The sequence below is a fragment of the Diadema antillarum genome, unplaced genomic scaffold (genome assembly GCF_040938485.1).
Source record: "Diadema antillarum isolate AM-2024a unplaced genomic scaffold, OU_Dant_1.0 seq00000675_RagTag, whole genome shotgun sequence".
NCBI classification, from domain to species: domain Eukaryota; kingdom Metazoa; phylum Echinodermata; class Echinoidea; order Diadematoida; family Diadematidae; genus Diadema; species Diadema antillarum.
In genome coordinates this window covers 866,248-938,336 of record NW_027271581.1, presented here as the reverse complement: position 1 = coordinate 938,336, position 72,089 = coordinate 866,248, and the positions used below count along the sequence as shown (strand labels likewise).

Sequence of the window (72,089 nt, the reverse complement as noted above, 5' to 3'; positions counted from 1 at the left end):
GGTACTGTTTCTGACATTCATTTGCTCGTATCTCTGTTGTTTAAGCTCAATATTATCCCAAATTCAGATATGTTGTACTTTGAACAATTGCCTTTCAAGTCCAAGTCATGGTTTTGAAATTTGATGACGTCATCATACCTTAAATTGTGATTAAAGGTAAAGATGCAAAATCGGACAAGTTTACGTGTAATGTCTATGGGAGGTGATTTTTTTTAAACCATGCATTGACTTGACAACGTTTAAGCACATTTATCTCAGCTGATTTTGCTTCATTTCCTCTGAAACTTAAGTATGTTGTAGCTGAGACAATAAGCTTCAGTAATCATGCATTTTATTTTTTGAAATCTCATCATCAGGTTGACAATTTTGCAGTTTAAAACTGAAAATGAGAATGGAATGTGGACAAAACGATTCCCGATTCAGCTTTCACATACATAAGTTTACGTTCCTCATATTTTCTCGCCGAGACGTATGGCCGAGTGGTTAAAGGCGACGTCTCAGAGACGTGAAGTTGCGGGTTCGAACCCCACAAGATCACGAAACAAAATACTTAGCTATTTTACTTTTTTTTTCAATTTTGTATTACATATTCGTCCATGTAGAAATCACGTTCGTATATAAACGCACCTATACACACACACAGACACACAGACACACACCATATCCCTCTTTTTTGTGTTGGAGACCACATTGCTTCGACTGCTGCAAAATTTTGCAGGCTGACTTTGTCAAACCGATCATAGTATGTAATGACGACGACTGAGGTGTTGTACTTTGAACAATTGTCTTTCAAGACCATGTCATTGTTTTGTACTTTGATGACGTCATCACATTGAAAATTGTGATTAAAGGCAAGGTATCAAAACCAGCCGATTATAGGCTTTATGTCTACGGCGCGTATTTTTCCCAAGTTGCCAGAAATGGCATAGCGACATCAGTCGTTACAAGGCCGCATTTCCGTCTAGCAATGCAATACATGTTCACGCGGCCACGATTGTTGAGTGGGCATTGACTTTTCCCCCTGTAATATCTATACATTTCTTTTTTCCCTTACCATTTCCGGGGATGTCCCGTGGCCGAGTGGTTAGAGAAACGGTTTTGCATGCACGCTCAATATAACTTCAAGGTGCCTATATCACATTCTTTTCTTTGTCGATCACAGATGACCGACACCTGATGACCCCAAGCGTATCACCTAACTCGTCAGCGTGACGAGTTTCATATCTCGTTCTTCTTTCTTTCTGCCACATTTTGTGTCGTCAATATCTCAACAATGACATTACGGAATAACATGACATTTTCAGTCAACATGTCTCATAACAATATCTAGCCACAATAAGGTTTTCATGACAGTAACATATCTATGACGTCATCTAGGCGCCATTTTGTGATTTTCGGACCTTGTCACATGATCGATCATAACTTCATAACTAGATATCATTTCTGTATCATTTTCGGTGGACACAAAGTTCAGGTCACGCTCTATCTTACATTTTAACGCTAGTTACCCAGGTCATCATTACGCGCGCGTTTGCGCGCGTCAAAATTTTAAAAGGCTCAAAACGACTTCCCAATGGGAAATCTCGAAGTTTCAGACAATTTTAAGCGTTTCAAACATTTTCTCGCGTGCGCGTCCGTCCGCGCAATTTCGCGCGCAGAGGGCGTAACTAACATGAAAATGCAATTTTTATGACTGATTTGGATTTCTGATACTTTGAGTAACAATATCCATTGATTTCCGATCGATTTTGACCTATAACAAAGGAATGCACTGGCGTCAAAGTTGAAATTCCGCGTGCGCGTCTTTCTGCAAATATAGTGAAAAAACATGTTTTTGTTTATGTCGCCATAGCTCTTTAAATCGTCCATTGACCCTATATTTCTATTGCATATTACAAAAGCATATGAATTGGAAATAACGTTTCAAGTACCAATATTGCCAGGAAAACTCATGACGTCATCATATCATCATCTGAAATCAAAAAAGTGGAATTAATTTTTTTGAGGTACTCTTTCTGACATTCATTTACTCGTATCTCTATTGTTTAAGCTTAATATCACCCCAAATTCAGATATGTTTTACTTTGAACATTTGCCTTTCAAGTCCATGTCATGGTTTTGAAATTTGATGACGTCATCATACTTTAAATTGTGATTAAAGGTAAAGACGCAAAATCGGACAAGTTTACGTGTTATGTCTATGGGAGGTGATTTTTTTAAAAACTATACATTGACTTGACAACGTTTAAGCACCTTTATCTCAGATGATTTTGCTTCATTTCCTCTGAAAATTAAGTATGTTGTAGCTGTGACAATAAGCTGCAGTAATCATGCATTTTATTCTTTGAAATCTCCTCATCAGGTTGACAATTTTGCAATTTAAAACTGAAAATGAGAATGGAATGCGGACGAAACGATTCCTGATTCATCTTTCACGTACATAAGTTTACGTTCCTCTAATTTTCTCGTCGAGACGTATGGCCGAGTGGTTAGAGGTGTCGTCACAGAAACGTGAGGTTGCACACGTACGGGTTCGAACCTCACAAGAGCACGAAAGAAAATAATAATTTTTTTTTTACTTTTTTTCTTCAATGGAGTACTACACCTTTGTCCATGTAGAAGTCACGTTCGCATGTAAACACACCTATACGCACACACTCACACAGTATCCCTTTGTTTATCGTTGGAGACTGCATTGCTTCGACTGCTGCAAAATATTGCAGACTGGGCTTTTCAAGCTGATCATGGTATATTGTAACAAAATGAAATTTGTTCATATCAATTCAGTAACACAATGTAGTCGTGGTTACTTTGTGCTGATTTTATACATGTAAGAAGCTATACATTGTAAAACAAGGTATTTGAATTGTTCCTTTAAGTCAGTCTTCTGTATTGATGATTATTTGTCAATTAGTGGTTTTTGTGGAGTTTCAGATAATGATAAAAAGTATGTATGATAAGTGCAGCGATACTTTCTACAGTTAGTTCAAAGTTGTGTTACAGAGGTTTGATACATACATTTAGCATTGTGTTTGTGTGTCCACGTGTGTATACAGGTTGGCCATATGGCACATTCTAGACAATAAATCTTAATTAATTAGCAAACGCGATCAGCTATGGAACTGAATATGGTACTAATGTATGATGTTCATGATTCTCATTAAACTGTGACGAGTTTAAAGAGATAGCTTAACTGTGTGTAAAAATAAAGCAATAATAAGGAAATTTTAAGGGAATTTGATAACCATGCCTATAATAATTTCATACAGGTACTAATAGCTGCCTCATATTCGTGTGATTGATCGTCATGTCAATAGCAAACTGACAACGTACGATTAATATATTATACATTAAACAACTGTCTTTCAAATCCATATCGATGTTTTCTAGTTTGATGACGTCATCATACTTTAAATTGTGATAAAAGTAAAGACACAAAATCGGACAAGTTTACGTGTTATGTCTATGGGAGGTGATTTTTTTTTAAACCATGCATTGACTTGACAACGTTTAAGCACCTCTATCTCAGCTGATTTTGCTTCATTTCCTCTGAAACTTTAGTATGTTGTAGCTGAGACAATAAGCTGCAGTAATCATGCATTTTATTTTTTGAAATCTCCTCATCAGATTGACAATTTTGCAGTTTAAAACTGAAAATGAAAATGGAATGTAGACAAAACGATTCCTCATGTATCTTTCACATACATAAGTTTACGTTCCCCATATTTTCTCGTCGAGACGTATGGCCGAGTGGCTAAAGGCGACGTCTCAGAGACGTAAGGTTGCGGGTTGGAACCCCACAAGATCACGAAACAAAATACTTAGCTATTTTACTTTTTTTTCTTCAATTTTGTATTACATATTCGTCCATGTAGAAATCACGTACGTATATAAACGCACCTATACACACACACAGACACACACACACACACGCCATATCCCTCTTTTTTTGTGTGTTGGAGACCACATTGCTTCGACTGCAGCACAATTTTGCAGGTTGACTTTGTCAAACCGATCATAGTATGTAATGACGACGACTGAGGTGTTGTACTTTGAAAAATTGTCTTTCAAGACGATGTCATTGTTTTGTAATTTGATGACGTCATTACACTGAAAATTGTGATTAAAGGCAAGGTATCAAAACCAGCCGATTATAGGTTTTATGTCTGCGGGACGTATTTTTCCCAAGTTGCCAGAAATGGCATAGCGACCTCAGTCGTTACAAGGCCGCTTTTCCGTCTAGCAATGCAATAGATGTTCACACGGCCATGTTGGTTGAGTGGGCATTGACTTTCCCCCTGTTATATCTATACATTGTTTTGTTTTTTTTGTCTTACCATTTCCGTGGATGACCCGTGGCCGAGTGGTTACAGAAACGGTTTCGCATGCACGCTCAATATAACTTCAAGGTGCCTATATCACATTCTTTTCTTTGTCGATCACAGATGACTGTCATCTGATGACCACAAGCGTATCACCTAACTCGTCCTCAATGTGACGAGTTTTCATGTCTCGTTCCAAATTATTGCTGTTGGTCCTGTCTGTAGATGTTCTACTGGTAACTTGTGGTGGTACAATAGCTTGCTCATAAAACATTGAAATGTGGTCACATAAAACTGTTCCAACCAAAGAATATCAGACTTTTGAGAAGGCAACTAACAGGGCAGAGCATTCAAACAAATGACTGAAACCTGAAGATTCAATCAGCCTATGTATCACATGAAGTTTGAAGGCGACCAGCTAGCAGCGGCCAACTAACGATGAAAGGGATTAATATCCCTAACTACAGTACACTTTGTTATGTGAACAACAGAGCATAAATACGGTCACTGTCTCACAACAGAATCACATGATCACGAGTCTCAAATTTTATCATCATTCTCATACTCGTTGACTTTGTCGTATAGTTTAGATAGTTTCTACAGTACTTGTCTTCATAAAGAAATGTCGAAATTTCTTAAAGATGAAGATGTGCTGCAAACGAAGTATAATAATTATACTTGCGAGTATACTGTGTGACCTTTGTGCCAGTCGCGTGGGGGCTGACAACTCAGTGAAGGAATTCCTCTGATGGAATGGCTGAAATCCCACAGAATTTCATTATCTTGGCTGCATACGGGACTTAAATTATTTAAGTAGAACACGTCCAGCAAGTAAGACACATGCGCTGACTCGCTCAAATCCTTTTCCGCTCTCAGGAATGTCCGGCATGCTAGAAAATCCCTACACGTAACAAGCCCGAGTAGCTTGCCCGGAAAGGTGTGACAGGGCCTAAGCATGGTTGCGAGTAAAAAAAATATATATATACATATATATATATATATATATATATATATATATACGTGCGCACCTCCGGGCGACTACGGTTAAGATACGTGCTAGGTACTGTCATGTGCGGATCATCTACACAGACCTCCGGGTAGTCAAAATTGTTCTTTGCAAGTCGCACTTAAGGCTTGCCCGGAAAGGTGTGACACGGCCTTCAGGCATTTTCTGTCTCCCTGTCCACGATCTGTCTGTCTGTGTGTCTGTTCAAAAGTCTCCGTCTCTCTCCCTCTCGTCCAAGTTGCCCGCGTGGTGGACTCCTCCGATATAGGGAGGCTCTGAAGGAATATTATGGAGGTGGGAGAAGACAAAAAATGTCACTGAATACTCTAAATGTCCAAGATACAGAAAAAAAAGTGGCAGTAACGATTTGCTCATTGTAGCATGAAAGACCACTTGATATCCATTTCTTCATGTTGCCCAATCATTATATGAAATAGGTCAATTGCGCTCATCAGCCGTCCTTGATTAAAGGAAACCAAAACCCAAAGGAAAATGTGGATTGAGGGAAACAGCAACATTTAGTAGAACACATCAGTGAAAGTTTCCGGAAAATCGGACAATCAATGCAAAAGTTATGAAATTTTAAAGTTTTGGTGTTGGAACCGCTTGATCTGGAGACAACTAAAGGTTATGGCGTCATGTGTGGACAACAATAATATAAAGAAAATATAAAGGGAATTCCACAAAAATTATTTCTTCATGAAAATAACACATTCCATCAACTTGATACTGACAAATGTTAAGGGTAGCGGTTATTCCCCCAGCTTTCTGAAAGCGGTTAGTCAAAGTGCTCTTTTGATCTATACAAAAGAGAATTTTTTTGTGGAATCCCCTTTATATTTTCTATATAATTATTGTCCACACATGACGTCATAACTTCCAGTAATCACCTCATCCAGCGGTTCCAACACCAAAATTTTATAATTCATAACTTTTGCATCGATTGTCCGATTTTCCTCAAACTTTCACTGATGTGTTCTACTATTGTTGCTACGTTCACCCACTCCACAATTTTCTTTGGGTTTTGGTTTCCTTTAACCAAGGACGGCTGATAGGCGCAATCCGCCTATTTCATATAATGATTGGGCAACACGAAGAAATGAGTATTAAGTGGTCTTTCATTCTAGAATGGGTAAATAGTTACTGCAACTTTTTTTTTCTTACTTGGACATTGGTGTATTCGGTGCAATCGTCTTCTTCCACCTCCATCGTAGTCCTTCAGGGCCTCCCTATATATCGGAGGAGTCGTGCACCCGGACAACTTGGACGAGAGGGAGAGAGATGGAGACAGGCAGGAAAACAGACAAACAGACAGACAGACAGATCGTAGACAGGGAGACAGAAAATGCCTTGAAAACGGGGTCTTTGGACAGTTCATAATTTTCGGACATTTTGTTATCTTGAACACTTCGTCATTTCGGACACACTTTGGCCGACTTCCATCATCTTCGGAAATATGTCACCTTTGGATATTTTACCACCTTCGGACACTTTGACCCCCTCGGTACCGCAAAGATTTGGTGAAAGTTATCGCAGCTGAGCTGACAGTGCACTAAATTTTGTCTGCGGACACTTCATCATCTTGGAACACCTTGTCATCTTTCGGATACTTCATCATGTTCGATGTGAAGAGTTTGTTCGCAAAAACCGATAAGTCCATTTTTGAAGATTTTGAAGTACGTTCTCTGTCATAAAGTACAAAATAATACCTTTTAAATGATATATTGGTCACTACATATAGAGGTACATTTTTGAAGTTATGGTTAAAAGAAGCAAAAATTTTATCATTTTCCTTATTTTTCTTGACCTTTAATCGCAAATATCTCCATTTGGTAAATATGGACTTATCGCTTTTTGCGAACAAATTCTTCATATTAATTTCAACGCACGTGCAATAAAATTCCTTTACCGTTGTTTATCAAATCAGGTCTTACTTTAAACGATAACGAGTGTGATAGGAACAGTGCAACTCCGCCCCCTCGTCCGCATTTTCTATCAGAACGGACAACAGAATATTCATCAATGTTATATAAAGGGGCAGATTTGTTGTTAAGCCATGTTTCTGTAACACCAATAACTGAGAACTTCATATCTATCGCAGACAACAATAATTGCATATTTCATAATTTCTTTAAAGACTGCGAGAATTAATGTGTAATATGCATGCTGAAAAAAAAAGTTCATTATTAGAAAATTCAGAATTGAACTCGTCAGGTAAATAATGTCGACATTGGACATTTTGATATGTACGTAAATTAAGTTCATCATTTTGGTTCTTTCAAATAGAAATATCACACACACTTAAATAGGCCTGCAGTATACACACATAATTACAATATGCGCATACAAATATATCTATAAAGAAATATAGTGTTATATCAAGGAGGTTCGAGAAATGGAGTCACAACAGTCTTATTCGTTTTGATCCCATGCTTGAAGCCGCCACTCAAAAATATTTGAAGTATGTGTCAAACTGGATCTGCCCCCCACCCCCCCCCCCCCCACCCGATAGGATGAAAATGAATTCACGTCTCATTGCATAATGACCAGCCACTGTCTATAAGGAAGATAAGATATGTCTTTATGATGGTAATTACTTTTCGCTATCCCTACTTACAAACGATGAGCGGTAAACAATGGTAAAGACACGGGGGTGCGCGAATAGAAATTGCTCAAATATTGCTAAAATAGATATCAAAATTACTCGACTGTACGTGTCTGTACGCTAATCTGACATATCAATTTATAAAGAACTATACTTGAAGATGATATCATATTAGTTTCATTTGTCGGAAATAATCAGAAAAGTGATAAAACCGGCTTTCCAGAGGGTAAAATTTCAAACACTTTCACAAATTACAGTTCAGATTTACACTTTTCACATATTTTCGAACGGATTTGACTTTTGTTTTATATACTTTATCATTAGGTGAAATTTAATTTCAACTGATATAATTATAAACGAGCAGCATATACCCGATATTATGTTAGCGTTAAAAAGGAATCTTCAGATTGCTCAGAAAGATGGCGGCTTCAAGCATCGAACATCAAAGGCACAAATTTACCTGAGGAATTCATTTGTCCATCCATAGAAAACTGACAGCTGATTGAATAATTATAGTCAGTTGTAACGCCATCTCTCGAACCTCCTGGGTTATATTGTGATAGCGTCATAGAGTGAAATATTGAGCGTTTATGTGTATCTGTCTGTCTGTTTGTGTCTTTTTGTGTGGGTGTGTGTGTGTGTGTGTGTTTTGTTTTGTTTTTTCTTGCGCTAATTACGCAAGAGGAAGACTGCAAATCGACGCCACAAGACCTAAAGAGCAATACTCCTATTTAGTAACTTCCTCTGACTTTATTTCCTTTGTCGTACAAGTACATTTCCTTCATTGCATATATCAGCATTAATTAATTTCACATGTAGCAGCTATCATACATTTCCACACCGGTTTACCCAAACGCACGCACGGAGAAGTTTGCGTTGGAAAATTCCAGTTCAATTATCCCCAAGGATCACGTGGTTTTACCTCTTCCTCGCAGTGAGCTGTTACGGTGCTGGGGTTCAGCCAGATCGAATTGGGCACCACTTAGAGGAGGAGATCGTCAAAACTTTGTCCGACTTTATTTAATAGTATTCCAGATTTAGCGTGGAAGTTAAGTCAGACATTTGCTAGATTTAGATTGTGAGTCCAATGTCCCCTTGCTGAAATACTTCACCAATAAAATGGTAAGTTAATTTCGAATTCGTGCACGGGCCGTGTATAATGTGTCCTTTTCATTCAGCTTGGGGATTTATGGTGAAGATTATTTATTTTGCAGCATATGTCCACCTGTTCATTCTAAAATATGAACTCGGGCTTCACGAGAAGGAATATACAGACACTATATAGTCCTACAGTGGAGCACAATAGGGAAGGTTGATTGACACCTTCGGGGAAAAAAACCCCAGACAATTTTGACTACATTGAAACTGATAACATGAACATTGTATATACATATGAAATCATTGCAGATATATGAAATTCAGATGATCAAGTTCCGACTTCAGGCCAAGAATTATCTGTCGTTAAAAATGTTATCCATTACAATTGCTATCATTATGATTATAATTATCATTATCATCATCATCATCATTATCATTATAATCATTATTTTGATCTCTGTTCAGCAACAGCTCTTCGACTGGACCCTGTTATTCACGATCACTATGTGCGTGTGCAGCATAGCAGGTGAGTTGTATTTCCACAATATTTTGACAATAACATGTCTATTTGAACAACATTCAGATCTGAAAATTTTCTCTTCGGGAACATGGCCAATTACGTCATCAAAATAGCTGCGTAAAAGCACCTAGTTCACCTTAATTCCTGTCATTGTTATATAATATGCTTATACTATTAATAGATGTTACAAAAAACATTTCCCACTTTTGATCCTTACAAGTTCAAAAACCATTATATCAGATAACACTGGCATATGAGCAGTGGCTGAAGAGTGTAGAATTTTGTTGGAGGGAATTTAAAAATGATAGCATGAGTTGGTTTCATTAAAATATTTATTCTAAAGTTAGGTTTCAGATTTTGCGCTGTTTTCAACCCTCTGTACAAAATTTTGATTTTGCACAGGGGTCAATGGGCAGGGGCCATGGAACGTTTTTTACTGTGGGGGGATGTTCCCCCCTCCCACGGGGAGAACTTTCTGCATTTTGATGTTGTAAATGGTGCAAATTGATGCATCTTTTTGCGTTTTTTATCGACTTGAACCCCCCGCTTAGACGCACCGGCGTAGCCTGGATAATGATCTTGTGAAATGGGGGGGGGGGGGGGGGGGGGGGGGGGGGGGGGGGAGGGGCGGTTACTATGCGAGGGAACGAAGCGACCGAGCCCGAGCAAGGGGGGGGGGGGGGGGGGGGGGGGGGGGGGGGGGGAGGGTGTAGGAGGGGGGTGTTCCCCCTCCCACGGTGAGAACCTTTTGCATTTTGATGTTGTATAAATGGTGCAATTTGATGCATGTTTTTGCGTCTTTTATCGACTTGAAACGACCCTACTTGTAGGTAGCAGATATTTTGATGTGGATTATCATTGAACAATCTGCCTATATAGTGGTAGCGTTTGAATAAACTTTTTGTATTGATTTATTGTTACATTTAATTTCATGTACGTTGTCTGTTAAGCAATCAGTCAGAAAAGACATGCACACGAGGGTGTACAAAAGGGATATTTCTCCTCCCACACGAAGGTGATTTTGCATTTTCAGGCCTGAAATTCCGCGATCTGGTGCAAACTTTTGGTGCAATACTTGGAATTTTTTCTAGCTCCCCCCCCCCCCCCCAAAAAAAAAAAAAAAATTAATGGAAATAATTTGGACTTTTTTTCAGGAAAGTGTTAATAGCAAAATCGCAGTATTTAGCTCTTATTCCGCGTGTGCATCATCTGTGTGTATGTACAAAGTGTAATGAGGTAGAGGGGCAGGGTGTGGAAGGGGGATGCCCCCTCCCACTCGACGGAGCTTTTGCGTTTTTAAAATCAAGATACAGCGATCTGAAGCACACTTTTTGTGAGAAATTCGGGTAGTGTAATTTTCCCCCGATTTTTCCCCTTTCTTTCTTTCTTTTTTTTTCGATCCAAAAGTGTGTGTGTGTGGGGGGGGGGGGGGCTGCCCCCCCCCCCCCAGTTCCGCGGCCCCTGATGGGTATGTATGGGAATGTGCGATTAACACCCAGACAATGGTCCTTAACAATGGCCAGGATTGGAATGCTCTTTACATTCATGAGAAATTCCACTATCACAGCTAGTCTTTATTCATCGTGAAATGTGTATGCAAGCACCTGAAAACATGTGCTTATTTTTTTATGCACATGCATTTTACCCTTTACCATGAATTCAGACGAGCAGTGCCCAGGGCAATCCATCATGAATTATCAATAAAGCATTCATGTGCCTTGGGGCAATTGTCCAGAAGCCTGGTTAGCAGAGCTCTAAAAAGGGGGTATTCGTGGTATTCATGTTTATTGTTCAGGGTCATTGTAAGCACACACTCACATACACATCACTGGTTCTTGTGTGAAGTTCAATTTTGTACAGAGGGATCAAATTTGATCAAAATCAGGAACTTAAAGGGACTGTGCAGTACTGGTTGAGGTAGGGATTCATGTCTTGAACATTCTTAAGTGAGATAATGAGAAACCTCTTATGAAATATGAAAGAGCACGTAATTTTAAGAAGGATTCAACGTTTATTTGATGAAAATTGGTTTTCAAATGGCTGAGATATCCAAAAAAGTTATAATAATAAAAGGCGACATGCCACAACTTTATTAGGATCTCTTTGTTTCACCTTGTTTTTGGATATCTCAGCCATTTCAAAACCGATTTTCATCACATAAACTTTTGATACCCCTTAGAATTGCATGCTCTTTGACATCTCAAAAGAGTGGTTTCTGAATATCTCGCTAAACGTTAAAAGCTAAATCCTCACCTCGACCAGAACTGTACACACCCTTTAACTTTAAAATTAATCATGGATTTAACGAAATTGATTCATGCTCTCATATTCAAATCACCTCCAACTAAAGTGTACAATATGACAGTGTTGTCTGATGTGTAGTTTTTTAACTATTAAAGGGACATTCCGAACGATTTTCATAATTTCACATCATGTAGTACATAAATCAACGGCTCCATGTATAGATTCGTGGAATTTCTTGTGGTCCTTGAGCAGAGAAACCAATAAATTGATAATCTTAAACAAATTACACTGAACAGTGTCGATGACATCAGAGCCTCATATATTTCAGAAATGTAACAGTGCAATTCCATTATAATACCACTTGCTCAACAAGTTCACCTGTGAAGAATCTATGCATGCCTTCTTCTTTTGTTCTGCTTCCTTGAGCCCCAACTTATGCATTCTTACGGTGAGGCTGCCATGTCATCATCCTTGTTCATTGCAATTTGTTATAAATTTTGAAAACATTCTCATTCCTCATCCCAATCACTATAAATTCTGAAACTCTGTACTCAGTTTAACTGATTTATAGTTTTTCAAATGTAAAAGTCTGAAAATCATCCGGAGGTCCCCTTTAAGGATCAAAAGTGGATATTTTTTTTGTAACACCTATACAGTATAAACCTGGAGTCTGTGTGTGTGTGTGTGTGTGTGTGTGTGTGTATGCGTGAGCTTTTTTTTTTTTTTTTTTTGGATGACTTAATTCATAGTACGTATTCCATAACTTCCGAGGCTCCCGGGTCAGCTTCAACCTTATATCATACACTTTGCTTTCCCCTGAACTAGTTGTGTGAAAAGACACCCAGCCCTGTTACTGTGACAACGCCATCCACGCTGCAAAAACAATTAAAAATACAGTGTTTTTCGTTAATTACTGGCCTAGAGATGTGTAATCAAAATGAGGTGTCGTGATGTTCAGCTTCGCGTAGTCATGATCCAGCTTATAGAGCCTTTATCGTCTTGATAATAAGATAATAAGAATATGATAATGAGGTTACCTTAATCCAGGGTAGCCTCTTCAGTGTTGGCACTGCTCTACCAGGCGCCCGAAGGCGGCAATTTTCCACCGTTGCCAGATACCCATTTATATACCTGGGTCGAGAGGGACGTGGTGGGTAAAAACATCTTTTCTAAGGAAGTATATGATCTGGATGGGATTCGAACTGGGATCTTCCAATTGGGACTCTTAACATTCTTACCCACTATACCAGATCGCCCCTAGTTATTTTTATTGTCAATATTATCAATATTAGTAGTTACAAAGCAATATTGTAATACAACAAATAGTTTATGAGAAAAGTGCTTATTCTTTCTTAAATAAAAAACGAAGGAAACAGTATTAACTTTTATGGTATCTGACGTATTCAAGTTTGTATTGTCACCATAACAACAAGTTAAACTACGTACACAATGAGTAAAACCTTCTTGAATCTGCCCCCTTCTCATTTAAAATGTGCATTATACACCAAGGTTGAGTATTTTTCTCATTTTCATGTTAAAATATGTTGTTCCTTAAATAGCATCCTTTTGTCTTAGAATTCAATCTACGCGAAAGATTCAATACTTTTTTTTTACTCTTTATTACGAGTCTCGATCTACAGTATCTCAGAAAAAAATATATATATTTTAACTATCTAGGCATTGCTCAGATTTTTAGATTTTGAATGTCATGCTTTTAACAATCAATTTTTATCACATTATGAGCACAATAACGTACTAGTATTGACACTGATGTCATCTCTTCACATACTATTACTTTTGATTTGTATATATATGTATAAACAAAACTATGTTGTCTAGAATGAATAGCACTACAGTTCCAAGCTAGAATTAATCTTTACATATACTTGTTTTACCAAAGTTGTTGATGACAAGCAAAGCCGGAAATTAATTGTTTGTCTGTTTGAATCAGTAACTGGAGATATAGAATAATATTGTTTTTTTTTCAACATAGAACAATATTTCGATAAATAGGGTATATGTAAATCTTACGTAATGTGACATTCTTGGCAAAATAATGGCAGTCATCATTATCTCATTATTAAGTTTGGTATTTTTTTTCACTGAAAGTGCTTTCTTGATTTTCCATCCTTCTTTTAACGCTAACGAAGATTTTGTTGAGGACTACTTCATTATTGCCCTTATAATTTCGCCATGATTTCTACCTTATGCCTTCTATTATGGATACATTGAATATGGGGCTTTCCTGTCTAACAAAATGTGTTTGCTGTAACATGTTCTTGCAATACGAGAATCACGCCGAGAAGATGCAGAATACTGCGTCTTTGAATCAATGTGAGTGTTCGGTCCTCCCTGGATCCGCCCCTGCTGCGTCTTTGAAAAAAAAAAAATAGGAAAGAAAAAAGAACACCAAGAAAACGCCACACGTAGCGATTTTGAGGTGCCCGGTCAACTTACTCTCTATGTTACGTAGGACCTACATGCTAATGTAGTCTTTATTATTTTTTTAATCATGTTATACAAAATAAGAATACCATCTGAACTCCGTTGATGGTACGTTGTGTCACGATCACATCAGACTATAGCGGATACATTATATCAATAGATGCTATTTGTTTGTTTGTGTGTTTCCATTGTTCCTTATTCCACGTTGTAACAACTACACCGTAAACCCAACAGGAAATAGAATAAGTAAATTGTCGAATATAGCAAATAATACAATTAGACATAACTTTTGAAACATGAGGAATCTACACAGAAGCATTGCTTGTAATGTTGTAGGACATATATTCCCAGATACTGATTTGAGATTTACTAAAAAGTATTCAAAAATTGAAAGGAATGACAAATCATGAAGTAGGGAAATACAAATGTCGAAGAACGCCCAGGAAGAACGCTATAGATATAAATTTAGAAAGACGAATAGAGTTTAAACCTAAATTAATTAAGAGATTGGGAGTCAATTATTTCACTATCCAGGTCATTCCAGAATTTTGGTCCTATGGTAGTTATATTGTTTTTTAGAGCAGCTACAGTACGTACAGGAGAAAGATGAAAAGAATTGTTTTTGTCTCGTAGAGTAAGAATATAGACTTTACTATTTCTAACGAACATCGATGAAAACACGGCTAGGAGATTACCTGTATCTAACTAATACATAAATGATCCAATATTGAAGAGATACAAATCCTTGATCTAGAGGGCTCTGCTGGAAGAAACATAAGGCAGGGCTCCACACTAACTTTTATTTTTGGTGGCCCAATCGGGCCACCAAAATCATTGATCTTTATTTTTTAATGGCCCGAAAGTAAAATCTGGTGGCCCGAAAAAAATCAAGAAAAACATAAGAAAAACTAAATCGGTCCTACTAAATATAGACAAATAAATATCAAGTATTACTGAAATGATACATGTACCCATGTCTAAAATAAATGAATAGAAAATTCAATCATCTCACCATTATATTCTGAGTTCTAAGATTTAGCAAATAGGCTTTTAGATTATTATAAAAGTTGATGCCTGTTTAGGTGGTCAAAACTTACGTTTCAAATGATAAAGTGGGAGCATTTGCAGACATTTGTAAACATCCGACATTTATTTGTTTTGGCATTGTAAAGAGCCGAAAGTTACCGTTATTCATTTCTGATTGTAAAAGCAATCATCCAACATTTACTAGTATTTTAACACCTTACAGAGCCGAATGTTACCATTAATCATTTTCAAACGTAAAAGCAAACAACTGACATTCATTTAGCATCTTACGGAGCTGAATGTTATCCTTATTCATTTCTGAACGTGAAAGCAAACATCCGCTATTTATTTTAGCATCTAACTGAGCCGATCGATACCGTTAATCATTTCCAAATATAAAACCAACAATCTGATATTCATCTTAGCATCGTACGGAGCAGAATATTACCGTTATTTATTTCCAAATTTAAAAGCAAACATCCGACATTTATTTTATTATCGTACGGAGCCAAATGTTATTGCTGTCCACTTCTGAAAGTAAAATGAATCATCTGACAATTATTTTAGCATCGTAAGGAGCCGAATGTTACTGTTCCTCATTTTTGAACGTCAAGGCAGACATCAGACATTTACTTTACCATCAAACGCAGCTGAATGTTACTGTTATTCATTTCGAAATGTACACGTGTAATAGCAAATATCTGACATTAATTTTAGCATCGTATGGAGCAGAATATTACTGCTATTCACTTCCGAACGTAAAAGCAATCATCTGACATTTATTTTAGTATCTTCCGGAGCCGAATGTTATTGCTATTTACTTTCGAAAGTAAAAGCAAACATCCGACATTTATTTAATCATCGTACGGGGTTAAATATCATTGTTATTCATTTCCGAACGTCAAAGGGATCATTCGACATTTATTTTAGCATCTTCCGGAGTTGAATGTTATTGCTATTTACTTTCGAACGTGAAAGCGAACATCCGGCATTTATTTTATTATCGTACGGAGTGGTATATTATTGTTATTCATTTCCGAACGTCAAAGCAAATATCCGACATTTATTTTAGCATCTTCCGAAGATGAATGTTGTTGCTATTTACATTCGAACATAAAAGCAAACATCAGACATTCATTTTATCATCGTATTGAGTTGAATATTATTGTTATTCATTTCCGAACATCAAAGGGATCATTCGACACTTAATTTAGCATCTTCCGGTGCTGAATGTTATTGCTATTTACTTTCGAATGTAAAAGCAAACATCCGGCATTTATTTTATCATCGTACAGAGTTGAATATTATTAGTATTCATATCCGAACGTCAAAGCAAACACTCAACATTTATTTCAGCATCTTCCGGAGCCAAATGTTATCCAAAAATCAAATATCTGACATTAATTTTAGCACCGTACGGAGCTGAATCTTATCGTTATCCATTTCCAAAAGTATAAGCAAACATTCGACATTTATTTTAGTATCATACGGAGTCGAATATTACCGTTATTCATTTCCAAAATTAAAAGCAAACATCTGACATTTATTTTAGCATTTTACGGAGCCGATTGTTACCGCTGTCCATTTCCAAAAGTAAAGGCAAACATCCGACTTTTTGGTGGCCCAATCGGGCCACCAAAATCTTCATTTCTGAAATTTGGGTGGCCCGACGTGCGTTTTTGGTGGCCCCGGGCCACCGGGCCACCGTTAGTGTCGAGCCCTGCATAAGGTATCATAGTGTGTTCCAGAAATGTTGAAATTAATTATCCGCGTGGCTCTTGCCTTTATCAATAGTCGGGAATTTCAAGTCTTGATTTAGTGCAGCTTCCCTATGCCAGAGTTCAATGACCTGCATAAGGCAATAAAATACAATGAATGCAAAATATGCTTATGAAAATACTCCTTTATCTTTAACATAACACCTACATTTTTTGATAGTGTGACTGTGATAATATACCTAAAAAAAAACCAGATCAGATACAAACGGTATACTCTATATATATAAAGGCAAGTTTTGAAACTTTAGCACGCATATTATATCCTTTCCAATGTCAAATCTCCATTCTATATACATCTTTGCTTCTCGCCTGGGGCAAACAACGTATAGCAGCCAGAACTCGGTGTGGAGCCAGCTACAACCTGAATTACACCCTCCCTATGAACCGGCGATGTCGTGTAGCAGAGATCAACGGGATAGACGTGCAGCTTATACCAAAGCTGACTCGACATCAAGTTCGGCCGGGAAACTGCCGGGGAGACAGAGAGCATGGCTATCGCGTCTGTCGGCGTCCGGGTAAAAAGAGCTCACTCTCAGACATAAGTCTGATCAGGTCTCGTAAAGGGGAAACATCACCTGCCATGATCAAGATCGAACAACAGAAAAGATAAGAAAGTAGTGACTCTCACATTTTCAGCTGTTTCACCAAACAACAATATGGGCCCAATCATATGATCATGGTTTCTGCAAGCTGGATAAAGTGAACATGCTGAATAGATAATCAATCATCATTTAGATGATTTACCAATGTTATTTTCACGATTTTCTTGTGAACTTTTTTTTTTGATATTACGCTATACGTCTCATACATCGAATACTGTCATGTTCATAGTGTATGTATGTACTTTGAATTAATTTGTAAGACTGTATGCTAAGCTTATGCGTCGTGTAACGTTATTTTTTTTATCATTTTATTGTTATCTTTCACCCTCTGCTTACAAAGAAAGTGGATACGCCACCCACTTACGGGATTAACGTCTGGCTGGTAAATGTCAAAAGCTAGTTAATAAGAGCCAGAAGTCTGGCAGGGCTGATAAATGAGATATCATAAAGAGGAATGTATATTATGTCTAGCTTGAATGATCTGATGTCGTAACGAACTATTTTTTTTTTCTCTGCTTGGATGTACCCGTGGCCATGGGTGTGTTTCAATTGACCCAGACTGCCTATCCATGCCGTGTAAGAACGGATACTGCGAGGAGACAATGTTTAACTACACGTGTCATTGCCAACCAGGTTACACAGGGCCTCATTGCGAGACCGGTAAGTTAATATCTTTCTGTGTTTATTCTAGATCTCATTGCACAGAACTCGTTTGTTTATCACCGCGTTTCGAAAAAAAAAAATCTTCCGAGCTGGAAGAACCATAAGTACAACATTTTATTTCGTCACTTGGACGAGAAAAGTGATATTTGTAAGATCGGCGGCGATAGACAATGCATCGATCAAGATAGAGGCTAAAACAATCATTGACCCTATACTTCATATAGCCAAGATGACGTCTGATCAAGAAATAAACGAAATAACCCATGTCCAAGTTATATATCTGTGCAAACTATGGGGCGATAAGGTTAGTATTACACAAGATACAGAATGCATTTTGTTGACCTTTAACCTTAATTCATACAGCCCAGATGGCATCCGATATTGAATGCCGCCATTGAATCGAAAACGGAGGGCACATTCCCGATAGCCCCCAAAAGTGTCTGATCAAATATCATATCAAAATCTACCACCAAACCGTTAGAGGATAAGAGCTACTGCTCACATAAATGAAGTCATGCGACTTTGCACTTTCAAAAAAAAAAATATCAGAGTATATCATTCTAAAAGGAATCGAAAGTTTTTTTTTTTTTTTTTAATTTTTGACGAAAATTAGTTTTTAAAGGACCCCAAAACAAAGTAAATCAAAGTTATCATGGAATGATAAAAGGAGGGTCCCACATTTTATGAGCACCATTTTGATTAAGATATCTTTAAAAGGGGCTCTGTATAGCTATAAAAAAGTCAGAATAAGATGAAGTTATAAAAAAAAAGGAAGTGCCGTGCTGGAAACTCAAATTTCCTGTACGCAATGCGCATGTTACTGCGTTTAAATATCCAGAAAATAATTCCCGAAGCTCTGTTTAATGTATAGAGTCCGTTGCTTTCTAACCGCTTTTGTATGGTAACCTCTAGCAGCGAAGTGAAAGAAGTTTATAATCATAGGGAGCTTAAATAGAGACTGAGGTATTTAGAAATATCCACATCGGAAAACGTAATGTGTTTGGTGATTTTAATCTGACTTCTGTGGCGGCGTATATCTGCATCCCTATAACTGGAAAGAACACAGCGTCCTACAGTGTGAAACACAATGTAAAACACAGTGTGAACACATTGTGAACGCAATGTGAAATCTCTTCACACTGTCTACGGGCGTTTTACATGGTGAACACACTGTCAATCATCAATTCACAGTGTGAAACAGAACATTACCGCGTGAATCCCCTGTGAAAATCAACACCACAGTGTGAATTTATCTCACACTGTTAAATTTTAGGGCTTTCACAGAATCAACTATGTGAACACATTGTGAACACACTGTGGAGCGCTGCTTCCCTTCCAGCAGGGACAATCATGTACTTTCTCCCTTTCCTTATCTCATTATTCATCTCTTTGCTTGAATATTTTTTTCTTCACGTTCTGCTTTGAATTGCTTTCGGCGTTAGTTTCACATCTAGTCCAATACTGATTTGTCAAAGTGATTGTTACATCATAGCAACCGGATCTAAATATAAATGTACATTTTTGTTTATTCGTCCTCCTGCTCCTCTCGTCACTCAACCTAGGTCCAGCATCACCCTCCGCTCCATCTAATGCCACCCCCTCGTTGTCTACAACATCCAGTCCTTGTAGTCCCCTGGATGCGATTACTGGTGACTGGACTGGTGAAGGAAGCCAGGGTACGATATTGTGTTTACTCCTTTCCGACTAATAAAGAGCACTTACGTGCATTAGTTTTTGAGTGATCGGCCTGTGGGTTTAGAGGGAGCTTTCACAAGGCGACGCGATGAGTAGAAAGCAACCAATGTTTTTGTGCCGTATTTAAATAAGCGCCTTCGCAGATAGATGCGACGCGGCGGCTCAGTCGAGATATCGAATGTGTGACTCTGCGTGTGACGTCAAGTTCCTTCAGCTACATCTGACGCAGGGTGTCCAGCTTTTATTATACCACACTATTCTCGGTATCGCCAATTCCTAGATGCTGTGTGCAGAGCAGCATTTTAGTTGCATAATGGGTTAGCTCAGGGGACAAGCTTGTCCCAGTTTGGGCTTTATGTACTCAGGTCACCTTCTGTCTTTATTCAGGGGTACATTTTTTCAGAAGATTTCTTCGCTTTCCATTATGAGACCAGCACATTTATTGAAGCCTTGCAGTTATAAACCATGACTCTAGCCACTACAAACCAGTACATTTAAAAACTTGAAACCCTTCTAAAGCAGAATTATAGCCAAAAAAACCTAACAAACAAAAGGATTAACAACGGAAAATATCGGACTAACTCCATTCAATCGCATGGGAACTGCGACGCACGCGAGACAACCGAAAGCGACAATGGCACCATGGAATCCCACAGTGCATTGCATCGATCTGTGACAGGGCTTTTCAGTGCGCGCAAAAGTTTTCTGCTCATTGGCGATACCAAGAATTACCCGAAATTTGCCCACGACACCCACAATATAACCTTGGCGTTGCTACAAGGGAATTTAGATTTTCGCGACGCCGATGTTGAGAAAACTAATGTTCTGCGCATGCGCAAAATCGCGTAGCAAGATCGATCTCGCGTCGTTTCACCTACCTGGTGCGACGTCGACGTCGTTTGTTGTTGACGTTGCCTTTGGAGCAACATAAATTGCAGCAAACCTAATGTAACAAATTCGTTTCTGCCGCCATTTTCATGCGGTTTCTATATACGAGACAGGTAAAAAGCGCATGCGCAGGTTGCAGGTCCAGATGTCAGGGGGTATTTCATTAAGCATTTTAATCGGATATTTTTCTGACAAACTGTTACAAGCTACTGAAATCCTTGCTTGTGATTGGCTGAGAGCAAATTTGTCTGACAATTTTGTCGGACAAAATGCTTCATGAAATGCCCACCTGTTCGCAATGTGTGTGTTGCCAGGTAGCATGACCTGGGCCCCGTTTCATAACAGATGCTAGGATGGCAACCCTTGCTGGAATGTCAACTTTCCATTGCAATAGCCAATCAGAAAGCTTGATGCTTGTTGTTACCATGACAATTGTCCTTCAAGCAAGAGTTGCTATCGTAGCAAGATTTCATGAAATGGGGCCCTGGTCTCATGATCGGAAGGTCGTACGGCATCACGTCGTGTACTGCTTGCGGCGGCTTTAGACTAAAGCCCTGTCTTAACATGTCACAAAACGCACGGTTGCCTCAGGGTAGCCTCCGGCGAAGATTGTTTCCCCAGAAAAGATTGTGTCTGTCAAGACGTAATACGGTGAAAAGCCTCTGGAGAGCCTCCGGAGAAATCTTACCCTGCGATCGACAAGAGAAGGTGTCTGTTCAGACGCTCTCGGGGTGAATTTCACCCGGGGGCGTAATGTGACCAGCGCTAATTCAGATGACCAGCGCTGCGCCAATTCAGGTGACCAGCGCTGCGCCACACACAAAGTCTGTTTACTCCAGACCTTCCGTGAACTTCCGTGCAACGTGTATACAGGACTGTGTGTGGTATCCTGTGTGTAGGCCTACAGTCGTCACTGTTCTGTGGGTTGGGTTGAACGGTATCGTAATAGTAATACTCTAGTAATAAACTTGTGGCTAATTTCATGATTTGCACTTTCTTTATTTCTTTTTGAAAAATCCTTAAGAAAAGAGAAATAAAATGCGTTTGCGTGGTGAAAATACTTTCAGGAAAAACGATAGGCCTAATTCAAACACCTCCGTAGATAATAGGGCCTACATGACTGTATCAGAGCACACGTGCACATTACTATACTGTACTGAACGACAGTACGCAAAACCGACACTAGGCAAAGAAAGCCCACGATACCGACACTGGGCAAAGAAAGCTCATGAGACCGATACTAGGCAAAGAAAACCGACGAGACCGGCACTACACAAAGAAGGCTCACGAAACCGACAATATGCCAAAATAAAGGGGGTGGCTCACGAGACTGACACTAGGCAAAGAAATCCCACGACACCAACACTGCGCAAAGCCCACGAGACCGACACTATGTAAAGAAGGCTCACGAGACCGACAGTACCCCCAATGAAGGCTCACGAGACTGACACTAGGCAAAGAAAGCCCATGACACCGACACTAGGCAAAGAAAGCACACGACACCGACACTACGCACATAAGGCTCACGAGACCGACAGCACGCCAAAGAAGGCTAACGAGACTGATACTAGGCAAAGGAAGCCCACGAGACCTACCGTTTACGGGTACAGTCTTGTTTTTCCTTCAATCAAACACTGAATTAGATTGAGGATGATTCAGTTTTCTGATGTTTTCTTTACTATTCATATTTTAGCAAGTGTACCTCGTATTATCAATTTTATGAAGACCATGAAGCCATGCCCACTGAGGTTGAATCTTCGTTCTTATTTTCATAACATTAAACCTGTTCTGATTAACATTTAAATCGTTTGAATTGCTCATTTGCGCTTTCAGTTTGTGCCTCAAAGTTCCTCGATCTGGCATGTCTGGATGACATTTTCGGAGGGGCTAGTGGTACTTAGCGCCAAAACAAAGCCTGGAAAACAAGCGTTGTCATACGAGGGAGCTGTTGAATGGAACAGCTTACCAAAGTATATCACATCATGCTTCATCAAAAAGTCCTTTCCACACAATTCTGGAGATCATTTATTTTGCTCGAGAATAGTTACCATGATTTTTTTTTTTCTTAGAGGAGGGAGGTAGCGTGATAATATCAGACATCAGAAATCCTAAATTATTTATTCACACAGTTTGAAGATATATATTCTTTATCACTATATAGATTGTTTCATTATACATGATGTGTGTGCCTTGTTTAAGTTACATGTTCTATAATCGTTTTGGTTGATATCATGGTGTTTTGATATGTATGACTAGTATACATGTGTGTATTGTCCATACTGTGCAGGGCCTCCACCAACAACTGTGTTCAACTAACTGATGGAGCCACCGTGTGAAAACAGGACTAATATGATTATAAATAAATAAATAAACAAATAAGTAACATAAATGTATGTAAATAAACCGATGTTTATATTTGTACATATTATGAAAATCAAATTATGTATTGCAATATGTTAAATGATGATTAAATCCTACACACATAATATGTAATTATAATATCCCACTTTATTTTCGCTTGAGGTTATGAAGAGAGAAAGAGAAGGAAAACTTATCTTTACTATTTCATTCATGTCTTTTGTTATCATTGTCATCTTGAAAGGTATCTGCAAATGAAACTAACATGTCAATTCTAGCAATTTTTACTTTTGTGCCTTGAAGGACAAAAACGAATATGTTCACTCATGCGTAAAGTTTCAATTTTCATTGACATTATAGGTTGATAGCCAATTAAATTGTCTTTAATATGGTGTATATCATGCATAGATTTTCTCCAAATCATTCTATGAAAAATATGAACTTGAAAAAGTGTTTACTTTCTCTTTTTGCTGAGTGTACATACTTACATGCCTTTTTACAGGAAACTTCTCTGCATTAATTTTTATAACTATAAGTCTAGAACCCTTCTCTTTACTCAGAGGTTCATAATCTCTTGTTGGGGGTCAGAGAAAAAGTGACTTTAGATATGGTTGACATGGCGTTTGTAGGGAACGATGCCATTTTCGTTGTTGTTGGATATTGCATCTGTCATTAACCTTGTAAAACCTTGTGGAGAAAGTTACTCCCGTCGTTCTCAAGGAATTTGAATGATATTAGCACATAGAATTGGCCTGAAGCTACAGATGCGTCATACATGTTGGTTTAATTATCATTTTGCTTAAGTTTTTTATTGTGTGTGTGCACGCTTGTGTGTGTATTCATGTGTGTGCGGTAGACTGTACTTGTGTGTATAATTATGTTCGATAAAGATAGGTGGTTAAAGGGATGGTACAGTATTGGTGGAGATGAAAATTGGGCTTTTACTTTTTTGCGAGATACCAAGAAAACACTTATGAAATAACACAGAACATACCATTTTAAGAGGAATTCAAAGTTTATTTGATAAAAATCGGGTTTGGAATAGCTAAAACATCCTAAAAAACAAAGTAAAAACAAACGATCGTAATAAAATGTGGCTCCCACACTTTATTATAGGATCACTCTGTTGTGGATATCTCGGCCATTTCAAAACCAATTTTCGACAAATAAACATTGAATACCTCTTGGAATTACATGTTCTTTAACATTCATAAGAGGTTTCTCACTATCTCACCAAAAACTGATAAAAACCTGAAGTTAAGTCTCAACCAAAATTATACGATCCCTTTAGCACATTTTAGCACAACCATCCCCATTCGGTGTTTAGATGTTTTCACTTAACCTGGCCTATATACGTGATATAAACACGGCCATCGGATATTGTTATTGTTAATGTTGTTTACTCTAAATGTTGGGCTTGCTTGATGTGCAAAGTTGAAACAGTATATATCGTATTTTATGTTGGTAAAAGTTATGACCCCAATCTGTCAAATGTTAAACTGCCGGGTGGCAAACAACATCGCTATTACAGTTTTGTTTTGTTTTTCATTGTTTTTTTTTTTTGTTTTTTAAAGCAATTCGCAGCAAACCATGTCTTGACATAATTATTTTATAAAGGACAATGACAGATCACGTGCGGTCAACCTTTAATGAGTATGTTCGTTCCATTACGATTTTGTTGGGCTTTTTTAATGGAAATTTTGTGAAGAGAGTAATTAGAACTTGAATAAAATTGTGGCGTCGTTTTTCTTTTTTCTTTATTTCTCATGTCAGAAAATCCGTTTGTGAAATATTACGACCAAAGTCTGCCTTTGCCTGCCAAAACACTTGCTTTTTTTGTTCCTTCATCCCTTTTGGAAAATATTCCCACAAATCTTTCCGTCCTCACCTTTTCAATATGCAAGTATCAGGAATTAAAAAAAAAGAGTTATGACTTTTAAATACACGACGCACACACACATACACACACACATAATGATATATATCATATCTACATATATATATATATACATATCATATTATAATAAATCAAGTATATAGATATTGTATAGACAGATAATTGGCAGATAAAACTAAGGTATTTTACTCTTCCCCCCTCCCCCCCCCCCCCCCACCTTTATTGCTGGTGGCCCGGGATGCTGCTAATGTCGAGCTTTGTATGTTGATGTAATTGTACTTGTATAATGAGTAGCGCAAATTTCTGGATTCTTTTTTAGTTCATTTATTCCTATACATACCAAGGTTTTTCGTTGGTAAAGTAATCGTGTCTTTGTTGTTGCTGTCTATTTTTACCATTATGATAAATTCTCATTTTTTCTACTTTTACTGCCAGAAATTCCCGCGTTCGCAGAAGCGCTTGGGATGGAAAATTATATCATCCCGGATTCAAGCATTACAGCGTCCAGCATGCTTCTGTCCAATTTCGCACCCCAGAAAGCGCGACTAAAATTTCATGGAGGATGGATTCCAGAAGGCCTGAGCGGTAACTGGATCCAGGTAAGTGTATACCAAATAATGATGCATCGGACTTGTCATCGTATCGATCATCCAAAACAATGAAATTACGAAGAACCCGCAACAATAATATCCGAAAGACCAATAAGACCATTGATAAGCATATCCAACTTCCAGATTTTGCTTTCCTGGCACTGCCTGTATGAGATACAAAAAAAAAAAAAAAAAAAAACACAAATTACACTTAGAGCTAATCACAGAAAATCACTGCAAAATCGATGGCGTACACTAGCGTGTAATCCGTGTATTGCATTATTTTGTTATGTTTTGTCGCGCTGCGGATTGTTACATGTGACGTCGTAGACTCAGCGTGGGTCGACGTATTCGGTACTCAACAACACGCGTGTGAAAAGTCTCTTTTAAAAAGAAACGATTCAATTTTCGGATCATCAGGTCATTATTCAAAGTTCGTATGGGCCATAAAGCTGATAGGGCATGAAATTAGCTTAATATATGATAATAGAACGGAAGATCCGATCTCCAGGCAAATTTTTATGGTATGTTTAGATTGAATAAACAAAAAAGAGCGGAGAGCTGTAGGCCTGAAGGTCAACCGGAAAGGTGTAAATGCAACTGCTCAAATTCCCGAAATTTTGCTCTCTGATAGTTCTTTAGCCATCCAAGTAAAACTTCGTTCAAGGAATGTATGCAAAAAGAAGAAATTATTAATTTGGGGATCGTAACTTAAAGGGAACGTAAACCCAAAGAGCAATGTGGATTGAGTGAAAGCAGCAACCTTGGTAGAACACATCAGTGAAAGTTTGAAGAACCTCATTCAAGGCATGCAAATACTCAACACATTTGTGGTTGTGCCAAACTTTTGAACATGCCATCTTTATTTTGGGTCAGTCATGCGAAACTGTGCCCTCACTTATCATGCTTATTGTCGAGAATGGTATACCTGTTGTGGGACGTATACAGCAATGCGATATGGCAGATGTAAAGGCCGTGTCACACCAGCCTTGCGTGCGACTTGCAAAGAACAATTTTGACTACCCGGATGTCCCCGTAGATGATCCGCACATGACAGTACCTAGCATGTATCTCAAAAGTAGTCGCCCGGAGGTGCGCACGCATATTTTTTTACCCGCAACCGTGTTTAGGCCCTGTCACACCTTTCCGGGCAAGCTACTCGGGCTTGTTACGAGTAGGGATTTTCTAGCATACCGGACATTCCTGAGGGCGGATAAGGATTTGTGCGAGTCAGCGCATGTGTCTTACTTGCTGGACGCGTTATATACTTGCGAGTATACTGTGTGACCTTTGTACCAGTCGCGTGGGGGCTGAAAACTCAGTGAAAGAATTCCTCTAATGGAATGGCTGAAATCTCACAGAATTTCATTATCTTGGCTACATACGCGACTCACCCGGAAAAAAAGTTTTGGTCATGCTCAAAACTTGGCTGCGGTTAAATCGGACTTGCGTGAGCACCTCCGGGCAACTACGCGCTAGATACTGTCAAGTGCGGACCAACTGCGGATATAAATAAGTGTGAATGAAAATTGAATTAGTACTTTGTATGTTCATAGTGACTGGTCCATTTAATAGTGAACACAAAAACCTACTAGCATGCACATGTAGCAAGAAAGAGGATTTGTGCGAATGAAAATTGAATTAGTACTTTGTATGTTCATAGTGACTGGTCCATTTGATAGTGAACAACATTCCTGAGGGCGGAAAAGGACTTGTGCGAGTCAGCTCATGTGTCTTACTTGCTGGACACGTTAGACTTGCGAGTCATACTGTGTGACCTTTGTACCAGTCGCGTGGGGGCTGACAACTCAGTGAAGGAATTCCTCTAATGCAATGGCTGAAATCTCACAGAATTTCATGATCTTGGCTGCATACGGGACTGCGAAGTACCTGCGTGGGAATTGCCTGGGAAGTACTGCCGCTAAGGGTCTCCTACTGACGTCCGGTATGCTAGAAAATCCCTACACGTAACAAGCCCGAGTAGCTTGCCCGGAAAGGTGTGACAGGGCCTAAACACGGTTGCGGGTAAAAAAATATGCGTGCGCACCTCCGGGCGACTACTTTTGAGATACATGCTAGGTACTGACATGTGCGGATCATCTACGGGGACCTCCGGGTAGTCCAAATTAATTGTTCTTTGCAAGTCGCACGCAAGGCTGGTGTGACACGGCCTTTAGACCAGTCGCCCTCGCGACCTTTTGCCTAGGAAAGGACGATCGCGATGATAATTCCTCTAGGGAAGTTTACTCAAGTAATGATGATGGCAAATTATAAAGAAATTGAAAACCAGTAATCAAAGTGTTAGAGGTTTAACACACACACACACACACACACACACACACACACACACACACACTAAGAGTTCGCCTCATACCATGTACATACCAAAAGGAGGTGAGCTGACATAGAAAAGAAACAGTCATGGAACGGTCACGTACAGGGAGACACATAACACTCCGGATACAAAATTTCTGAAGTATTTCAGCGCAAAACTGCTGACCTGACTGAAGATAAATGAATGGGTAAATAATGTATCTTCTCTTGTGAACTGACAACAAGGTTCTTGGTGTGTCTCCGCCTCTCTAAACACAGGTCGAACTCGAAAATCCGACCTGCGTAGTTGGAATAGCAACGCAAGGCATTTCGCACTCTCGCCCGCAAATTTGGGTGACAGAGTACAAGGTTGGATGCGGACTGCTGGTAGAGAGTATCGTCATAGTGACAGAAACCTCCTCCTATGGTGTCTCGGACAAGGTTTTAATAACTCTATGTTTCCCGTCGGTTGTCTTTTTATTTTTCATATCGAGGGCAAAGAAGCACCTGATCGTAATAGTATTCAATTCGTACTACTTTGTGAACACAACCAGACATAATCTAAAGGGAGAAACAACAATAGCAAGAAGAGATAAATGTTGCATCCTGTATGTTAATGAATCCACATCCATACACTTCGCACGTGTAAAGACTATAATATGTCGCAAGAATAATTTAACAAAAAATTACAACTTTTTGCCCATCTGCAAAATGGGGTCGAAGGTCAAATAATATCTTTCACTCTGTAATTTCGTTAGCATTATGCCGTATTACACCCCCATATTTTGCACATCAATTCTGAGCTATCACTGCCTATAGACCAAGTTACAAGGATCATTAAATTTTCATAAAATTATTCCCTTTTCGTTCGGACCCGCAGCTGTGCAAATTAAGTTCAAAGATCCGAAATCCCTTATCCAGTATAATGGTAGAATTCATAATACATGTATTGCCCCCCCCCCCGTATTTTGCAAATGTATTGACCATGATGGATGCGTATTTACATATTATGTTTTGAATAAGTACTCTTGCTCACACGATGTCTTGTCTGTGCAATTAGGGTACCGTTTTAATTTCAGACGAACTTACCCTTGTATCTTAGTTATTACTGTCCATATCACCCTTATATTTTTCACACGTGTAGAGCATGTTACAGGAATCATTTCATGAAATGCCGACTTCCTGAATTGATATCGTATGCCTTGGTTATGTGAATTATAACATAGATGAAAACATTTTTTTTTTCCGTGATGGAACAGATAAGAGGACATGACAGTCCTGACAAATTCTCGGGTCTCGTTATAATTATTGTTTTAAAGCCCAACCAAATTGACCCAAACAGACAACAAAAGGACAACATCATGAACATAGAGCTCAGACTTGGATTGTGATTGTTGTTGGGGCTTTTTCAAAGCTTTAAAATGTAATTGAGATACAAAACGACATGTCGTTTTCATATCAGATCTTTTCTGCCAATACGGATGAGAGGACGGTGGTGTACAACGGCCTTCCTGAACCACACATTTGCCGCTTCGTAAAGGTCCATGCGGTGTCATGGTTTCATGTCCCTGGCCTGCGATTTGAGCTCTACACAGCGAGTGTGAACTCCGAAACTTCGAGTGAGCAAGCCGATTGGTATTTCAGTTTACCATTGGGAGTGCCATAGCGTTAATCTGTAAAAATGTCCTGCAATTCGATCAAACGGGTGGCGTGGAGATACCAAGAGATGGGAAGGTTGGCCCGGTTGTGATATAATCAAAGATTCCTTCAGCAAAAATAACTTTATCACTGATAGTTTTGTATTCTAGCACATAAAATAGCCAACTAATCTCGACGTGACATCAATTTTGTCAAGCGTTATGATTACCCATGAACGTATTCATGTAGGCCCTATACTCTTCAATTGGCATACTAGTATTCGCTGGCGGGCGCTTGCTATTCATGATTATTATTATTATTATTATTATTATTTAACGCACCCCGGTGGGCAGAGAATTAAAATTCGATTCAATCGGGCCACGTCCATGTCTCCACATGCACGGGTCTTTATCGAAAGCATCTGAAGCTGTATTTTCTTTACAGGGGCTAGTGATTAGGGTTCTTATTTTTTTACCTGAATAACGAGTGTTTTGAGCAGAATCCACTCTTTTTCCCCAGACCCAGAGATTGATGACCAGGGGCCAGTTTCATAAAACTTGTCATCAGTGACAAGTTGTCATAGATGTGACAATTAAAGCTACTGAAATCCTTGCATCTGATTGGCTGAGAGCAAATTTGTCATAGAAATGTGGCAGTTGTCACTGATAAAGTTCAGAAACAGGCCCCTGATGTCGACGTATAAAAGATTACAAAATCCATTTCACCCATTTCCAAGAAAAACTCGAGGTGTAAGCTTGCATCTTTAAAAAATAGAGCTACAAGAACCTATATACAAGAAAGTCCAGAAAGTCCATGTTGTAAGAAGTATAGAAGATAAGTCGAAAGAGTGTAGGGTATAGAACATGGCCTGATAGAAAATTAAGAAAAGCTAGAACAGTTGAAGGTTTTGCCAAATAAGCTCGGCACACAGTAATAATGACTAATACATTTATTCGATGGATTTTGCATATTCTATACCCGTTTCCATCAAATTCATATTCACAGTTCGCTAAATGGAGGTATTCTGCTTCTAGTTGGAGTCGGAGTCTACGATTAGTGTAAGTTAGCATGATAATCGTCATCATCTTCGCTTTCATCGTTGGCACTTCAGTCATCAGCTCCGACAAGAGAATCGTTTGGATTTGGAAAAAAAGAAATCGATCGGCCACTGACATTCAAAAGATTTGACTTTAAGCAATACGATCACTCTTTAACGAGCGATGGGTATTGTCATCACTGTGTTTGAAAGTAGCGGAAAGCTACATTTATTTCCATCGAAATACGTCACTCCTAAAAGATTCTCACCCATAATGCAACTCTTTTATACTACTGAATAGACATGATAGAGAGATAAACTGATAGAAACGAATGCGGTAGCTGATTCAAATTACGGTGTATCTATTTTAAATTTTGCGTGGAGATTGACCAATCACACTGCCCTTCATCGAAATAAAGTGAATTCGACTCAAGAACCCATTACAGAATTAATAGAAGTGTAGGCCAAAGTACTAGTACGCAGTAAACCTGCTGCTAAAAGGGAAAAGAACCAGCACTGGCTGCCAGGCGGCCGAAGCCTGGTATATTAGTGGATAATGACGCCCATATCGTAATCGGGGGATCATTGGTTTGAGTCCAACCCGAGTACTACAATATGTGACCCTGCACCTCAAAACAAACAAAAAGTCGCCAGACATGAATTTTTAGTTAAGACCATATTCTGAAAAAACAGACTTTAAGCTTTAAAATGATGTATAACTCAAATCAAATGGACTCTACTAACCTATCGAAATATTGGAAAGAAAGCACAAACTCAGCAAAAGTGTGAACCGAGAAAAGAGGCTCTGAAGTACAGTGTCTATTCAAGCGCTCAATCTTTACCAAACCGTGCTGGCTGTGCGATGAATGGGACAAAAAACAGGAAGTAAACCACCAGAGTAACAACAATGATGGGATCATTAGATTAAAATGAAATTAAGCATGCCTCATTAACACATTCTGTACATAATTGACGCCAACTTTCAAAGTAGTAGCACTATCTTTTCAAAAGTTATTAGAGTTGAAAGTGAAGAGTGTGGACAAGGTTTTTCAGAAATGAAAAAGGAATTCTAAAGACACATCCAATCACACTATTCTACCAAAAATGTTCGAGATAAACTGCTAAAAAAACACACTTTCCTGCCCGTTTTATGATACCAAATTTTAGCATCATGTAAAAGAAGACCCGCTCTTTCAGAAAATATGAAAAATTCAATTTCGGCTAGGTTGACCCATTTCACTTATTTTCAGTCCTCACGCAAACTCAGTGTGTGCGACTTTATCTTCGTTTTGAGGTGCACGGTCACATATTATATTATGCCTATGTAAACACTATGGGCTTATTCGGCAATGTTCGGTGTTTCTTTGCGTCGATGAATGGAATTTTGACAATCAGTTGTAATATCATGGCTTGTTAATGATTAAAACGAACGGAAAGAGAAAGGTGTTCGCGGTTAACTTATGGATTTTTTAACTTGTGTTTAACGCGATTCTAAACATCGAGGAATTTCCACACACCCATCAGACTGCCTTACATGTATATTGGCATTGTAGTTAATATTTCTTGTTCTGTGTATTTATATAGAATTATATAATGTGGTTTTTTTTGTGAGGCAGCACACATGTACATTATAATAATTATGTCAAGACTGTTTGGTACTACATGTATAGGTATAGAAAACAATTAGTTATTGGCGATGTTCAATATTGATATAGAGGCCTATTTGTATTATACTGTCACGACAGATACCATCCTGTGATGTAGACTATTGTCAATTATACAAAAGACTATGTAATATACATACAGTGTATATAAATACAATATCAAAGAGTTGTGCTTTTTAGATACATGTATCTCGACTATCAAAAGCTTCAAAAATCTTCTGAATCCTCACCTGTTACACAATTTTTCTAAAGCCATGCTTCTTGTAAGACATTTTTGTACATGCATAGGCATATAGAGTTCCTACAATCAGTTATGAATGAATTTGTTTTAAGTCTTCTTTTTTTTTTTGGTCTCCCTAGTTACTATTGTCACGTTTCCATTTCAGACATGATTCATAGGACACTATATACTCTCTCTAGTTTTGTTTCTGGTGTGCAGTGGAATGTATTCCTATAAACTCTATGAAAACGTGCAATTCGAATAATTATTGTTAGTCTGTTGGTTTTTTTGTTTCCTTGCTTGCTTGCTTGCTTGCTTGCTTGCTTGCGTGATGGTTTTCGTAGTCTGAATGACGAGATGTTTATGCTTGTGGCGTCACAATGTTTTTCGAGATCGAGCCCATTTTTAGTAGTCGTGATTTGTGTAGTCTTTATGATCAATAGCTTTAATACGACAATATCCTATCAGGACAGCGTCAGCGTTTTGGCATATTCTGCCATTAGGGCTCACAACTGCACCACACACGCGATGCCAATGGTACTTTATGTAGTACTAGAAGGGTGGGTAGAGGGAAAATTTTCCGAAGAAAAAATGCGTTGCTTAAAAATGAAAGGGATTGCCCACGAGCAGACGTGACAGTAAAAAGAACCTGAGGATGTGTGCAATGAAATATAGTCAAGTTATAACGTCAATTTCACTATTATTATTATTATTGAGTTATTGCACAGATCTGTAGGCCTTGAAATTGTAGGAAATATCTAAGCTGTGTAATACCATATTACGTATAATTTATATTGTTATCGCAATATTTGATGATATTGCTGAAAACAAGAAATTGTGAGGCGATGCCATACAGAAAATACGATTAAATCAAATCGAATCAAATCAAATGTAAATGCATTTAATGAAGTTAAATGTATATGACAGGATTCACAACACTGTACATGCCTATGCCCGTTGTACTTAATTTATTATTGCATTGTACAGCGAAGGTGAGGTCTGGCCTTGAATACTCACTCAAAAAGACTTCTGGAAATGTAATATAATTCTAAAAACAAACATTTCAATTATTGGGACTTTTTTTGCGCATAACAAAATATTAAAGGAATGGCATAGTTTTGCTTAAGGTGGAAATTCAGGTTTTAACTTTTTTGTGAGATAATTACAAACCACTAGTTAAAAAAGCATACGATTATAAGAGGAATTCATAGTCTAAGTGATGAAAATCGGTTTTGAAATGACTGAATACAACAAAAATAAAAAATAAAGCAAAAAAAAAAGTGGTCTGTAAAAGAAGGGTTATACCATTTATTATGACCTCTTCATTCTTGGTTATCTCAGCCATTTCAAAACCGATTTTTACCAAATAAACTTTTAATTCTTCTCAGAATTGTGTGGTCCTTGTTATCTAATATAAGTGGTTTCTACAAATGTAATTATCTCGCAAAAAGCTTAAACCTGAATCCCCATCTCAGCCAAAATTACACCATCCCTTTGAAACAAAATGCCGCCACACCTATTGCATCAATGCTAGTAGATATTGGTAGACATATTGTGTACACACTGTCATTCTGATGATTACATACATGGATGCTGTTTTATTAAGGTAATTCCAGCAAATCTCACCATATACAGTACATAATTAATGTTTAGTGCACAATAAACGCTCATTCAAAATATATTACTAGAATGTAATTGTCTGTTTTTGTTTTATTTTTCTTTTTTTTTCATACAACAATACTGAGGCTTCACTTTGGTGAATATGATTTAGCACATCTCTGTCACACTGAAGCTCAGGAATAATTGAAACGTACGTTGTACTCACAATCGCGTACAAATACAAGAATAGGACAGTCATTGACAAGATGTTTGTAACAAATGCATGCAAATTACCTTCAACCACAATTCGCATTTACTCGTTATAATCATAGTGGAAGACGTATAAAATAAGACATATGTTATTTCGACTACATTGACCATCTCAATACCTACATTCTCTTCAAAGCTTCTCTGTCTCAATCCTCTTAATATCAAAGTCACTAATGCCAGACTGTATATTGCACTTCAGAGCAAGATTCCTCTTAAAATGACTGCACAAATTTAAAAAAGAAAAAGAAAAGAAAAAAGAGTGCATACAACGGTGGAATGAGTAAAAGATGAACTAGCATTTTCTTTTGGATGTTTCCCTTTTTAGCCAAATTACAAATAACATGCAGGAAATCCAGAAGTTTCTGATTATTACTGAAAGTACTGACATGTGAAGATGCTTAGTTTATCAGGGCTGCCTCCATAACAGAGAATAAGGTGACAAGCAACCATGTCATGGATATACAATACAATGTACATTGTACATGTGGACTCGGCACAAACTTTTTTTCTGCGATAGCCAATTCGGGCTACTTAACCCTAATCAGGCTGGGGGGGGGGGGGGGCGGAATCCCCCCCCCCCTCGACGTTTCGCGCAATATCTTCGCAGCTCGATAAGCTCCCGCCGCGATGTTTCATGACTTTTTTCTTTCAAGTATCGCGCAACTTTTGAGACCAAAATTGTTGTGCCCGCGCGTACCGTTTTGACGTGACGCCCATTTGAAAAAAATTTGTCAACCCCAAAATTGCTCCAAAACGTGATTTTGTGTACAAATCCAATGCAAATTGTATTTTTTCAATTAATTCACATAAAAATTCATATCTTGACTTAGAATAGACGAAATTAATTTATTTTAGCATAATAAAGCTTCGAAAAATGTCTGTGACAAATTTTGGCCAAAAAACACACAAAAACAAAAGGTCGAAAAACAAAGAAATACATAAGAAATTCAAAAAACAATCAAATACATAAGAAATTAATTTCGATACAGATTTTTTTTTATCCTATGTCTCAGGAGAATGATACAAGAAACATTTTTTAAAAGAAATTAGCTGAATTAGAGCATTAATAAGTGATTTAGAGCCCAAAACTGATTTTATGCATAAATTACAATAATTAATTCATATAAAATATACGAAAAAATTTTCGGAGAAACAACCATACATTTTGATAGTATACGTCACGGGCGTCGCATGTGCCGATTTTCGGCGCGATCACGCATTCCATAGGCGAGATCTGAATGGGGGGCGGAATCCCCCCCCCCCGATATAGCATAGCCAAAAAAGCCCAGCCTAATTAGGGTTAAGTCTTTCAATGTGAAAATTGGGGGCCAAACAAATGATGTACAAGTGTAGTGGCCTGCGATAAAAGGAAACACAAAATTTCATTTTCAATCTTAGCTGCCCAATCTGGCTACCAAATGATAACCTTTTGGAAAATTTCTTTTAATAATTGTTGTTTGTCACTGCTTCTTTTTATCTGGCATAGTTGATGACAAGCAAAATGGATGTTATCTAGGAAAAACACAGAAAAAAGAATCCATACATTGTACACACAAATGTCACTGGAAACTGCCAATTTTGGTGACATTGGTCATGAAAATGTGCTTCATCTCGGCAAATGTTACTCCAATTTTCACGAATAGAGTCTCAAAATGTGACTAAGATGTGAAAAAAAAAAATCATCATATTTCAGCGATATTTCTTTTGCCTGTTTAAATTACATGTAATGTGAAATGCAGAAGGGGGCTCATTGAGCCCGGGTATAGCTTTAATTTCTTATATCAGAAGTTGACCCACTCTTTGTTGCTACCTGTGCATGCTAGGACAATGAAGGTTTTGATGTTCACTGTTAAATGGATCAGTCACTAACATACAAAGTACTTATTCAATTTTCATTCACACTTTGTATCAACTGTTCCCAGCGATCAGAAGCTTGCCTGAGCCTTGTAAGACATACCAAGTCACTGACTCCACAGTGGATTCAAAGATTTGAAAGGTATTCAGTAAGAAAAAAAAAATGGGAACTGAACAGTTTGCTATCGGATCCATGAAGAGAAATACGTGTATAGACACTTATGTTCTGTAGTTCTGCATACAGCAGCCACACATCTTTTGTCTCTATTGCATATATTCCACAGCAATGGTGTGAGATTCCAAAGTTCCGTTGCATACCAGCTGCCAAATAATCAGCATCAGTCGTCTGTGTCTCCATGACGCATTTCTTCCTCTTGCTGTGTCCAGTTCTTTGAGATGTAGTCACTTGTGGAGTAAACTGGGGGCGCTATAAATTTCTTGGTGGGACGGGAGCTGGCTCCTTTTCTCTGTTATCATGATGACAGTAAAGAATACCAGGTGATATGAAAACATGAAAGACAATACACAAACTGCACTCAAAACAAATTAATTTTCCATATCTAACCATGAGGTAGAGAGGAATCGTAGTCCAGTTATAAGTTAGTCTGATCGAAAAGAGTAAAAAAAAAGAATTTGATCAACATCTGATAAAAATAGGGAAGTTACGAAATTGTGAAGTTTTGCTAATTTCTGCAGAAAACTTCTCATTGAGTTGATATGAATATGCAAATGAGTGAGCTGATGATGTCATCACCTGATAAATGATCTTGTACAGAAATATGACGAATTGAATTTGTCTGGTCGAAAGAATTAAAGCAAAATGTTAATCTTAGTGAAATAACTTCAGAAATTTAAAAATACAATGTATCAGGATTTTATACACGGGCATAAATTTCTAAATTTTTATGTGACCAAATTTTGGCAAGTTGTGAGGAGATGACCTCATCACTTCACTATTTGCATATAAACATTGGCTTTTCAGGAAGTATTTTCCTGGAATATTAGAGAACTTTCAGTGTCATAACTTCCTGATTTTTCATCTTATATTGATCTAATTTTCATTGTTGTGCACAAAAACTTTACTCCTTTTCAGACTAACTTTCAACTGGACTGGAATTCCAATATAAAGGAAAATATTGCATGTAGTTACTAGTTTAAAAAAAAATGAGAGACATGCAGGAAAAGGGAAGGGGAGATCTGGGAAATATTAAGGGATCAAAAGTTAGGCAAAGTGACAACTAAATATACATCAGTTTCAGTAAAATTCAGCAAGTGTATAAGAGAATGTTTCTTTGACACAATATTAATTGCTGTTCTTACACTTTGAAATATGTCATTCCTGCAAGAGTATATATTGTCGTCTGGAGGTAATGATACAGTGTGTATAAATGTGACCGTGCATCACAACACAAACAAAAAGTCGCACCCCTTGACTTCACATGAGGACTCAAAAAAGGTGAAACTGATCAGCCACGTCAATCTTGACTTTTTTCATTTTGGCTGAAAGAGTTATTCTTCTGTTATATTATCTTAAGTTCGGGATCATAGAATGAATGGAAAAGTGTGTTTTTAGCAGTTTTCTACAACCCCTTTTTGTAGAGTAGTGTGATCAGGTATGTCTTCTAGAAGTCCCTTTTCTTATCCTTCGCACACTCTTCACTTTTAGCTCCAATAACTTTTGAAAGGATTATGGTACTGCTTTGAAATTTGGCATTAATCATGGACAGAATGTGTTGATACAGTAGGCTCAATTTCAGCTTAATCTGATAATCCCTTCACTGTTGTTACTCCAGTGGTTAACATCCTGGTTTGTTTGTTGTGGGTTTTTTTTGTCCCATTTGTACCACAACTAGCTCGGCTTGCTAAAGATTAAGAGCTTGAATAGACCCTGTACTTCGGAGCTTCTTTTTTCAGTTCACACTTTCCAGAGTGTGTGCTTTCTTTCCATTATTTAGATAGGTCAGGACATTCCATTTGAATTGAGAAATACATCTAAAGCTTAGAGTCTGCTCTTTCGGAATCTGTCCTTAACTAAAAATTCAGGTCTAGTTACTTTTTGTTGGTTTTGTGATGCATGGTCACAAATGCGACAAGGGAGCTCTTTTAAAAAACAATTGGTCATTGAATGCAAAGACACACCACTTGACAGAGAAACCAATGATCTAGACCGTGGTAGTTATGCAGAGAGCATTGCCCACTTACTGAGGAAAACAAGGGGAATGAGTTCAGAAGAGACTTGATGGAGTGCAGCGTCCCGAGATCTTTCTCCGCCGTGTTGACAAGGTTTTCATATGCCATAACATTCTTCCTCACCACAGCAACGAACTCCTGTGTGAAACATGAGCCTTAGATTTATGCACTAATATGGCCACTTTCACATACACATAAGCACACACACTAACACACATACATTCACACAGATAAAAGCATAGTAGGACTACTCCTTTCAAACCACAAATGCTAGTTTTGGGTATGGGTCAATCCATGTCAAATCATCCAGTGCTTGTCACCCGACCCCTCCGATTTCCTTTAAAATGAAACTATTAATATCACAAAATGTTGATAGTTTGCTTTAAGGTACATAACTGTCCAGCTCTTAAAGAAAATGTCTGATAATGAGGTTCACATTCAACAAGTTTTTGGTAATAGATCAGCCATGTAAAGTAAATTATAGTAAACATGGAAAAGTTTCATTGTAGGATTTTTCAACAATATAGCTAAAACCTCAGAGTAGAATAGTATCAAACACATAAGCGTGTCAAATTCACAATGTTCAGTTCTCAAAAATCTCAGAAAAAAACAGCAGGAAGCGAGCTCCAATCTTAAAATTCTGTTCACATGTAAATGTTTCAGCGTCATAAACAATGGTTTTGGTCTATACAGGTATACAAAAACAAGAACTTTTCAAGAGTAATCATGCAGTGATTATCCCAATCAGAAGGCTACATTGTATTAATAGTTATCACAAAATTTTGATAATTTGCTGGAACAAGGTCCATGCAGCTTTAGAGGAAATGTCTTTTAACAACTTTTGTAACAGATCAGTATACATGCACTGTAGAATATGGAACCTGTTGAAGCATGTGATGAACATGTGTAATTAATACATAATTGTACATGTAGACCAGTTGGTTTGGTGATAGAGAGAGACCAAGAGAATAACAATCTACTGGAAATAGAATCTTAATACAAGAGTTCAGTAATCATGTACTCATTGGTTACTTACAATCACAACCTTCATATCATTTCTTGGTATTAAAGAAAAATCATGTTGGTAACTCACGTTACATTGTGGTAACTCACGTTACACGGTAACTCACGTTACAATTTTAAGACCTCTGTTATGAGAATTTGAAGCAAAGACTATAAGTCCCATCATATTTCTTGAATGTGTGCTGCATAGTTATTTGATAATCCAAAATACCATGTCTCAGTTGGGCATAGTAAAATTGCTAGGTTAAAAAGTTCATGTTTCGGTAACTCACGTTACAGCAGCTTCTCGAGCTATGTAAGAGCACGCTGGTGTCCGAAGAACATATCTTATATCGAGGTCTCGACTTTATTTACTGCTCGATTAATATATTTTTGATTTGTAAAACCAAACAAAGTTTGATTTGAGCCTCAAATATAAAAGATAATCACAAAGAGCAACAAAAATGCATTTTTAGGGATTTTTAGGTCAAAAAATGCTTTCTGGTTTCAAAAGGTATAAAAATGCACAAAAGGGAACTTTTCTTAAAGGTAAAGTTGGTTTCACACACTTCAAACTATGGCTAACAAAGTAAGATTATCAGTTGTCCTGAAATATGCGGGTAAAATTTTGGTGGTCATGTCGCACAACTCACGGAAATGCCCCAATGCATATTTAGAGGCTAATATCTTCCACATTTCATCACCTCAGGTTCTAAGATATTATGCTGTTGAAGGCTTTGACTTGCTCAGTAATTTTGAAAAAAATCAGCGGATTCGTGCTCACCGTTTTTACGGAGAGCACCCTCAAAGTTGACAAAAATGAAAAATGTGTCAAATTCAAGGTCACGGATCACCCTTCGTCCCACCTAGGAATGGCATCAATTTTTGTGTATTGATAGACATTTACCTATATTATCTTGGGTTACCAAAGAAATTTTGCTACCGAAATGTTAAATGGTAAATTTACCCCACTGAAAATGGTCGTAAACGGCCAAATTTCCATGTAATATCACATATTGGGTTTAGAGGACATTTCAAATGTCCATATGATGCTTTCAAGATGAAAAGCCGTAGCCCTGTGATATTTGTTGTAGGGGTAGTCTGTAATACATATTTTAGTAATGTATACCACAAAACACTTTTACTACATAATAATGACCTTGAAATTTAATCCAAAATTTGATAAAAACAATAAGGCGCTCTATTTTCCTCATTGCACTGCATGTAATATGTGTTTTGAATGACTTTTCACAGGGCAATATTTCAAGAATTATGAAAGCTGACAGCCTACCATATTAAGGCTCTAAACTATTTGTGCTCTTCTTTCAGATTTGGTGTCAATTTGATCATGAATGTTATACCCTTGACCTTGAAGTGCTTCTAAAAATAGGGGCTCTGTAAATTTGTTAATTTCGGCATAATTTTCTAAAACTAATATTTTGGAATGCGCATCGGTTGCTATGTGAGGCTGTATCTTAGCAACCAATTGACCTTGGGGCAAAATATTTCGGGATTTTCCATCAGACACTTTGGGGAACATTTGGTGCGATTTTAAAGAAAATCGGAGGGGCCGGGTGACAACTTTTCTGAAAATTGGATGATTTGATGTGGATTGACCCGTATACAATGTAATCACCTCACCTGTGTGAATAAATAACAAGTCCTATCACATTTTTCTCTACAACATATAGTGCTGATGTGACAAATTATCAGACACAATGACAATACAGAGCTGTATATCACTAAATATCAATGTTGGTGCTGTATTTCACCAAATGTGATAATGTGATAACAAGGTTGCTGAAGATTCAGCATTGTAACATTTCTTCCCTACAAGCAAAATTATATCACACAGATATTCAACACATATTGTATACCAAGACAGACATATCCTGCACATCATACAATTTTTCATTGAGCTTCATTATTTGATCTTACTGAAATTAAACAAGCATTTTTCAGTGTTAACAGTGGTCAACTTCTGGTATGTTTATAATGTTTCCTTGCTTGTATAATCTTCACATCACTAGTATTAGGAAGTTTTTATCACCCCCCCCCCCCCCCCCCCCGCCCCCTTCTCTCTCTCTCTCTCTCTCTAACCCTTATTCCACGAGCATCACATTGGACCGTCTTGTTTTTCTTCATTGTAACGTTATTTGTTTTCGGTTAGCAAAAGGTCAAGCTTTGTGTTTATTCTTGGCAATCGTTCTGTTTGGAAATTAAGATGTAACTCATGTAATTATATTACACTGTATATATGTATTGTATAATTGATGAAAATGACGACAATAGTTGAAAGTATTTATAATACCGTACTAATATTGTTTTGTACAATGTTAATGAAATTGCAGAAAATTGATGTATTTGAAACTGTGGGTGGGGGCATGAAAATGAAAACAAAGAATGAGCAATTCTAATTGTGAACTATCCTGATGGACATATGGCAGTTCAAACAGAATATGAATGCAATACATTTCTCGGGAATATTTCTCTTTTCGAGTTTCATTTGGGTTTTATACTTCCCTATGAAACTTTGTAGCATGATAGACTGAATTAATGACTCAATTACAATGGAAAGTAATAAAGTCCTGTACTTAATCACGCCAATTTGTAGTGCAATTCAAGCAGCAGCGAATGTATCACTTCAGCCATTACACTGAAAAAAAAAAAGCCCCACAAAACATCAAGTCATTATTTGATACATTGTAACTACCACAAGCTCGGAAAACACTATTTACAAAAAAGCAAAACAACAACAAATGAATTGGAAATACTTGACCTTAATGGATTTCCATTTAAACCGCATTGACGATGTTCTATCATTGCAAGAATTATTATGCTTTTCAAGAAATCAATCTTTGAAAAATTATGATGAAGGTACACCAGTACCGAACAGAGTTGTAGCAAGAATGAAAGGGACACATCGACACTGTGAATAATTCTTCATTTCACTACCTCTAGTTGGTCAATTTTCTTGAAGATGGAATCCATTTCCATGGCTTTGGAGTATATTTCTGGGAGGCTTCTGTTGAGGGCAAGAGATGTGTCTGTTCGAACCTGAAATAAAAAGGGGGGCAGAGGGAAATTTGTAAGTTCTATTTAATTAGATTAAATGAATAGAGAACAGTTAAAGGATATCAAAAGAAATGATAAATCAAGTTCAAGCAAACATAAGTTTGCAATGCATCAACATTACATGAATGTGAGTGCAACAATTGCAAACTAATGTTGCACAGTTTCTCTGTTTTTCCTTTATTTCCCAATCTCTCAATGAAAAGGGATGATCAATGTGAAATATTTTAATAATGATGATGATTATGATGATGATAATAATAATGATGATAATTATTATTATTATAATCATTATTATTATCATTATTATAACAAGAAGTAAGAGTAACAGACGGAGAAGAGCATAAATAAAAGCAATCTGTCAGGATGAATTTTAAAGGGGGGTTGTAAGTGAAAGATCCAACAATTACCAAAAAACAACCCCCCCCAAAAAAAAAAAAAGAAACAAACAAACAAACAAAACAAAATAAAACAAAAACACCTGAAAAACACATTCTTGTCCAAGATCTGTGGTCTGTTTTTTATTATCAAAATGAAAATAAGATAGGGTGGAAAAGGACTAAGTAAGATACTACATTGTATATTGATATATTGTATTAAAGAGACAAATGGCTGCATGCAGATAATTTTTTCCCTTTTGTACATTTTGCTGCAGACTTGCATTAGTTCTGGATAAATGTCAATGAATATAGGGATTCAATGAATATAAGGATAAGCTATTTAAGAGTAACAAAACAGAGCAAAAACTTGTGAAGTACATGATTTAACCCGTTGAAGACACGTCCGGGTATAATCGGGCAGGTGTCTATGGGAAATGCGTGTTGTAGCAAAATCAGTCCGTCCTAAAAGGGTTAACAAATGACTGAACAGGCAGGATAATCTACTAGACTGAAATCAAAGAGCTGCAATCCAAATTGTGTTTTGAACTAATCTTGGGTTTTTTTTCTAGGCCACATATATATATTTTACATGTTAATAGACAGTTGATGGCATAAGTATGAAGTGTGTGTTTGGTGGCAGTGAGTCAGCTTGTTACTGTTATACTCACCATATCTACAACTGCCCGGAACTCCTCAAGTTTCGTCAGCATTTCCTCAATCTCTTCTTCCAGACGTTTACTCTGTCCATCCACAAACAAGATACAGACAAATAACTTAGACAACTTTTCAACTTTTCTTATAGATTCAGCCATGTGGACAAAGAGAAGGATTAGAGAGATTTAAGATGATGAAATGCACAAAATCTAGACCAACAAAATCTACTTTCAACAAATGCTCAGACATTTGCATAAAGGCCTAATGGTAATGATCTTTGGAAAGGCACCTTTTGTCTTGCAGTCCCTGGTATTTTGGAGGGGACTTGTTCCTTAAACTACTGCTGTTGGTCCTGTCTGTACTGGTAACTTGTGGTGGTAGCTTGCTCATAAAACATTAAAATGTGGCCACATAAAATTCAGAGACTCCAACTCTCCCGTTTTCGACGGGAGATCTCCCGCCGAAAGCCCATTTTTGCACAATCTCCCGTTCTCCCGTTTGAGATTTGATTTCTCCCGCCCTGGCTCTGTGTCTCCCAGTGGAAAGGATTTCTTACTCATTTCTATCGTATGTTGAAAAAATAAGCCTAAGATAGCACCAGAGAACATATAGAATCCTAGGAACTTCGCGCTTCGCACACATCAACTTGGAGTCTCCCGTTTGCTAGGGGTTTCGGGCGGGAGAATCTCCAGATCAGAAGGTGCTTGGGGTTGGAGTCTCTGAAAATTGTTCCAACCAAAGAATATCAGACTTCCGAGAAGGCAACTAACAGGGCAGAGCATTCAAACAAATGACTGAAATTAGAAGATTCAATCAGCTTATTCTATGTATCACATGGAGTTTGAAGGCGACCCCTAACAAAAAAGTCCTGTGGTACTCCCTGTGGTACTTGTCGGTACCACACAATGTACCACACACTTGTAATGTTACCACAGGAACTGTGTGGTACTGTACCACAGGCTTGTAGGGTACTCCCTGTAGTACTTGTCAGTACCACACAATGTACCACATAAATAAATGTTACCACAGGAACTGTGTGGTACTGTTTTACAGGCTCATGTGGTACTCCCTGTGGTACTGGTTGGTACCACACAATGTACCACACAAATATATGTTAACACAGGAACTGTGTGGTACTGTGTCACAGGCTCGTGTGGTACTCTGGGATGTACCACAGGGCAGTATCACAGGACATTACCACAGGAAAGTACCACAGGACAGTACCACAAGACAGTATACACACAAATTGTCCTGTGGTATTTTGGGACGTATACCACACAACAGTACTACAAGACAGTACCACATGAATTGTCCTGTGGTATTTTGGGACGTACCTCAGGAGAGTACAACAGGAAAGTACCACAGGATAGTACCATCAAGACAGTCCCACACTACTTGTTCTGTGGTATTTTAGGACGTACCACAGGACAGTACCACAGGGCAGTTCCACAGGACAGTACCACAGGAAAGTACCACAGGATAGTGCCACAGGACAGTACCTCACGACTTGTCCTGTGGTATTTTGGGACGTACCACAGGACAGTACCACAGGACAGTACCGCAGGAAAGTACCACAGGATAGTACCACAGGACAGTACCACACGACTTGTCCTGTGGTATTTTGGGACGTACCACAGGGCAGTACCACAGGACAGTACCACAGGAAAGTACCACAGGATAGTACCACAGGACGGTACAACACGACTTGTCCTGTGGTATTTTGGGACGTACCACAGGAGAGTACCACAGGAAAGTACCACAGGACAGTACCACAGGGCAGTACCACAGGGCAATACCACAGGACAGTACCACAGGAAAGTACAACAAGGTAGTACCACAGGACAATACCACATGACTTGTCCTGTGGTATTTTGGGACATACCACAGGACAGTACCACAGGAATTGTCCTGTGGTATTTTGGGACGTACATTGTACCACAGGACAGTACCACAGGATAGTACCACAGGACAGTATCACACGACTTGTCCTGTGGTATTTTGGGACGTACCACAGGGCAGTACCACAGGGCAGTACCACAGGGCAGTACCACAGGACAGTACCACAGGAAAGTACAACAGGATAGTACCACAGGACAATACCACATGACTTGTCCTGTGGTATTTTGGGACGTACCACAGGACAGTACCACACGAATTGTCCTGTGGAATTTTGGGACGTACCACAGGACAGTTCGACAGGAATTCCTGTGGTAATTTTCGATGTATACCACAGGAGAGTACCACAGGAACTGTCCAAAATCCCACAGGAAAGTCATAATATGGTGCTATTCCACACAGAAGTACCACACAGCAAATTAAATTCGTAAGTACCACAGAAAAATGCTACAGGATATTTTTTTTCTTAACATTTTATACCAGAGGACTATCACATCAGGAGAATATCAAACAGCAGTACCACACAGGAGTACCACACAGGAAAATTGTAAGGCAGAATCAACTGAAATTTATAACAAAAATACAAACAAAAAAGCACATATAAATATTCCTCAATTAATTGATAGATGAGTTATGCTGTGAATTATAACAATTGATTTGCCATTACTTATCCTGTCCTAATATACTCCTACAGTATTACCTATTTAGTGAAAGTGCTGATGTAAAGCATGAGAAATTTCAAGGACTTCTGTGGTACTCCTGTGGTACTCCTGTGGTACTCCTGTGGTACTCCTGTGGTACAAATTTTTACATAGCTCATGAATATTCATGAAAAGCACTCTAGATTTTAGAAAATACATATATGACTTAAAAAGTCAAAGTATTAATGGTGGAACTTACTTTGAACTTTATGAAAGATTGTCTAATTATGGTCATTCCCAATATCATAGATATTGTTATGAAAGTGTAATTTCATATCTTGATAATAAAGTATAATCGAGTTAGTAACCATGCCTTAATGCTTTACGGATAGACGGCCATATATATATGTACTGATAGGGTCGATGGCTACCTAGGAATAGAATATGACTATATGGGTCAGAATTTTGAACGATGTACAATTGAGCCAAAACAAGGCAAAATTTAAAAAGTAGGAAATTCTCCAAATTATTCATCTTACCTGAAAGAGTATAACTCAAGCTTTAATATGAACCCAATTATACTAGGATTTTCCCAGAGGAACAAGTTTTTATTCACCGCTGAAGTTCACCATGTCCAGAGCAGTGAACGTCCGTGAGGAATAGTGCTGCACATACACTTGAATACCACTTAACATAGTTTGCAAAGATCTGATTCAGTTCAAAATCCTAACAAAATATCTTTAGGGACACGTGTACGTGCTTGCAGAATATTAAGCTTGTACTCTTAACCTGTACGTAATGGCAGACAACTGATGATTTAACTAAATTCGTCGTTTCTGTTGAAATATTGCTCTTCCGCTAAACACTTTCTCCACTTTACGCGCATATTACAGAAACTCAATATTTTGACCTCTTATTTCGCTATCCCATACTTTAATCCTCACTCCCAAATAATAACATACCTTTTTAAGATGTATCTGATCTAGGCAGTCTCTATAACCCAACAAACATAGCATAGTTTGCGTCACGGAGGTTCGCATGTAGCTCACGGACGTTCGGAACAAACAAGATGCAGCTCTCTTGAGTTGGAAACGCATTCTACTCACAACAAACAGCAATTTCATGTCGAGAACAAATTCCTCCGCAAAATCCTGAATAGATATTACCAATTCTCAATTATATAAGCTTGTTTATCTTCTCATACTGAGGAATCAAAGAAAACAATTTTTCTATCTCTCGTAAATGAACGTACAAACGTACGTGTAATGTCAGTGACGTAGTCCATCCTTGAGAATGAATATATTTATCGAAATTTCGTTATCATGAAGTAAAGATTCAGGTCCTAAATTTGTTATCTAAAGTCTACAATGCAATTTTTTGCTTATAACGAACATGGTCACAGCTAAAATTATGACAAAGAATTAATATAGAAAGACAACAGAAATGTGCTCCGTTATAGACATACGAAGTTTAGCTGGGGAGGGCAAACGAACACGTTGGGAAGAAATCCCTCTATGTTTGCTCCTTGTGTTACACACTGTTACCGAGGAGAATTTGTATTATTATATTAGTCAGAAATTATAATAGGTTCGATACTGCGAAGTTTCGTCATAACAAGACACAATAAGTCCTTATAACTTGGATGGATGTTTGTGACTTCGATATCATACAATATGGTTTTTTATAACAAACATTTTGTAGCGCGTCATTTCGGAGGCTCGTTATTCATACAGTTTGTCAATACGAAAATTGATAGAGTTCGTATAATTATGAAGCTTTTTTATTCGGTAAATGATAGGAATCTCCGAAGGTTAATCGAAATGTTTATTAATTGGAACATGAAAAATCATGTTCGCTTATCCAAATGTGGAGAAACAAGTTAACTAAAATCCTCCAAATTTCAAAACCTCATAATAACCGTTTTCACCAAAACGAATATCAAGCCCTTTCCACTTTTACAAGAACGGACCTAAAAATAATGATCCTTAATATTTATTTTTCGGACTAACAAACTTTCGGAATAAGAAAATTTTCAATAACAAACCTCCTTAATTAACTAAAAACTTTTTTTTTTCATTTTCGGAACGACAAACCTTTGGACATCGGAGGAACGAATCTTAGGAAGAGCGAACGTATCAAAGTGCAACCTTAAACCTATCCTTAATCATTACTTTGTTTAACATGCATTTTCAAAGTAAGCACAAAAGCACAAACAAATTGACTATCTCTCTGTCTCTTAAATGTAAAATGAAAAAAAAAATCTTGGAAAGAATTACAAATGAACATTGCTTTTCATTGATGAGTATAAAACAACACCATGTGATGATAAGCGGAGGATTTGTTTGTTTTCATCAGACAATAATTGTATACTGCATTATTTTTGTTCGCTTGTGACGGCATCTCGATGAATAAAAAACATAAACAAACAAACAAAAACTTCTCCAGAAGAATTTGGTACAACGGAGGTGCACTGGCAATTCTTTTCTCTGTGTGTTGGAGCTCGATCCCTTCTCTGTTTCTCAGTCATTTTCATTCAACTGCTTCCACTTCCTTTTGAAACTTTTCCATTTTTTCTTCAACACAGCCCATTACAGACTTCTTCCGTCATTATCCTGCAAGTGATTACGTAACACTTTTCGGATTTGTTTCGGTTTGTTTTGTTTTGGTTCTGTTTTCTGTTTAGTCGCAGCATGTCCAGGCTATTTAGGGAATGAGAAAAAAATCGTCATGAAGAGAAAAATAAGAATGAATTAAGGCATTTAATATCATGACAATTACAGCGAACGTCCGTTATGGAGACCAAAACTGGATGTGTTCTGTTTGAGACGGCAGCTACCATACTCAAAAGATAAACACTTGGAGCACCTGTCACTAAAAAGTAGCACTGATCCTCTTTCTTCTACTATGTAATCCATTGACTTATTCTACCAACGAACATCCGTGACCAAAACGTTTTCCTTTTGTTATTACAAGTAAATTGAGTGCTGAACATTATTCACCTTTGGGTATGAGCGACTCGGTGATTTGGTAATATTTTCAACTGACATTAACTTTATGTGCAGTGATATATTTGTAATTATCAGAAATTTCCTTTCTCGGACAGAACGTCCGTGAGCGAAACTTTCAGAACCTGTAACAGTACAAATTGTCTCCAGATCCTCATTAGAAAGAAATTTAAATGCACAGAAATTAAAGATTACGCAAAATTCCATTTTCCTATAACTTTGTTTTCAGCGTTTAGCTGTTTTTTGTATAATTAGAGGGAAAACAAGCTAAAAATTGTGAGTAAATTTTCAACTGTTTGTTCATCATGATCACATAACGCCTTAAGAATTCTGAAACTACTGCTCTAAACTCATTGTTTACTTTGTAAAACTTTATTTGTGGCTATTTGAGCTAAAAGTTTTAAAGAATACAGGACACTTTCGGGACAAGTTATCCCTATCGGAGGGATTGCATACGTCTCGGACGTTCGCTGGAATTGTCACGGACGTTCGTTCTACTGATAGGGTCATGTTCCAGGACGGATAACTAATCGGCAGAGAGTACCTAGCCTTCCTAACTCTTTCAAAAATTTGAAAAGGTATTGTCAATGCAAATTATAAGAAATCTGACATCCTTACAACATATGTATTGCTCAGAGGGGGATCAGCAGGTGAATTTTCAGAGAAAATATCGATTATTTGCTTGGTTTTCGGTGAATTGCATGGTCCAAAAACTGCGGACAAGCCTCAGTCCGCTCCAAAAATAGCATGTAGCTCCTCGGCTAGAGAGCCAAAGGTAAAATGCACCTTCGTCATCAAAGCAAGATGATGTCCCACTCGAAAACGTTTTAATCATCACGGACGTTCTCTTTTTCTCGGAGGTTCGTCTAAAAATATAATTTCGGTTCCTATTTGACAAAGGATGGACAGAAACTCAAAACAAACATATTATCGTGTGGCTAGATCTTAGTTGATTACGACTCAGAACAATATCGCCAATCACGTTTAATGGGATACGATCTTTATAAGAAAATAGCGGAAGCACGTCCGTGACGAAAACTGAGTATAATTTTGCATAAAAGAATACTACGTCCCATGTACAGCCAGCAGACGTACAATTTTTGCAGGATATGTTCATTAGGTGGAACACCAAATCTTCCTATACATCACAGTTGGGACAACAAAGTAGAATTTGCAGCAGCGATAGAAATAAAAGCATCACGGACGTTCGTCTGTTTAGGACTTTGATATTTCAATTGTTCTCTGTGACTTTATACGTGCTCATAAAACTCTTATAATTTTATGGTTCATACCCATGATATGTCAGATCCAGAACATGGTCAGATATTAGATGCCACGTACGCTTAAAAATGTACATCATTAGTTTGAAAAACAAAAATTATTGTGAAAATAGCGTTTTTACCGTATTTTTACGCTGTAAGTCCATGTCAAATGAAAAATATCAGGCAAAAGTCAACCAAACCATATATTTCCTGAAAGGAAATTTACCAATCTTTGAGATTACATGAAAAAATCTGGTTTCTTAGATCATCCTGGCGTGTTCTAAGGGAAAGAATGTCATAAGGTGCGAAAATTGCCAATTGTACATCGTTCAAAATTCTCACCCATATAGATCTATTATAGGACTAGATTGGCACTTGGCCATTAGACTCTCGTTTGAGGTTATATATATGTTAGGAGTAGGACAGGTTATTAAGTAGGGCCATGTTTGTCCTGAAATCCATCACTCACCTATCAGGAATATTCCTTGATATTTCAAATTCTCCCAGATTTTTTTTTTTTCGATCTATCCTGTGTGGTACTCTCCTGTGGTACCATGGAAATGCTGTGTGGTACTGCCCTGTCGTAATGCTGTGTGGTCATGATCGACCTGTGGTACTGTCCTGTGGTACTGTCCCAAAATACCACAGGACAGTTCCTGTGGTACTGTTCTGTGGTACTAGTCCTGTGGTACTGCCCTGTGGTACGTCCCAAAATACCACAGGAATTCCTGTGGTACTGCCCTGTGGTACCTCCCAAAATACCACAGGAATTCCTGTGGTACTGTTCTGTGGTACTGCCCTGTGGTACGTCCCAAAATACCACAGGAATTCCTGTGGTACTGTCCTGTGGAATGTCCCAAAATACCACAGGACAATTCCTGTGGTACTGTCCTGTGGTACTTTCCTGTGGTACTGTCCTGTGGTACCGTCCTGTGGTAATTACCACAGGAGTACCACAGGACTTTTTCGTAAGGGACCAGCTACCAGCAGGCAACTAATAATGGTGAAAGGGATTAATATCCCTACCTACACTCACAGTACACTTTGTTATGTGTACAACAGAGCATAAATACTGTCACTGTCTCACAATTAGAATCACATGATCACGAGTCTCAATTGTTGTTTTTTTTTAATCATCATTCTCACACTCGTTGACTTTGTGGTATATTTTAGTTTCTACAGTACCGGGTAGGCTACTTCATAAAGAAATTTCTTGAAGAAGAATCCATTTCATGCAAGACAAAGCCTAAGGAAGCAATTTATGTTTGACTAAAAATCTAAAATCACCCGTAAAGAGAAGTTCGCACCCCATCCCCCCCCCCCCCCCCCCCCCCCACACACACACACAGGACCCAGACAGGGTAGAGCTGGCCTGTCGCTGTACACAAGTGTCGCGACCATGCTGGCGCACGGGGACGCTACGGCGTCTGGTCGAGCTCGCAACGTAACGCAACGCCGCATCGCATTCGTCAGAACCACGCAGTCAGTCATCATAAAATGCAGTATATGGGACTGCATCAATATAGAGACGACTGTTGCAGCTTGACCTGGTTATATTCACTTATAATTACCTCTTTCTCTGGTTCAACTCGAAGATATGCTGCAAACGAAGATGCAGCTCGATCAACACATTCATCTGCAGACAACTGGTTGTCTGAAACTGTTGGATTTTCCGCCATTTCGACTGTAGTGTTTAATTGTGAATGCTTGTAATAGTCTTCCCACCTCCCTATTTGTGCTTAGTTCTGTGTCTATCTAGTGCTACGTCAATGGTCAAGTGTTATACGTACGTGCGTTAACCAGCCTACGCACTTTGACCCCGCCCACCCATGTTTCTCGCGTACAAAACACAAAAGTTGAGCGCAAAAGATCAGTTAGAAAGTAGGCCACATTTCTAGAGACGGTGAAGGGCTAGTGCCAATTTGAAGAATACACGTCATGCATTATATATATGGGCACAGCCCTGCTCGTGCAAGAGTTTTCAGAGTTTCAAGTTTATTCATCTTTCTTCCGGCTGTGCAACATAGGTGTTACAAAATAATGTCCCACTTTTGATCCTAAATAATTCAAAACTATACATCAGAAAACACTGACAGATATGAGCAATAGCTGAATAGTGTATACAATTTTGTTGGAGGAAATTTTAAAATGACAGCATAATTCAGTTTCATAAAATTAAACATTAATTTTTCAGTTAGATTTCAGATTTTGCTCTATTTTCAACCCTCTGTACAAAACTTTAACTTTGCACAAAAGGCAATTGGTGTATGGGAGTGTGTAGTTGACACCCAGACAATGGACCTGAATGCTCATATTTTATTCATGAGCAATTCCACTATCACAGCTAGTCTTTGCATTCTGAAAGGTGTATGCAAGCACATGGAAACATGTGCTTACTTTTTTAATGTGCTTGCATTTCACCCTTTGCTAGGGACTATACAGTGCCCAGGGCAATCCATTATGAATAATCAATAAGCATTAATGTGCCTTGGAGCAGAGCTCTGAACAGGTGGTGTCCTGGTCCATTGTTCAGGGTCATTGTAAGTACACACTCACATACACATCATAAGTTCCTGTGTAAAGTTCAGGTTTTGTATACAGAGGGTTCAAATTTGACCAAACTCTGGAACCTGACTTTGAAATTGTTCATGGATTTCATGAAACCATGGTATAATGGTCACCTCCAACTAAATTGTTCACTAATTCAGCTATTACTCATTATATCGATGACAGTTTTATCTGATAGTTTTTGAGCTATAATAAAGGGACCGTATAACAGTACTGGTTGAGGTAGTGATTTATGTTTTTAACATTCCTTGAAGTGAGATAATGAGAAACCTCTCATGAAATATGAAAGAGCATGTAATTCTAAGAAGGACTCAACGTTTACTTTATGAAAATTGGTTTTCAAATGGCTGAAATATCAAAAAAACTGATAATAAAACGGCAACAGGCCACGCCTTTTATCAGAATCACTTTGTTTCACCTTGTTTTTGGATATCTCAGCCATTTCCAAACTGATTTTCATCAAATAAGCTTTTGATACCCCTTAGAATTGCATGCTCTTTGACATCTCATAGAGCGATTTCTGAATAAAACGTCACCTCGACCAGAACTGTACACACCCTTTAAGCATCAAAAGTGGGAAATGTTTTTTTTTTTTTTGTAACACCTATTTGCAGTTGATATGAGAAGAACAACAAGCAAATAAACTTAACCCGTTCCATTCTGAAATCCCCATAGATTTGATACACAGGCCTATACAGTTCCCGTATAGGGAATGGGTTGAGCCAAATGCGCTGGTTAAGCAAGAAAACAAAAACAAGAAGAAGAAGAGGAGGAGGAGGAGGAAAGAAGAGGACAAGGAGACCCTAACTATAGAAGAATCAAAGTTTGTATACACATAGAAGGGTCCTCATAATCACTACAAATATAGTATTCAACTTCTGATTGAATTCCAAAACAAACTATAATTAGTATATTTATTAACTATAACAAGAGAGGGGGCATGGGTAGAAAAGAAAACAAAAACAATCACAAACATAACAAATATAAAAGAAAAGGAACAAAGCAATGCAATTCACAAATCAATAATGAGTGAAACAAATATGATAAGGCCTAAGTTAGCTTTGCGTGGAGACAAAGAAATACAGTTCTTTTTGCAGAGATTATGCATTAATAAACACTAAACAATACCATTAGTGTGGCAACTAAAATTTAGACCGTATGTTTATGAGACGTCGGTTCACGCTCAAAGATGACAGAAATTAGCTAGAATTCCATAAACTGGGTTCAGTACAAACTTAAGCTTTGGAAGTTGACCTTGCATGAGATCCCGAAGTGGTATGAAATAGCTCGTGGCATGATTATGAATTCTGATTTTTTTTTTTTTAATACTGTAATTTGGCCAAAGCCATAGCCAGAATATTAATGAACAACTTGCATGCAGGAAATAGACATCTTCTAGTTCAACTAGATTTGCTATCTTTCTTAAGAAATAAAAAGGAGTGGGATGAGCACGAAAATTACACTTTTACCCATACCTACACGATGTCATGGTAAATGTATCGTGTCTTTGTTCCATTTTACATAATGCTGCATGATACTATAGACAAAAGACAGATGTGTGTGTGTGTGTGTGTGTGTGTGTGTGTGTGTGGCGGATTCGGAGGTGTGAATTCCACAAAACTTTACTTTTCTAGCATAATGAACGAACACTTGATTAACCGCTTTCAGAAAACTGGGGGGGGGGGGGGGGGACTATAGAAAAGCATTCTGAGAGCCCAGACCTTCGCCAAGCAGTTTACTTTCCACCGATGATCTTGCTCTTCCCAAAGAGATTTTTCTCGTCTCCACCACTGGGGAAAAGTTCTTTGGGCTCTTCCATAGAGATCAGTGATTTCCCCACATGCTGTGATACTCTGTTGTAACGTGATACAATGTATATAGCGCCATGAGTATCTTTTTAGGTAGAATGAGCGCTTTATAAGGGTCTCTCTATTATTATTATTATTTATTATGCTGAAAAATCGCCCGATTTCCCAATATAGAAGCCTCTGTTACGTAAACCTTCAGCTGCGCGGCGTGCGCCTCGCCCTATATAGCAGAAACTATAGTGCACGCACTAAACATTGTATTTAGACAGTAACTTCACAAAAAGGCCAAATACTTTCAAAATGGAAAAATTATTCAACACAACAAACTTAGGCACACTTTTAAATCTGGCTAAATATTGCAATATCATTATGTTTCGCTTTTAATCTTCTTTACTCATGTGATCAATCAAAATAGCTTGACTAATCATCAAGCAATTGTTGTTTTTTGTAGGCCTACTACTTTGTCGTGTATAATAAAATGTACAAAATTTACAATTATTGTTAATTTTCGTTTTCTGTTACTGCTGGTGCCTTGTTACGCGCTTAGTCACTGTTTTACTGTTAAAGTTCTCCTTCAGATGTACTATGCCAAATAATTTCACATTATTTCTTATCTAAGGCTACAAAAATTGATCTTTAATATACATTTTCTTTTTTTTTTGCTGTGTAAATATGTGTTTTCATTTGTAATGATGTTTTATACTAAATATATTTCATCATACAGTGTAAATAAGTTTCATACTGGATTAAGTGTAGGCCTAAATATGTGTAAAAGTGTAAAAAAAAGTGTTGAAAAAATCTGCATCAAATTTGTGAATATGTTTCATGTTAATATGCTGAAATTGAGTTCTCCAATTAATGGGGTGACATGAGAGTAAATTACTGTCATTTCTGCACTTTAGTGCGCAAAAATGCGCAGCTGGAACTCCCAAGTCCATTGACCCTATATAACTGTCAAAATATCAAAAATTCTTCATAAATTCCCCCCAAAAAATTATCGGATCACTACCAAAATTTAATATTTGTTACTTGTGTCATTATTTCCAGTAATTCATTTTCATCCAAATCCGTTAACTACTTTTTGAGTTGTTTTGCACACGGACAAACAAACAAACAAACAGACCAACAGTAACGAAAACATAACCTCCTCCCTTGATTGGCGGAGGTACATGTATTGCTACCCTTAGCATAGTTTATGGTTGGATTGTGATGCATTTTTGTGGTTCAATTCCCTTTATATTTCTTGTTGTCCATACATGACATCATAACGCCTATAAGTCTCCTCATCCAGCGGTTCCAACACCAAAGCTTTAAGAATACATTAATTTTGCATCGATTGTCTGATTTTCCTCAAACTTTCACTGAATTGTGTTACTAATGTTGCTGTTTTCACTGAATCCACATTTCTCTTTGGGTTTTGGATTTTTCAGGTCCTTTCAAATTGGCAACACATATTCTCCGCATTGAGAATTGATTGTAGCTTCAATGTCACACTGATTTTAGCTAGACGCCCATCCCCTACCCACCACCGTACAAGAGACATCAGGGAAGTATATTTTTCGAGCACCGTTTCAAATGATCTGTGAATGGCAGGAGAGAGAGTGGACATTGATGCTGTTGGTAAGCTACTTCTACACAGTCATTACAACGAAACGCTGGTGGTCTTCTGAAAAAATTGGGTAGGGAGTATGGTGCAACGCAACGTAAATTACACGTCACGTAGCGAAGCAGATTACTGTAGTCCCATAGGTATACCTTTGTGTTACAATTAACATATTTGTAAAACAAGCAAAAAGTGAGTGTCGCGACAGAGCTGTGTAGTCTTGTCAATAGCCATCTCTGTAAACTGAAATAACAAGTAAAGCCAGAAGTCATGACAGCATATGGATATGTAGTTATAGCTGGGAGGGTGGGAAATTTCCCTGCCCTGCCCTGGTTACTTTACTAAAGCCAAGGAATGATGGAATGAAGGAGTGATCACCACTGCACGTCCTGTTCTGTGTTCACCATGATCACTAACTACACGCAGCCGCTGTCGCGAAGCGACAGGGACTGCACGTCTACCCTCCTCGTAGACGTTGTCATTTTCAGCGGTGGGTGTACGTTTCCTTCACGAATATCTTTCTTAATTGTAGAAAACTAAAATATAAGGAATCCCCATAGTCTATGATATTCATTCAATAATCGGTATGCAATTTTTTTCTAAATTACGTGAAAATCCCACTGAAATCCGTGATTAAAATCAGGTCTGTAAGCGTCCGTATTGCTTCACTCCTTATCTTCTGGGTGTTATTTGAATGACAATCACTCTCGTATACTACAACGTAGCGAGTCGGAAAAGTTCATGACCTTGTCGGAGCGGAAGTGACCCATGCAAAGGTCAAATCATGAGAGCAGCACGCGCGGAAATACATGTACATGTATTGTATGTAGCAGACGACAAGCTTTACGTAACACACAAAACGCTCGGGTGTACGTAAAATGCTACCACGGTACTTCGGGTTGAGCGTTCGTGGTAGTTCGTTGATTTTGTGAATCATCGCACAATCTACTCCGAAAAATTCAACAATAAGGTCTGGATACCAACAAAACACCAAATTCAACTCAACCATCAGCAAAATACGATGTAACTGAATGGTAAAAATCATCTTATTGGTGAAATCAAACAAAATAAAATACATTTTTATGTGATTTTGCCGTCAAAAGCGACGGTCGTAAAACACTAATAGATGTGGTATGGTCAGGCTACATGATCAAATGACGTAAAGATGTATCACTCAATTCACTCCTGCTACTGTGCCAGCCCTTCCCTTCTGTCATTTCTACTGAATTATGTGTAGAATTTAGAGAAATCTAGTCTCAAAGATATCCTTCATTTTGATTTTATAATTCAAATTAATCTTAAAATTTATGTTTCATAAAGAGTTTTTGGAATAGTTTACCAAGAAACAATAGATGCACCCAGTGTCTTCAGTTTTGAAGTTGGTTTGGATAAATTCTGGGACAATGAACCCATAAAATTCAAGTTTGACGCCACTCCACCTGGTTATGACCCAGCTCATCTCAAGGACCAAACCTGGATCTGAGTATAGAGGCTCAGCCTGCGTTCAGAATCTTCCATAGGTATCCATAGGTGTATAGGTAGGAAAGAGTTCCACATCATGTATGTATCCCCCCCACTTCCTGGGACTTCACGCTCTTGACAGGGTCTGGTCCTTGTGAGGGTCCCGGGTTACCCTCTTCTCTAGCTAGGACACCGAGATCAATGTTACCTTAACCCTAACCCCATAGCCACCTAAATTTTATATTACTAATACATATCACTCTTTCTTCTTCTTTCTTTTTTTCAATTTTAGTGGGGGTATATGAAATTTCTGTTTTTATCAAGAATGTGCCATGATCTAACAGTGAGACATATTTTGTAGTCTTTCCTTATTGAACTGGCCAGAAATTATGAGGCATCAAAGGAAACAAAACAGAAAATGGAAATTCCTTTGTAAAACTTTGTAACACTAACAGAAATGTCAGAGAAAGTCAGTAGTGATGAAGAAAATAATTGGGAAATGGTGATGAGAAACAGCAAGCAAAACTACATTGTATGACAAAAAAAAAGATAGTACCGGAGGGGGATCACCAGAGGAACAGATTAGTTTCACAATTGACAGATGAATTAATCCATGAAATAATGGAGGAAAAACTTGGAGAAGGAAGGAAAGCAGAAGATGGAGCTACAATGTAAATGTATGGAGATTACAAATGGGGGAATGGAAAGTGAGAAAGGCAAAAGTTCTAGAATGATGAAATAATGATGGAGAGATAGAAGAATGGGATTGTTATGATTTGTTTTGATATGTTTGTCTGGATTTAGATTTGAACTTTATCTCTCTTTTTTTTTGGGGGGGGGGAGCTGTGTACAAAAAAAAAAGAAAAAAAGTGGTGCTGGACTTTGTAATTTAGATTGTGGAGATTTTCTTTTCATTCATTTCAGTCACTTCTCCCCCTAACAACTGTGTTAACGGAGCAATAATCTGTCTTGTTTTTCAATTTGCTAGAATCGGATCACTAGACGTGGGTGTGGAATCCACAGTCTATGCCCAAATGACTGCATGTAGTCAGTGCAACCTCTTGCAACTCCTATGGACCAAAGATGGATGTACCTTGCTTGCCAATGCGATCCAGTCGTCTTCTTCTACGCTTTAATGCTTCATCTCTACCTTGGAGGATGATGGGCCAACTTCACTTCGGTGAGTTTGCTCATTGGCATTCCGTAGGAACTCTTGTGTTCAGGAAATCAATGAAATAGAAGAACTTCTTTTTTTTTAGAGTGAATAAAGAAAAAGAGATCAACTACCCCATAGTTTGGGATTCATGCGATGGGAATTTTAAGGTATTTAAGCTATATTAAAAAATACCAGTGACAAATTGTGTGCAGCTGTGTCACTGATCTTTATGTGAGTACACATAACAAGCGTGAAGAATCTCAACAGGAATGGATCATTACTATTGAGCGTATGCTGTGGTGCACATACATGTCATGTTGATGGACAGTTCTACTCTATAGTAGGCCTGCACTACTCCAGTAGTTGTGGTTTTCAAATGTAAACCCTGTGAGCAACAAATTGAAGATCAATTCGGCAATCAGGCAATTCTTCTCTCTCCACGCTCTTCAATCTGTAGGAAGATTAGAAAGACCGTTGAACAAAGTAGCAACTTCACTATTGGAAGTGCAAATATTTGTGAATTGTCAGTCTGTAACCACAGCTGTCACTTGCAATTCTCTCATACTGCATTCTGATTGGTCGGCTTGGAACAGTAGTTCATTGCTCTAATATCAGGTAATAACCAGGTTTTATATTGATTACTGGTATGTGAAATGATCACAGGATACAGTGCACTCCCATTAATGAACACGGTTAGATAACAAAGTTGTTGTTACAGCGAAATAAATTTTTTTTGCCGCAACATCATCTGCTCAATGTGATATGTTCCGTTATAGCCAAATTTTGATATAACAAAAGAAAACCCCTGGTCCCAAGTACTTCATTTTAAAAGGGGAATTCACTGTATTGTGAGCCTTCATTTCAGAATTATTATGATAATACCTATACATGTAAGACTTTATCAGAATTATTTCCAAATTCATAAAATTACGGCACAGAAGAAACATACTTTTCTGCCAAATTGCACTGTTTTTTGTGTTTTTGCTTCTTGCAGCTGTTGCCTTCATCATTCTCAGCAACTTTGCTCTCACTTACGCTGCCAATGAGACCTCTTGGATGATTTCAACAATGTTTGTTACCACAGAGAGCCCTTTTGCCGTCGTTTCAACTCCTGTTACTCTCTCCGCGTCACTGCCATTGTCATCATCACTGGCATCACAGTCATACATCTTGGCCTCTCCAACAGCTTCTACTGAAATGTCTTCATTCCCTCTTAACAATTCCAGTCAACTCTTTCCTACAATGATGATGTCATCCACGCCTTCCATTCCACCAACACCCATTCCATCATCTTCATCTTCATCTTCATCCTCAAACTTGGCAGCTTCACTTTCCAATGGGATAATGCCATCATATGGTTACAACTCACAGACATTGCCGATGGCAATGCATTCTCTCAACTCATCATCACCTTTACCATCAGTCAGATTATCATCGTCGTCATTACCAAATTCATCATCAGTATTTTTGTCATTGGAGATGATGCCATCCGGTATTTCCATGGCAACATTAGAGGGGACTTTGTTGGTCCCTGTTCAGTCTTCCATCTCATCAATTTTTGCCACGTCGGCATCATCATCATCTGGTGCAAGCATGATCTCAACTCCTTCCCTTCAACCAACTCCCACTCTGACATCCCCGTCGCCAGTGGACGTGTCCACCGAACTGATCGTCACCACCGCTGGACCGCATCAACTCTCAATCCTGGAGTGGTTCGGCATTGCAGTCGGAGGGGCAGCTGTGCTGTTCATAATATGTGAGTACTTGGGATAAATTGATGTAGTTTCATACATTTGTCATTTTCCTAAGTGGCACCTTTGCTAGCATTCATGGCAGCAAATTTCTCCTGTTCAACCAAACCCAACATAACTACCTAAAATACTGCAGTGTTTTTTCTTGATTGCTGCTGCTGAATTTTGTTGTCATCGTTCTATATAGCATGATGACCTTTCCAGAATAAAAAATTCTCTTACCCTGGAATCAAGCAAACAGGCAGTGTAGCCAGTGGTTTTGAGCAGGTTGGATTGTTGTACATGTAATTCTGCTTACTTGGATATGAATATACTGCAACTATATAGGAAATACATAGCTAGATAGCAGCATGTTCAAACCAAGGCAGCTGATGTCACACTTGATCAAGCAAGCATGAATATGCAACTACTGTAAAGTGACATATTTGAGCAGCAAGAAATTTTTGCGAATTGGAGCCGATCGCCTTTTTTTGTGGCATAAAAGTTTCTTGACTTGCCTCTGACATTTAATGCATCATAGTGTAGACAAGAACTTTTGCATGCATTGTGATTTCAGGAATCTCGGCTCTTGCGAAATTTCTGAAATTAAAATGTACACAAACATTCCTCGTTTTACAGTATACAACTTCAGAAGTTAAAGTTGCTTCGATTGCAAATTGACCAGATGATTTCAGTTTCTCCTAGCCCCAAATATCCATTACATTTGTTGCATTGTACTTTTTCTATACCGCTATTAATCTGATTAAGAGTTAGCACTCTACTTCATTTATCACTGTGCTTTATGTACCACACTTAAGTACAAAGGCTTGTGAACATAAGTGATTTATTCTTGTAAACCCACAATGTATTGGAATACACTGCCAAACAAATTCTGTATATCAACCTCCATATATAGTTTCCAGAACAGCCTTGAAAGAAATCTTAATTTTGTTTTTTGTTTGTTTTGTATGTTCGTTTGTTTGTTTGTTTGTTTTTTGTGACGATTTTCACTACGTCAAAGGCAGTTATGCTCAGTTTTAATCAGAAATGCACTATAGAAATGACAGTGTCAATATCATTACTGTTGTTTTTTTTTCCCCAAATTTATCTTAACCTGTTGAGGACGTGATGTTGTTGCAAAAACACGCATTTCCCATAGACGCCTGTGGGAGTATACTTGGGACTCGTCCTCAGCGGGTTAACCGAATGTAGCGTGGTTTTTCTTCAACAAGGAATTACCAGAATGCCACCAATAAAAATCATTGTTTCTCCTTTCTCTTTCTCTGTCAAGTCTTGTTGTATCACTGTTACCAAGTGCGACAACAGAAGATACGGCGGCAGAAAGAGATGAAAAAGGACATCCTCGACTTCACCCAGAGCAACAGCAAGGACCGCATCAGTTCCTGGAGGAACAGCCTGGCGCTGGACGCCATGGCAACCCACATCGAACTCCCACCAGTGAGTCTTCAGATTCTTTCTCCCGAAGTCGAAACTGGAAGTGATAGATTCTGTTCTCATTGCCTGTTTGACATGCGCCCAAGCTCCCATGATCTTTTGATGACTGTAACATGCTAGACTTGCGACCTCAACATTTCAATTCGTTATCATACTTCTGGTATGAATTATCATAATGCTATGAAATTGTTTTGAAGTTAATTCGGTCACACATTACACTTATATTTTTGTCATTTCTTTGTAATACTATACTGCCACAAAAATGCTTGCGGATAGAAATTCACCAAGTTCATTGTTTCCTGACATGATCCCACTAGTTGTTACATTTTCCTATTTAAATTTACAGAAAAGTGATAATTTCTAGTCAAATCTGTTCAAAAGCTTGATTATGGCAGTCATAAGAAGTTCGTTTGCTTTTGTTTTTCGACGTTGACATGTTTTTAGACATCAGCTGTAACATGTAAAGGGGAGTGTGGAAATGAAAATCAATCTAACACTATAATGTGAGGGGAATGACTTTGCCATGCAAGTGCATTTTCACACAAATTGTCTTCAGCAAGTTTCAAAATTTTCAAATCAAAATTTGCTTCTCCATGTTTGAGCGAGAATAGGAATTTTCACACGTAACAGTTTTGAACGCCATCAAGTCTGTGTCCCTTTGAGATCAGATTCTTTTCCAAGACAGATTGTGGCTGTGAAACAGGGCTATAACAAAACACCCATGATATGATATGTCTTTGTTTCCTTGCAGGAAAATGGACGGGACATGCAGGCATTTGACAATCAGGGCTTTGTGGACGTATTCCTCGGGGATGAGGAGCCGCGGGCGGCGAATAACAACGCCTTCATGCCGCAGACTAACCTCTGAGAAGAGGGCGCTGTTTGATCTGCCAAATCCTACTGCCTTGAGTGTCTACAACGGAGTGAATGATTCGCCTTTCTCTTCGTTTTCTGTTAACCAGTTCCAAACGGGAACCTGGTGGCCTGTGTATCAAGTCTATGGGGATTTCAGAATTTAGTATGGGACGGGTCAATGCCCCTACTCCCAACATTTAGTTTTCATTTCGTTTCGTTTATTCATTCCAATCAAAGATCAGTGGTTACAAAAAACACAAACAAACATCGATCAAAATAAAATCAATGACATAATTCAAACGAACAAAATTAGAGTTTACATATTTGCCATCCATATCAAACAGTACATTTTCCTTTCCGTTTCCCTTCTTTCCCCTTTCATTCTGCATCTAGGCAATCAGATGGAGTTACCTCATAGCAAGTTAGACAACCTGTTTTTACAACAATAGCGTATTTTCATTGAAGGCAAGGGAGTAGATACTTTCAATAGTCTGAAGTTATCTGATAAACAAACCTCTCTTCAAAAGTGTCTTGAGATATTTTTTTTTTCTCTTTTGAGACAACACATAAATAAAAGCCTTCTCGCAATCCATTAATTCATCTTTTATAAAGTTAATCCACTGGGTGTTGGTAAAATCATACATTTTCATTTCATCTCATATTATACTGTATTGCGATAAGTACCCCTAACATGTATTCTATCCAAGAAAATTCACAATGGTATTAAACTGGTGATGGGTGTGGTCACTGTAGGATAAGATTGCAATTTATCATCCTATGTTATATTCCATTTCTTTTACTACATTTTCAATATCGGAAACAAAAAAATCAAAACAATCATGGTACATTGTCCCTGGGGTGACAAGACCTTGTATCCCCAAATCAGGAATTTTCAAGAGAACAACAACAACTACAAATTATTTTTGCAACATTTTTTTTTTCAAAATAACATCAATGTTGACTTGAAATAATGCATAAACATTGTTTTTGCTGCCATTCAAAGTTGTTCTGCTCTAAAGTTCCAAATCAGTATTTTTGATGTTCAAAATTAAGTCAATATTTTTTGTTAATACTATTGGTATGCCATTTGAGATACGAGCTCATGTCATCCTGCGGACAGCATGTGTCTGTCTGATCAACATATGTGACCCGCTACAACAAAAAAGGTCCTAAAGTCGCGCACAGTGGAAGCCGTGAAAATCGTGTTTGAAGTCAGAGCATTAAGATTGGTCAAAACTTACGATTTTCTGATGTTGATATATTATTGGAGTCTAACATGTCTTCTATCATCTGTCAAAATTTTGGAGCAAAATGATCAAAGGAAAGACCAAAAAATAACGTTTTTCTGAGCCATGTTTTTTGGCGTTTCAACGAAGCAGAAACTGGTTCGAAAATTTGGATTGAGCGCCACAGATAGGTTCCGCCCCCAACAACAACCAGAGTGATCTCATTGGTCAGTTTGCTGCTTGCTGCTAACCGAAGCGTAAAGCTCGCACACTGCCCAGTCGACTGGTGCGTGCGGGCGGGGTGCGCTATGCTCAGCCGCTTCTCACATCCTGGTCAGTGATTGGTTGGTGAGGAGACCGCCGACACTGATGTGCTTGAATGAACTCTTCGGGGGTTGCTAGGGCTTACCTTCTATTGTCCAGAGGTGAGAACTGACTTGCGTGTCCCTTGATCGCGATTGCGTCGAAAGGAAGACTTTTAGGGCGCTTTTCTCGAAACATTGATTTTCCAGACGTCTCGACATGCTCTCTTTTAAACATCGATATCTCCGCAGCCGATTATTTTTATAAAATGTGTTATATATCAATTTGAAGCAGAAAGATTAGGGGATTATATCATGCAATTTTCAATAATCGACCTCGCCCGACTTTAGGATCATTTTGTTGTAGCGGGTCACATATGGAAAAGGATTTAAGCTTCCATGTGAATGATGAAGCCTGAAATTAACACTGAGTAATGCTCATGTCACATGTGTCAGAATTTCTAGATGTATTCCTCGTTAAAGGAGATCAGATATGTGCTTAGCTGTAGTAATCATCAAGCACTTGTGTGTCATTGAGTGTATAAGTCAACATTTGATGTTGTTACAATGTTCTGAAGACGTACTGTGCTATGTGTTTGACTTACAAAGGAAAATTAGCCATGCATTTCATGTTTGTGGTTTAATGTCTATTTTATGCCCCAAGGTGACTGCTTTTTGTCAACTATTTGTCTGTTTGTTTTTTAATAATCATTTACATTTTGCAAGATGTAATATATATTGGTGTGTGTGTGTATGTGTCTATAAATATAATATATATATGGAATTATTAATATGCATATATGGTATGTCAGTAACGTCGAAATATGTCATTTTGTGATGTTCCGTATTTATTGCAATGACATCTCTAATGTGTGCTGCATCACGTGAAATATGTATTGAGAAAAAAGGAAGAAGAAGAAGAAGAAGGCAAATGAAAAGAAAAAGAAACAAAAATAGCAGTTCCTGTGTGGAAGCAATGTGATTTGTGCATAATCTAAATTGTCCATAGTACTTACCACTTACCATCAATGGCATACTGTAAAACCATAAATTTTTTGCGTGCATTTTAATTTCACAAGTTTTGCAAGAGCCAAGATTCGTCAACTTAAAATGCACAGGAACGTTCCTGTCTACACGGTATGTATTGAATGCCAGTATCAATTCGCGCAAATTTCATGCCAGGAAAAACAAAAAAGGATGTCGGCTCCAGGTCGCAAAAAATTTCATCCTGCGAATATTTCTTGCTTTACTGCAGTTCGTGGGTGACAGGTAGGAAGCAAAATGATTCAAACTCAAGCTGCTGTAATTGAGGTGATGAATCACAAAATCAGGAAGAAACACAATAGTAGACAATGCAGCATTGATTATGGGCAGTGCATGCTGGGCCCAAATTCAAAAATTGAGGCCACTGGTATCCCTTTATGTGCCCAGTGTTGACCCTTCCAGGTACCACCATCCCAAATTCTTCTGACGTTGCGGGTAACTTAATGCTGATTAGAGAGTTCAAATGATTGGTCAGATTCATAATATATGCAAATTTCATGCATGCCTCATCACATTGCCTTGACCTGCAGCAGCAAGAGGTTAGTTTGAGTGTTGTGCAATGCAGAAAAAGTTGGCAACAAACTCCAAGGACCAGTCCTACCTGTTGAACTTGAAAACAACTTTATCTAAAAACTGAACAAAAAGAAGGTTATTTTCCAAGGCAACATACCTTTAATTATGTGATTTGAAATAACTTTGTACTGCCATGCTGCTGAATCGTTGACAATGCAAAATTTGTCAAACACTTAGTCTTCTATTCAGAGCCCCTCTAGAAACACATGTTTATACCCCTGATGTACTTGCTTTGCCAACAGTAATGCATTCAATTTTTAATGAAATGAATTGAAGACATCTATCAGCATAGCTTGCAGCCACAACTACAAAAATACATCACATTTCAGTTTGTCTTTAGATATTGCTTTTATTTACTCATTACAAATGTCTGTAATCAATCCAATGTGTCGAACACTATCCATAGACTTGTAATCTTATTCTCTTATTCTAAAGTGTACTTGATCAAATTCTATTTTGGGATTTTACATGGTTTAGATATCAATATTCTGATGACAAGGTGATAGCAGTTATGTGTTTTAATTTTTATTTGATTAGAACTTATATACAAATTACAGTAACTCTGAAATTCTCATAGCCTAAAAAAAAAAAAAAACTTTTGTTTTCACACCCACTGTGGCTTCATACACAAAGTGCAAAATTTTTAACCAATTGACTGTAAATTTTTGAAATCATTTCATGTGGAATTATAATCAATGAATAAGGACCATTGCCGTAAAGATTGACCATGATGAAATCTTTGAAGCCTTCTACCACCCAAAGATTGATCATGGTTAGCATACCTGCCAACTAATATGATTTTATCAGATTCAGTAAGATTTTTTACATTAAAAATAGCAAAATAAGATTTTCTGTCAGAGAAATAAGATTTTTAGAAAAATATTTAGATATACCTTTCATGTGGATTTTCTGAAGATTTGACTGAAAGTAAGATTTTTAACTTCAGTTTGCATATAAAATAAGATTTTTGCAATCCAGGAGTAAGATATTTCATCTTGAAATGTGGGCAGGTATGGGTTAGTAACTAAAGCTTGATAAAGCTGAATGAATAGACCTTTTACCTCCGCCAAAAAAAGAGAGTAAATGGTAAGACATGGCATATGTTCATAACAGTAGACAGGGAACTGCCCCACTTGCCAAGGCAGGTGGGTTTCAAATAGGTTTACAGTATATCCAGATGAAAAGGCATTATGCAAGATACTTTCTGAATTGAATGTGAAGTATACAGTATTATATGTTTGAGAAGAACAAATAACTCGGTCATATGATGGCTTTTATGCATATTTGTATTCATTTTTTTTTTTGGTTCTTTTTTTTTGCTGACATACATGCACTATAATCAGTAGTGATAGTTAAGCTGCTCTTGAGTATCAAATCAACAATCAGATATGACGATGTTGAGATCTTAGAATTGCATTACAGCTGCATTTTGCTCTGCTAATTGTCTTCATTTTTAAATTTGTATTCATGAAAAAAAAACAGTAGCCCACGGTATATGTGTAGAGCGAGTTGAACTGTCCTGTAGTAGTGGTTCATTTCATGCTTTGCAGAAATGTCCATAATTATACTAAACCAACTCTGTGAAAAAGTCAGATATCTCGTTGTGTGTTGCAAATCTTAATTCCTATGTTTTATCGAAGAAAAAATCAAACAGCAGCTCAACTCTTAATCGTTATTTCTCCCATTATATTGAGCTACATGTCAAAATCCTTTTCCATTTGTGAGCAGAATTTGTTACCTTTTAAAGGGATAAAAGTACTTACGTAAGGCATTTACATCATCTGAAATAGGAATTCTGGTATGCAGTCGCATTATTTGTACAAGTTTGTTACTTAAATTGTATTATGCACAGTACTAACTCATGGAACTGTAGGACTATTTCATTGTCATAATGATTCCGTATTAAATTTTAATGAAATAAGATCAAAACAAACAAGATTTCATTCTGAGTGTTCTTTTGAGTTGTTCTTTATCATACTTTATGAGATTTGAACACATTTTTATTTGTTGTGTCATCAGATACACATTTTTCATCATTTATGATTTACATTGTACAATTGTTACTAGTAATTTGCTTTACTATGATCAGCCACCTTTTCCTCATACTGTACAGATGTTACTTTTACTACTTCTACTACTACTACTTTTAGTCTGCACTGCTGCTGGTGTTTAATATCATTGTTATTATCATTATTATTATTATTATTATTATTATTATTATCATCATCATTATTATTATCATTGTTATTATTATTATTATTATTGTTATTATTATTATTATTATTATTATTATTTCCTACTACATGTACTACTACTACTACTACTACTACTACTACTACTACTACTACTACTACTACTACTACTACTTTCACTACCACTTCTAATTTTACTACTGCTAGTACCACTGCTATAATTTTAATTTACTTCAACTCGTATCACTGTTGCTGCGCTGGTTCTACTTGTACAACCACTGCAATACCAATGTCATTACTCGTTATCATCATCCTTATTCATTTTTCACTTCACATACTCAGAAACACAGACATTCTCAAACGGATATACACAGGTACATACACAGCCTGCTATGAAAGACTTGTCACAAGAGTAATTTGCCATGTTAGGAAGATGCATGCCAACATACATAGCCCAAATGATTTTAGTTTGGCCTTCATAGTCTGCGTGTATTCCCTTGTGATTGCGAATGAATCCCTATTGCTTAACAATTTATTTTGAAGGGCAAATTGTTCTACACATATTATTCATATTCATAATTATTCATTTCTTGATTTACATCTGTGTATGTAATGTTCATTCATTCAGGCATTAAATATAAGTGATAACATCCAAAGAGATTTATAACACACATAAAGGATAAAATCGTGCAGCTGTCAGCAGTTGTTTGCTTGTGTATGCTTACCAGTGCATTTCTGATTCATGGGGATATGGAATCATGTGTGTGTGTGTGTGTGTGTTTGTTTGTTTGTGTGTGTGTGTTTCTTAGAAACATGTGAAGAAGTGCGTTGTAGCATTTATGTATAGTCACAAAGATGGACAGATGAACAGACTGTTAGATAGGCAGATATAATATATAGATATAAGATAGATGAATGGGTAGATGGATGGACAGATAAGGAACGGATGGATGGAGATAGGAGAGATAGATTGATAGATGCATAATCCTAATGTAGGTAGATAGAAATATACATGGATAGATATATGGCTAGATAGATAGATGGATAGATAGATGAACAGATATATAGACTGATGTAATATGTATCATTGGACAGATAGATTGATACAATACAGGTAAGATTATGGAATTATATATATATATATATATATATATATATATATATATATATATATATATATATATATATATATATTACATACATACACACACCACATACATAAAACACATGCATAGATAGGTAGGTAGATATGTAGACAGGCAGAAAGAGAAGACAGAGTTATCCATAAAGGAATATCGTCTTAATTCTGTTTGTATAGGTCTCTGATCTTGTCATTCTATGTATGATTCCTTTTCACTAAACATTTTTTGATTCATTCCGTATATCTCTGTACACATTATCTGTACACATTTTCTCAATATTTCACACTTACAAATCCATTGACAATAAAAAAAAACACATTTCTGGCTTCTAAATCATTTTCAAAATATCTACAACAGTTTCCTCTCTTTTTTATTAAGTATAGAACAGCATAAGTTGTTAGAGAACAGTTCTCAGAGATAATGTTTATCAAAATTATAGGTACCTAGATAAAAGGGGAGTTGGTAATGTAGAATGATATTTTTGCTGATGACATCATAGTGAGTTAAGGTGTTGCTGGTGTAAGTAATTAGAGATAGAGAGAGGGGGGTAGCGGAAGAAGGGGGAAGAGGGGCTGTTAAAATAGCCGAATGTAAGAATAATGCAAGGGAAAGATTGGAGAAAGAGAGAGAAAAAGAGGGCAGAGAGAGTGAAAAAAGTAAGAGCAAATGATTCACATTATACAGCTCTAATTAATACTTTTGAGGAAACTTCTGGACTGGATTGACTTCTGTTTATAATAAATGCCTTATCATCAAGTGGGATTTCATTTCATCTAATATTAAACAAGCAAAATACAGCCAAGATTATGTTAACATTCAAAACGTGTCTTCAAATTGCTCAGCAAGACGGCGGCATCGATCATCAAATGCACAAATGCACCTGTAGAATTCTTCTGTACGTCAATAGTAAAATGACAACTGTTTTAATAAGTACAGCCCGTGGGAACTCAAACTCTTAAACCAGTCCTTAAATGAAGTTGGTAATACACTTGTGTGGTAAATGGAAATATGCGGTCTGTCATTGTTGCGTCAATGCGTTGAGGCGCGTTGTGTCCATGCCATGGCGCAGTGTGCGTGTGGTTGGCATGGGCACAACGCAACTTTTATTTTTCATGTGAATATAATGACGCAGATTTGATTGATTCTTGATTCTTCACTTTCACTTAAGAGAGAATGGAAACATACAAATGTATTCTCTATGAGCTCTGCTATGTTGAATAGTTAATAGGCCTGTATCTGTTATTCACTCTGTATTCGACATGTAGCTGAGGACAGTGCGGAGTTTAGACTGTCTATTTGATTTGCTCAATAAATCATTGCAATTTCAACTCATGGGGATTGTCATCGTCAGCGTCATCATTAACCCGGCTTACAACAAATGGTGTCAGGAGTGGGATGATGACAGCCTGACGGAGTGATCCACTTCATCCAGTTGAAGAACCCTGATCGACGAATAATACCCTCGAGTATGACGGAATAATGGTCCACGTTTCGCTCCGAGGAGACCTGCTGTTTTGACTGCACTTTGGTAGCGGACATACAGGAGTAGGCCTATGGAGGAGTGCTGGGTAATCTTGATCTTGATCTTGATGGTGTACGTTGATCAGCCCTGGTAGAGCAGCACTACTCTGTGAGGCAGCTTCAAGATGATCAGGCTCGTCGATGGCGGGCTGGAGACTGGAGCTGATGGTGCGTCGGGAGTTTTGCTGTGGACGTCGGAGTGCGCTGGCGTGCGTCGGGGCGGCTGAACATCAATCGGGATGCGAAATCGACGGTTACAGAGCTGCGATATGGCATCTCACGCACTGAGCAAGTATTTGGTAACTGAAATAATGGATGATGCTGAACTTTCGTTTAACCGATTGGACTTCATGCAGATTTTGGACCTATGATGCCATTTGGGCATTACGTTTCATGTTTGAAAATGACGTGTCTTAATTATTGGTCAGTTTAACTGCGTAATTAGTCATGTGTGAACAGTTTGTTTATAAGGATGTGCAAAGTGATAATTGCTCTTCGTTATCATATCGACAGGCAATAGGGTTGTGTGTAAATCTCGCTCTAGGCCATGCTGAGATTGAAAAGTTTAGTGGGTATTGTGAAGATGGCACTGAAACACCTTTTTCTAACTGGATGGAAGGATTCAATTTTATTATTGAACCTTTCCATTTCAGTGATGAGGAGAAGGCTTGGGTTTTGGTGAGCAACCTTACGGGGCCAGCAAGAGAGGAGATTCTTTATTGTCTGTCTGACGAGAAGCGGGAGAGTTTCACAGAGGTTGTAAAAGCTCTCCGTCTGTGTTTTAGTCGAGAGAATTCTCACTATTTGCGATGCTTGTTTTATAATCGTGTTCAACGAGATGATGAAAACTTGGCAGACTTCAGTAGGGCTCTCATGCGTCTTTATGCCAAATTGGTAGATGCTGCAGACGATGAGAAGGAAGCTGCGGCTTTGAGGCAGCTTAGAGACGAAGCTCTGTCAAGCCAGGGGTGGTATTCTGAGACTGTTTTATCTCTGTTGTAAGTCTGTTGTAACAAATCG

At 37.8% G+C, this 72,089-nt stretch overlaps 3 protein-coding genes across 3 annotated transcripts; 2 read left to right on the top strand and 1 right to left on the bottom strand.

Moving 5' to 3' along the window:
• Positions 1-18,215: 18,215 nt before the first annotated feature.
• Positions 18,216-29,716, top strand: LOC139736989 (neuropilin-1-like). The gene is made up of 5 exons (XM_071647663.1): positions 18,216-18,306; positions 19,872-19,985; positions 25,583-25,746; positions 28,330-28,491; positions 29,513-29,716. Exons 1-5 carry the CDS (start codon positions 18,216-18,218, stop codon positions 29,714-29,716), a joined length of 735 nt encoding a protein of 244 aa, XP_071503764.1.
• A 6,050-nt stretch (positions 29,717-35,766) lies between these two features.
• On the bottom strand, positions 35,767-52,141 carry LOC139737017 (biogenesis of lysosome-related organelles complex 1 subunit 4-like). The gene is made up of 5 exons (XM_071647692.1): positions 52,005-52,141; positions 43,644-43,715; positions 42,479-42,580; positions 38,534-38,659; positions 35,767-36,798 (listed from the first exon to the last, which is right to left on the bottom strand). Exons 1-5 carry the CDS (start codon positions 52,110-52,112, stop codon positions 36,670-36,672), a joined length of 537 nt encoding a protein of 178 aa, XP_071503793.1. The 5' UTR covers positions 52,113-52,141; the 3' UTR covers positions 35,767-36,669.
• Positions 52,142-59,034: 6,893 nt separating this feature from the next.
• Positions 59,035-63,657, top strand: LOC139736988 (uncharacterized). The gene is made up of 4 exons (XM_071647662.1): positions 59,035-59,053; positions 60,024-60,785; positions 62,051-62,217; positions 62,966-63,657. Exons 1-4 carry the CDS (start codon positions 59,035-59,037, stop codon positions 63,080-63,082), a joined length of 1,065 nt encoding a protein of 354 aa, XP_071503763.1. The 3' UTR covers positions 63,083-63,657.
• Positions 63,658-72,089: the final 8,432 nt, after the last annotated feature.

Excerpts from the sequence above, each read along its gene's own strand:
- LOC139736989 (XM_071647663.1), top strand. The coding sequence starts at position 18,216 with ATGCCGTGTAAGAACGGATACTGCGAGGAGACAATGTTTAACTACACG. Across the intron at positions 18,307-19,871 it reads AGGGCCTCATTGCGAGACCG|GTCCAGCATCACCCTCCGCT; the intron begins GTAAGTTAATAT and ends CACTCAACCTAG. Across the intron at positions 25,747-28,329 it reads TGAGCGGTAACTGGATCCAG|GTCGAACTCGAAAATCCGAC; the intron begins GTAAGTGTATAC and ends CTCTAAACACAG.
- LOC139737017 (XM_071647692.1), bottom strand. The coding sequence starts at position 52,112 with ATGGCGGAAAATCCAACAGTTTCAGACAACCAGTTGTCTGCAGATGAA. Across the intron at positions 38,660-42,478 it reads AGAAAATTGACCAACTAGAG|GAGTTCGTTGCTGTGGTGAG; the intron begins GTAGTGAAATGA and ends TGTTTCACACAG. Across the intron at positions 36,799-38,533 it reads CATTCCCCTTGTTTTCCTCA|AGAAAAGGAGCCAGCTCCCG; the intron begins GTAAGTGGGCAA and ends TCATGATAACAG.
- LOC139736988 (XM_071647662.1), top strand. Across the intron at positions 60,786-62,050 it reads AGCTGTGCTGTTCATAATAT|TCTTGTTGTATCACTGTTAC; the intron begins GTGAGTACTTGG and ends TTCTCTGTCAAG. Across the intron at positions 62,218-62,965 it reads CCCACATCGAACTCCCACCA|GAAAATGGACGGGACATGCA; the intron begins GTGAGTCTTCAG and ends GTTTCCTTGCAG.